This window comes from Astyanax mexicanus, chromosome 5 (genome assembly GCF_023375975.1).
Source record: "Astyanax mexicanus isolate ESR-SI-001 chromosome 5, AstMex3_surface, whole genome shotgun sequence".
In the NCBI taxonomy this organism is placed as follows: Eukaryota; Metazoa; Chordata; class Actinopteri; order Characiformes; family Acestrorhamphidae; genus Astyanax; species Astyanax mexicanus.
The window spans coordinates 28,356,149-28,420,800 of record NC_064412.1 but is presented as its reverse complement, the minus strand read 5'-3'; the positions used below and the strand labels follow the sequence as shown (position 1 = coordinate 28,420,800).

The window sequence follows — 64,652 nt, the reverse complement described above, 5'->3', positions numbered from 1 at the left end:
TCATCAATGATTGATTCACCGGGGCTGTGATGATGGGAAAATAGCTGACTCAGGATCAGTTTTTACTGTAAGCTGATGTATGTGAGTCATTGTTGTGGGATCCAGAGCTGCACTGTACTCAGGTCAGTTCAAACGGTTAAAACACTTATCAAAAAGAGGCGGAAACTTTTAAAGGAAACACAAAGAGGCCTGATTTAGAGAAAAGGAGTTTAATATACTATACATAGTACCAATCAAAAGTTTGGACACACCTTTTCATTCATTTTTTTAATTTTTAATAAATTACTGAAGTCATCCACATTATGAAGGAACACATAAGGAATCATGTAGTAACTTAAAAGTGTTAAACTTTTAACAAAATACTCTGTGAAGCTGCATTAAGGTGCTCTTATTGGAGGTGCTGTTAACTTGTGTATTCTGAGACTGGTAACTCTGATGAACTTATCCTGTGCAACAGAGGTAGCTCCTGGGCTTTCGTTCCTGTGGTGGTCCTGATGAGAGCCAGTTTCATCATAATGTTTTTGATGGTCTTTGCGACAACACTTGAGGATACTTTTTTAAGCTTTTGAGACATCTTTAAAATGTTATTCTTTTTAAGTACAACTACCTACTTCCAGACTGTCACACTGAGAAATGCCTTGAAATAAATGAAGTCACACTGTACATTTGTAAAGATTACCATTTTTTTCGCACTAAAAGGCACACTTAAAATCCTTTAATTTTCCCAAAAATCAACAGTGCACATTTTAATCCAGTGAGTCTTATGTATGAATTCTACCAGTCAGGTTGTAAGGAGCAGAGAAAACACTCGAATTGCAGTGTTATACAGGAGTTTCAGTTTATTTCTCCAACACCAGAGCTGGAGTAGCATTAGCATTAGCCGCTACCTGCTATTTCCCCATTCAGAGGCGAGTATATTAGACTGTAGCCTGCTCCTAACCCTGGCTAGCACTGCTGGGGTAACATTAGCTTTAGCTGCTAACTACGCTCGCTATTTCCTTGTTTAGGGGGGAGTATTAAGCTGTAACTCCAGCTAGCACTGCTGGAGCGGTTAGCCACTAATGCTAATGCTTCAGCCTTAGTGCTGCAGAAATTCGGTGATCTAAGCTTACTGTAAATAAACAAAAATGCTTTACTCACCCAAATAAACAGTTTTCAGGAGAGAAATCTGTGCAGATTTAAATCCAACACTCGTTTAACTTTTAAAAGACAAAATATTTTGTTTACTTAGCTTAGCTTTACTTAACTTAGTAAGCTACGCCCCTCCAGTGTTGGGAGTAACGGCGTTAAAACTAACGGCGTTACTAACGCCATTACTTTTTTCAGTAACGAGTAATCTAACTAATTACTCTGACTGTAACTATAACGCCGTTACCATTTCCGACACCCCGTTACTGCACGTTACTTGCTCTATGAACTTTTTTTTTTAACTTCGCTTTGCCCTGGTTAACCCCTCCTCTTTCCGGTGAACTTGAGCTTCTGGCCGCTGTGCCTGTGGTTTGGCGTGGTGAAGTGAGGCACAATTGTGACGATTTGCGTGCTCTAATCAATTCAGTGATTGTCGTGGACAGCCCAAGTTCCGAATTAAGGACGTTAAACTCTTTTTAGCTGCTCCGGTTTTTGTGGTGCTGCTGCTTTCTCTTTCAGAGCTTAGATTCTCTGCCCGAATCCCACCTGACCCGAGGACCGACCCGAAATCAGGCTCCTATTTTTATTTGATATAAAGCTCTGGTGTGATAATCACAATGTTGCTAAGTAACCAATTATTATTGTTCACTAAAGCGAACGAAATAGCGAAAATTGAAAGTGAAAAACATTTGTGTTAACTGAATCTAATAAAAACGGTAATTAAAAGGAAAAACATAACTATCTCGAACTGTATTTTGTGTTTATAAAACTAACTAAAACGAACTGAAATTACTGATAGAATACCCTCATTTTCGTGTTTAATTTATTTATAAGCGCTGTTGTACAGCAGAGTTGTACAGCGGGAGTTGTTGTGCCGAGCGCGCGGCAAATCGTGGTCCGTTACTTCTTGTGTAAAGCGCTCGCGCTATAGCCGCAAAATACAACAAAAAAACACTGAGAAACTGCAGAACTATGAATGGGATTACAATATGAGCGCCAGGCAGATGAAAGAGAAACAGGAGATACAGTGTGTGAGAACATTTACCTGTGAGTAGCTTATACCAGAACACGCAAATCTCTCTCTCTCTCTCTCTCTCTCTTTCTCTCTCACGTTTCTTAGATTGATCTCTCTGATGAGATGTGTAAAAACTAATAAAAACTAGCAAGCCCACCCTAAAAACTTACTGAACAGAAAAAAATAAAAACAAAATTAAATTAAACTATAATAAAAATGAAAAATGTAATCACGTAGCTATGGGCGCACGTGAACGCCTCCGCGTTTGACTTGCAGCATTGTGTGTAGCTGTTCTTAAAAATCATTTAAATTAAATAATAGTTCTATGCTTTTATGTTACAGTGTTAATTAACATAATTCTGATTATATTTCGCTCATTCAATCAGCCCGAAAACAGACAGTTTACGGGGCGGATTGGGTCGGGCTTATAATGACAGTTCATGGTTCCGGTTGAGTCGGGCTCGGGCAGAATGTGCATGGGCTCGGGCTGGGTCGGGTCGGATTTTTTGGGCACGATCTAAGCTCTATTCTCTTTTGGTGAAGCTGTTATATTAATACCATTTTAACGGTCATTAGATTGTTGTTTTTGTCCATTATTTAGTTTTGTTTATATATACATATTTCCTTTGAGTGTGGCTTGGTTTTTTTAATTTCATCCCCAGACGCGTTTTTCCGTTTTTTTCCGTTTTTTTCCGTTTTTTTCCGTTTTTTTCAGTATTACATGTTTTAGTAATTTTCTTTGGTTGTGTGGAGAATTTCGCTTTGTTTTTTTGAAATTCGTTAGATTATATTTTTGTCAACAATTTGGGTTTATTTTCGTTTGTTATTTTTCTAATAATAATAGTAAATGCATAATTGATTTCCTTTTTTTGAACGCTATAGTTACTTTTACTGGTAACTAATTACTTTTATAGTGGAGTAACTCCGTTAGTAACTCAGTTACTTTTTTAGAGAAGTAACGAGTAACTATAACTAAGTAAAAGTAACGTGCCCAACACTGCCCCCCTCCAACGCCCAGCGGCGAGACCTGCTAAATTAAAAGTTCCTTATAGTGTCTCTTAAAATGCGCTTTATAATATATGATGCGCCTTATAGTGCAAAAAATATGGTAAACTGAAACTGAAACTACATTTTCATTCTCATAACATCCCAATTTGTAGTGCTAGTCTGCTTTGTACAGAGAGATACACTGTAAACCACATCCTTTCAAACAAACTAATGAAGATCTGCTTGAATTTAGACAGACGGGATGAAAAACGAATATTTCTATGAGTTTATAAAAAAAGATGAGATTGGTGACAGGCCAAGGTCATAACTGTTAATAGAGTTAAAAACTTTAGCCTAGCATCTCCCGATGTAAACTAAAGAAGCACACATCAGATACCAAACATGTTTTGACTGATGGACAGAATCTGGGGTTAGAGGATGAATCATGAGCTGTGTTTAGAATGTTTAGTTATTTACTATGCCTTCACTATTCACTATGCAGAACTTTTTATAGAGTGAACGAATAAACAACAAACTATCTTTATTTGTTCTGTCCTGAGGATGTCTGACACAACCAACACATTACATTATAATATACAGCTCTGGGTTAAATTAAGAGACCACTTAATTCAGTTTCTGAATCATTTGCATAAATTTTCAGACCTCAAACCATGCAAAGGAAACAAGTTCATATTCTTTAAGTTTTAATAGTTCAGAAATACATATGTGGTGGAATAAACCTGGTTTTTAATCACTGTTTTCATGCATCTTGGCATGTTCTCCTCCACCAGTCTTACACACTGCTTTTGGATAACTTTATGCCTCACCGCCATATCCTGGTGCATAAATTCAAGCAGTTCAGCTTGGTTTGATGGCTTTTGATCATCTGTCTTCCTCTTGATTATATTCCAGAGCTATTAAATTTGGTAAAATAAAATAAAAAACTTATAATTTTTAAGTGGACTCTTATGTTCTCCCAGAGCTGTATATTGGAATAAAATGTACTTTTGAGATTTCAAACAGCATTACAAAAAAGATGACACACCATATAGTGCACTATTTCTTCAATAGGGATGTTCTACTGTTTTTTTTTATGGCAGTGCCACCAACAGAACAGACTGTATAATTGCAATGGATAACGAAAGACTGAAAGCTGTGTAAAGGAAATACTAAATTCAATTTTTTTTATTCAAAGTGAAGAGAAAAATAAAGATATGCAAGATAAATGATGAAATATTGCTCCTGTAAGAGTTATGGACAGATTGGCTGAGTTGTGAATCATTATCGTGGAGAAAATTGGACAGTCTGCCCCTTTTGTTCCCAGTGGAGTTTGTATTCAAATTCTCCTCGAACCGAGTCAATGCTGCAGCCGTTGGTAAGTGGAGTGTCAGCTCTTTCTGATTCTCTGATAGTCGTCCTCGGGGACCCTCTGCCGGCTTTTAGAGCTGATCCTGGACCAGCCTCTGAAGTTCTGACTCCTTTACTTGACCATTATATCATTATATAACAGCGCTTGGAAACTGACGGAAGGCACTCGCTCATGGCTTCTCCAGCCAACACTGAGCACTCTGATTATCCTCTCTCTCTCTCTCTCTCTCTCTCTCTCTCTCTCTTTTCTCTCTCTATCTCCCTCTCTCTATCTCTCCTCTGCCTCTCTACGTGAGTGCTACCCCAGAGGCAGCCCAGGCAGCACTCAGAGTCTTTAATGAACAGCAGGAGTTTGCAGCAATGGAAAGAGAGAGAGAGAGAGAGAGAGAGAGAGAGAGAGAGAGAGAGAGAGGGAGAATGTAAAGCTCTGTACGCTCTACTTTCTCTAGTGTTGGCCCATAAAGCAGCTCTGTTCAGCATCTGCAGTTAGAATGACTGGTACAGCAGGTCAGCATGTGTAAAACACACACACACACACACACACACACACACACTCGTAAACGAGTCACTGTATTATTATTTTTTTCTGTTTGTATCTTATTGTGTGTTTAAAAGAGAAGCAAAAGCAGCAGAAACTGTTCATAGGATGATGAAGATGCTCATAATTACTAAAATTACAGTCTAACCTTTTTAAGACAATCAAGAAATCACTAAATAAATCAGTGAATAAATGTGTCACTACATCATTTTCCATTTTATCATTCAGTATCTACTATGAATCATCTGTTCAGAGTATCTACTGTGAATTATTTACTATATACTATGACTCATTAATAACCATAATGGATTTTACATTTCCTGTATGAATTATTTATGATCCACTGTAAATGATTGAGCATCTCTAACAATTAAACAGGATCTACCATGAGTAATGCTGTCCTATTTTCAAACGATTATACAGTATGTTTCTATTGTAAATTATCCAATATTTGCTGTCAGGGGCATCACTTGCCCTTTTAGGACCCCTAAAAAAGAGTCCCAGCACCACTAAAAGTGAAAGCAGGAAGTTTTGTTTTTGTTAACAGTAGTTTGTCTCTGATAAGTTAAAACTATATCATTAAACAGAATATAAGGAAAGAAAATATACACTGTCGACTGGTTTAACTGGAGAAAGAGGCTAGCCGTGCTGCCATTGGTTGGTTTCTGTGTTTATATTAAAGGTGAAGTGCTAGACTAGTACTGTCTGTGTGTGTATCAGACAATTAATGTTACAGAATAATAGAAGTGTAATATTAGTATTTATCCTGATTTATTCAGTAATAACGTGAACTATTTACTATTGTCAGGGTTGTGAAGCAGGGAGACACGGAGGTGGGTGCAAATAATAAAATAAATAATAAAAGTATTTATTAACAAACAGGAAAGCAAAACAAAACAACAAAAATATATGGATACAATTAGTTCTGGGCAATATGGGAAAAATCATGTATCACGATATGGATTTTTTTAATATCATGATAACGATATATATCATGATATACCACATTTGAGTATGTTTTCAGTTATTCTTTGAAAAATATGACAAAATAATATCAATGCTTACTTTTTTCCAACTTTATTTCAAAGTGACATTTAACCCAACTTTCACAAATGAGAATTACTACTATTAGTGCAGAAATATATATGTATCAAATGAAAACAGATGAGGTAGATGCAGTAGCTATTTTTTTTTTTTTTCAAAATTATAGAGGTATTTAAATTGTGATATCAAAATAAACTCAATTAACATTTTTTAAAGTGTCCGTCAAATAAAGTAAAGCAGCATCATGTCGCAAAACCACATTATGAAGCTTTTTTTTTTTTGCGAGGACTACTTTATTATCACTTATATAAATGCCAATACATTTAATCATACCTTACTCGTACATATTTGCATGAATAATTGATGAAATTACTGTAGAAACGATAGGGACGATAGAAAGTAAGTAGCACGATAGACACTTTTTGATCGTCCCCACGATATTTATCGTAATATCGCACAGCGCTAAATACAATAATGGCTGGAAACAAAGAAACGACCTGAATGACAGTGATAAACGCACTAGAACCGACAACTGAACGCAGACACAAAGGGGCTATAAATACACATGGAAGGAGACAGGAAACACCTGGGAACAAGTAACAAGGGGGCAGAGCTACAGAGCTACAGACATGAGGGGAACACAGGGCCATGTGCAGGGGAGCATGTGGGGAAAGAACACACAGGCACAGAGGAGAAATTATTCAGTATTTAGTATGAACTGTTTAGTATCTGCTTTAAATTATTCAGTATTTGATATAAATTACTTAAAACATACATTAAATGGTTTAGTATATGCTTTAAATTATTCGGTATCTGCTATGAATTATTATTTAGTATGTTTTATGAACTGTTAAGTACCTGCTTTAAATTCTTCAGCATCTGCTATAATATATTTAGTTCATCTGTAATTATTTCAATACTACGTTAAAATATTCATTACCATTTATATACTAATCCGACTATTAGAAGTACACCCACAAATACACACATTTAGGGGGTTTAAAGGTTATAAATGTTTGTCAGTGGAACACAATTTAACACACCCTTGTTAGATCTTTAGAATACTGAAATATGAACACATACAGAGAGGTGCATGTGTGAAAGAGAATGAAATAGATGGAAAAAGAGATGGAAAAGGAGAGAGGGAACGGGAGAGACAGAGAGAGAGAAAGTTAAAGTAGGACACTGCAGCGACCTTGAGCTTGACGGATGTCTTGCCGTTTCCATCTCAGGTGTTTTAAATGATCCTTGCTCTGAGCAGCACTAAAGATTATGTAACTCCTTATGGAACATTACCTTTCCTAACCTGAACATCCAACACACTGAAGATCCTCACTCTAACAAGCACAGATTCAACACCACAGATACACACTGAGAAATTTGGAAACACTTCATTCACAATACATCTTTCCTTCACTCTTATACCTGTAAATTCTGCTCATTCTTCTCAGATTGGTTGTGCCATTGCAACCAACTAGTGAGGTCAATCATGTCCTTCAATTGTATGGATCTTTGGTTGGTTCTTCTTTTATGAATAACAATTTAATTGGATCCACAATAATTACAGTAATTACGCACCAGTACACACATTCACTAAACACATACACACATATACACATAATCACAAACAATATAAAAAAACTGAAGGTATAGATTTATCCCCATTTTTTTTTTTTAAATCCTTCACAAATCAAATGAAGCTTAGCGGTAGCTCGATCCAGAATCAAAATGCTCAAAAAAGTATTGAAGCCATAATAATCCTCTTTAGTATTACCTTCAAATTAAAACTAAAATTGTCACATAACAACAAAAAAAGCTGGACATAATCATAATCTGATATCTACAGGAGGTCACAAAAATTCCAGAACAACATTTACAGAACTGCAGGTTAATAATAAGAAAAAGGCTGGTCAAAAATGTTCTACATGGACGAGTTCCAGGGCAAAAACCACTGCTGACCCAAAAAAAAAAAAAACTTTGGGAAACTATTCTGGGGGCTGATGAGACAAAAAGTGAACTTTTTGGAAGGCACATCTTTTTTGAAAAAGAACATCATACTGAACCTAAAACATGGGGGTGGTAGTGTGATATTGTATCTGTGGCTTCTTTGTTGCTTCAGGACCTGAACAACTTATTGTAACTGATGGAACCATAAATGTTGCTCTCTTCCTAAAGAGGAAAATGAGTTTGTGACCTTAAGCTCAGGCGTACTTGGGTTCTGCAGCAGGACAATGACCCAAAGCAAACAAGTCCAGCTCTAAATGGCTCAAAAATCTGTTTTTGTGGCATAATCTTGAACAGGCTATTTATGCTCAAAAACCCTCCAGTGTGTCTGATTTAAAACCATTCTGTAAAGGAGAGTGGAGTCTAAATTTCTTCTCAGAGATGTGAAAGACTGTAAAATTTTAAATTGTTCACCATCATCAGTTGTTGTAATGTGGATATACTGTACATTGCTAATGTATTTTCTTTTTAAATCACCTATCTGGTCATTTATATGTAATGTTTTATATGTTTAAAAACGGTACTAATACTAGTTAATCTATGACCTCATTTAAGAAAAACATATGACATCGTACAAATTCAGCTTTTAATGTGTAGTGTGTTCATACCTTCAGAATGATCAATTTATGTAATAGGGAAATAAATTACAAAATGAAAACTGCTCCAATCACCTATCCCTGTTATTAACATGTTTCAAAATGGTATTAAAACTAGTTCATCTATGACCTCACTCCAAAAAAACATGACATCATAGAAATGTAGTTTTCATAATTTCATAATATTATTATAAAACAACACTGCAATATTAGTTAACAGGCCTTGAGTCGTTCCACAGTATCAGTTTTAAATGGATATGCAAATTAGATTCATTTTTCAGGTCATGCGGTCAGTTTTCAGTCCTCCATGGTCTTAATTACACACTGCTCTTACCCAGATCCAGATGTCTCTTTGGGTCAGTTCATTACCCTTTAAAGCAGCTTTTAGAGGCTTATTTAAGGCTTGTTAGCACATTTTAGCTTGTAGTGGGTGCAGCAAGGTTTGGATGTTTGTACATAATCATATTTTACTACAATAAATGAGTAATTACTGAATAATTATCCTGAAGCCTTGCTGCTGCTGCTGTTGTTGGATCAGGCCTGCTTGCTGATTACAGAGTTTCAGTCCTTTAAAGCTGAGCTGTAGTGATTTGGCCAGCAGCCCTGGATTCCTCCTTATCAGGCTGCATTGGCAGCTTAGCGCTTAAGTAGCATTACGCTAACACGGACTAAGGCACTGTAGTAAGCACACAGGTCATTATGACATCACAGCGGCCATTGATGGGCGTCCTGTGACTGTGGTGACGTTCGGTGTGTGAGCAATCGCCCACCCCAGCAGCTCTCTGCAGCTCGGAAATGTCACAATGAATAGTTCATGGGCTCTACCAGCGAGAGAGAGAGAGAGAGAGAGAGAGAGAGAGTGCGAGAAAGAGAGAGAGAGAGAGAGAGAGAGAGAGAGAGAGAGAGAAATATTGTATAGTATTGCTGTAATTTTTTAATGTATTGTTTGTCCAAAAATTTATCTATTGTTTTTCGTAATCACACTGTAATGCAGTTACAGTAAATTAATATTTTAATTGTTGACATAATTCCAAAATTGTCTTGAAACTATTAAGAGGGGGATGGAGTGTTCTTCTGGGTTAAGGGGAGGAGGGGTTGTTGTGGCAGTTCTGCTGGTTGTGCGTCACCTCATGTTGGGGTAGAGGGTGGATAAGGGTCTCCACTGGTGGACTGCAAATTCACGAGAGAACCACTGCTTACTGGGATTCGTTATGCTCTAAATAGATTTTGTAGTAAAAAATAAATAAATAAAGTTTGACCGATGGGAATGTGGCCTGGCCTTGTTACTCTGCCCCCAATAAGGCTAAACTGTATTAGCATAATTGCTAAACTGTTCCCTAATTTAATTCCTAACCACATTGTTGGTAATATAATTGAAAAATTCATTTTCAGCAGTTGTGAACTCTTGCTATTTGAAGGGCAGGGGTGAAATGATAAAAGGACATCTACTACACAACCTAGGGCCTGAATATTCTAGAAGAGGTGTGGCTAAAACGGAAACGAAGAGGACATCTTGTCATAATATACAGGGGTTGGACAATGAAACTGAAACACCTGGTTTTAGACCACAATAATTTATTGTTTCGACGGACAGTTCTGGTGGAAACAGGAGAGTTGAGGTGCACATTGAATTCTGCCGTGATTTGGGCAGCCGTGGTTTTATGTTTTTTGGATACAATCCGGGTTAGCACCCGAACATCCCTTTCAGACAGCTTCCTCTTACAGCGTCCACAGTTAATCCTGTTGGATGTGGTTCGTCCTTCTTGGTGGTATGCTGACATTACCCTGGATACCGTGGCTCTTGATGCATCACAAAGACTTGCTGTCTTGGTCACACATGCGCCAGCAAGACGTGCATCAACAATTAGACCTCTTTTGAACTCTGGTGTGTATCTCGTATTATCTCGTTCCTTTTAACGCAAAATATTTCAATAAACAGCGGTAGTGGCACTGCAGCAATTATCTGTCCAAGATTGTGTAAACTTGAATGTATTGTGAGTAACTTTGCTCTTCTCCTTTCCTTACGGATCAGAAGTTGACCCCACATTGTTTTTGGCAGCATGTTTTCTTTGGCATCAACACAGCAGCATCATCGGATTTGTGTTTGAGTGTGTGTGTGTGTGTGTGTGTGTGTATTTGTGTTGTTGTGGGTGGAACCCTGACCTATGATTCCACAGTGAGAAAGAAGCTCCTTCAGCAGCAGCAGCAGCAGCAGCAGCACATGGAGAGTCAGCCTCACTGCAGAGTGATGATTGCAGTCCCAGGCTAGGCTGAGGTAGGGGAGGGTGGGGGTGTTGGTGGTGTATGGTGGTCTGTATGGGGATATACAAGGTAGAAGGTCTTGCCTCATCTGATAACTCCAGCCCAGAATGAGGGGCACTGGGAGGGCAAAAGGCTCGTACACTGCTGGAGCTAGAGATGCTGCTTCCTGAGGCTTTCTGCAATCTGTCTCATCACGGGATGGAAAATGACAAGGCATATTTTTTTTTGCACACGTTTCTCTGCTTGTTCTCCACTTTCACCTGAGAGATCTTCCCTTTCACTCTGATTCAGCCCTCTTACCTTGGAGGTCTGGCTAGTGCTGTAGAATAAAGCTGAAGGCTGTTTTTATTACAGTGTGAGCTGGACAGCTAGTATAGTAGTAGTGTATTCACTGTTGTCAGGTACTTACAGTACATCTATCTGTTTACCTTCTTTATCATTTTCTCTGTGGGAGTGTCAAAATGAATAGTAGATATGGGCTTCTAAAAAGAGAGGGACAGAGAGAGAGAGAGTACCTTGTAAAAGAATCATCTGTGACCAGAATTTAAATTGAAAAAAAAAAAATGTATTTTTGAGAATTAAGGATTTTTACCATATTTTTGAGCTTGTTATCAGTAAAATTCCCAAATTAATTGCAAGCATAATTTCTAAATCAATTATTAACATACATTTTAAATACCATGAAAGAATAATTCATAAATTCATTATTAGTATCATTAGTATACTGTGCAACAGAGGTAACTCCTAGTTTACATTTTTTTGGTCTGGTCCCGATGAGGGCCAGTTTCATCATGGTCTTTGCTGTTGAAATTTTTCAGACTGACTGACCTTCATTTTTTTAAGTATTTATTTTTATTTATTTAGTTGAGTAGTTCTTGACATATAGAGCTATTCACTGTATACCTGTAACTGTACCTCTATACACTTTACAACTTTACAACTGATGCTCTCAAACACATTAAGAGGCAAAAGAAAAATCAAGTAATCGAACACTCCTGAGAAGTTCAGCACAGCTGTTAACTGAAAGCCTAAATTCCAGGTGACTCTACCTCATGAAGCTGACTGAGAAAATCCAGCCAAGATGTGCAAAACTGTCATCTAAGCGAAGTGCCTAATTCATAGTATGGATGACTTGCGAAAAGAGTTTTTACATAATGAAAAATATCACTTTAAGGTGTGTCCAAACTTTTGACTGGTACTGGAATTCTAAAATTCATTGTCACTTTAAGCAGAATACCTACATCAGCAATTGCTAATGTAATTCACAAATACCCAAATATCAGCGTAATTGATAATCTAGTTAATAAGCATTAGTGCTAAACTGATTGTTGTTTTCAAATGTTATTGTTAATATAATTCTGAAATTCAGCATTAACACAATTCCAATTTCTATTCTAAGCACAATTCTAAATTTACATTTTTTATATAGCACAAACAGGTCAGTTATTGCAGTGCTGATTTATGTTTTGTAAGTGTTTACAGCGCATCTATTTCCATCCATCCCACTTTTTTATTCTTTTCTTCTTCCTGCTGCTAGCAAAATATCTTCCACCCACTCACTCCTCCCACACCACTCGTCCACTCGATTCAAACGTGCGCATTTTTATTCCACGTGAATAAAAAAAACATCCCGATCTCTGCCGAAAGCGAGCAAACGGAATAAAAAAAATACATGAGATTTATCATAAGATATCACAATTTTATTACAAAAATTAGATCTTTTATCATCTCTCAATGGTGCCATGCTTTCAGCATATAACAATACAGTAGAAAAAACCCAACCCGAACCAGAGGAAAAGCAGATGACGATGCTTCTTGTTGTTGCTGCAGCATTTTGGTCATTCATGCTGTTACGATACAGATAACATTCCTATTACAGAGTACACACACCTGCCAGGACCTGAACACAGCGCTGTTTAACACGATTACTCGAACAGAAAGAGGAGTGGCCCATGGAAAGCAGAGAGATAAAGTGGCAGGATGAGTAAAGCGCATGGAAAAGGTTGTGCATGTGTGTAATGTGTAATGTGTGTGTGTGTGTGTTTGTGTGTGCAACTGTGTGAGATTGTGCTCATGCGTGCTGAGTCGTCGCTCCAGCCCAAGGCACTCAGGCGTCCTTTAATTAAGTGTGTTGGCAGTTCGAACGGTGTCCAGAAAACATCTGTTGAACTCGTTGAACCTCTCGCAATGAACGTCCTTCAGACGTAGGCCGTCCGTCAACGTCCCTTAAGATGTTGAGCATCACAAACTGTGCCTCAGGCGTTTGTGGAAAAGCACTTTCCTTTAGACGTTGACCATCAAAGTCCTTCAGATACTGAACGTCAGGCGATGTCCTTCAAACATTTATGACCCAAAACCGTTCTTCAGATGTTCACCATCTATCACCGTCCTGAAGACACGGAGGGTCAGATCAGATCAGTTCTAGTTCTTCCATCACTGTAAAAAAGTCAGAGTGCAGGAATCCAGTGCGATCCCAGTTCAACTCACTCAACAGCCCAAACTCTCTCCAACTCGAAAGCACTTCAAACTTCAAAATCCACTTTTTTAGACACATTCAAGAACCGAGAGGAGAAAAAAATTAAAACAAAGTGAATGAAAAAAACCCATCTAGTGCAAATCGTGAGGAAGAATAAAATGAAGAAAAGAAAAAAACAAAAAAACTCAGTTTTTCTTTTTATATAAAAAAAGCAACCAACAGCAACATATTAGCAACTGTCTCACTGCGCTTTCCAACAACAAATGATGCGACAATGCGTTTTTCGTCTTTTCGTACATAAATATTTAAGTACTGATAGAAATCCTTGATCTTATTAACTCTTATTCAATTTATTAAAGGACTGTTCTCTTTTGATCTCGTTTTTATCAACATCAAAATGAAGACAAGAAAGACGAAAGCAAGAAAGGTAACGAGGGTTTGGGTCTCGGATCAGCTTTGTTTGTTTTTTTTCTGTTTTTTTTTTTTTTTCAGGCTGCAGTTCAGTTGGGCTGACGGCAAGGCTCGAAAGTCCACTTAGTGGCTCCGCCGAACACGTCGATGTTGCCCTCGGCCCAGGACAGCACGTTACCGGACGGTGCTCTGCTGTTACAGGTGGCCAGGCTGTAGATCTCTGAGGACGACAGCTTCTTGTCCCAGATGTTGAAGTTGGCCAGCTCTCCTACAAACGCCTGCGTGGCATCGAAACCTCCTCCCAGTGTGTCCTAAAGAGAGAAAAGACATAACGTTCATGTAAAAGCAGCGAAAAAAGCTCATAAAACCTTAAATTGAGCTAGAAGTTGTTTGAATTCAAATGATTTAAGTCTGTTTGGCATAAAATTGGATATTTCTAAACAATACTCAACTATTTTGAGTTAGTTGAACATTTATGGGCACAAAAAAATTTATTAAAACTGAGATCTTTGAGTTAAACCAACTTATAATAACTGAGTTTAGTCTGTTGTCATTGGCAGCTTCTTTTCCATTGGCTTCTGTCACAATCTATTTGCATACTGGGTGTGTCCAACAGTTTCTGACTAACACTCACCATCAGTGTGTAATGATTACCCCTGGGATATCTTAGAAGTTCCCCTTTAGTTGTAATAACTTGATGTTTTAGTTTATGTTAACTGAAGTTTTTATTCCCCTTTACTTAAAAAACTTGAGCAAACCGACTGCCTTAAAAAAGTTAAGTAAACTCAGCTTAGCTGGTTTTACAGTATAACAAAAATAAAAAAGTTAAATAAACTTCTTTAGTTGTAATAACTTAATGTTTTATGCCATGCTAAGTTAAGTTTTCATTACTGATTACTTTACTTTTTTAAGGCAACTGGTTTCCTAAATTTTTGAAAGTAAATTCAACTTATCAGGGCTTACAGTGTACCGTATTTTTTGCACTATAAGGCGCACCGTATTATAAGGCGCACTATTAATATACAGCTATTTTTGAATGCCATTTTAAGCGACAATAAAAAGGAACAAGGGTGTCGCCATGTTTGGAGGGGCAGAGAAGAGACGTGCCTAAGCAAACAACACTGTAATTCTTAAAAAAATAAAAGAAAAATTAAAACAAGAGCTGCATGTTAATCTACACAGATTTCTCTCCTGAAAACTGTTTATTTGGGTGAGTAAAGCGCTTCCACTATTTACAGTAAGCTTCGATTTCTAGTATTTTAGTGCAGTTAGCAGCAGCGCTAGCCACGGTTAGCAGCACTTAGCGCTAGTGAATGCCGTCCAACAGCGCTACAATGAGGAACATTGAGTGTTCCAGTAGGCCCAGGCACTATCATCTAGCAGTTTGTCCCACGTTGCTTGTTTTAACACAGTAAACATATTCTCACATCTGAACGCCTTAAGAGGTGCGCCTTATAGTGCGAAAAATACAATAAATAGTCTTTACGTTTGTATACACATGTTTAACATTAAGGAGTCAAAAAAATACTATATAATACTTTTACTCCAACAGAGTGTTTTTTTACACCAAAATCTGAACCAAGGTTGATGTGTTTGTTACTGTACATTCTATTCATTTGAGTGGTGGGGTTAGTTTTACTACTCTAGTAGACTAAAGAACTGTACTTCGTTCTGTAGTCATCACTAATGCATGTGCATCTCTCTTTGTTTGACACTGACTGATTTAGAGCAATTCAGAGCAATTCTGTACGCCTGTTTTTCTTGTCTATTGTGTTAAAGCTGCCTCTTTAATTTATATTTTATTTGTGTTTTATTGACGTTTACTGCGCTCAGTTTGCTTTTAATTGAATTTCCGCAGCGCTTTGATCAACAATGCTTTATTGTTCATATTTTTTTTTAAATGAGCTTTTGAAATAAATGCAGCCTGACTGAGATTGAGCCAAACTGGGAATAGTACCAAACGAATGTGCCAGGTGTTAAAACATCTGGCCTGTCTGAAATATCTGCCTCGTTGGTCCTCTAGTAGCAAGGGTTGTGGTAAACAATCAGCTTTGATTCGGTTTGTAGGAGAGGCAAATTATCAACCTTCAGTTTCTATTACACTTTAATATAGTGTAAAGTACACAGTTCTTAATATTGGTAGCAGGAGGAAGAATAGAAGTATAAAAAAAGGAAGAATACTTTTGAGAGTCTACAGATGTTCTTCTGAAGCTTCTGCTAAATGTGAATTCTTTTAGACTTATTTTCTTCTGGCACTCTAAAAAAATAACCTTAACTATAATAATAATAAATAACAAGTTATCAAATAATTTTTATTCTGTAAGGCCTAATGTTGCATAATGTTAAGGTGCTTTCATATGGTTCTTTACACTCATTTACAAGCACAATTGTTTAAATAATCTTTTTCCCCCCAGTATAGTCATTTTTAGTTCCCTTTTATCATATAATGCTACTACACAGCAAATTTCTGAAGTTGGAAAACCTGGAGTTAAACAAAAATGTGTGAAAGTGTTAAACTGTGTGAGTTTATTCTCCAACTTAAACTACAAGTTGAGTTGAGGGGAACTCTTTGGTGGTGTAGAGTTTATTCCAAGGTGTTGAAGAGCGTGACTGAACTCTGAACTAATGGGCGTGTCCCCAGTCCTAGCTTACCACCAGTGCGAAGTCTTGCCCACCAGGACTCCTTCCATTGGGGATTTCATGATATTTTGTATAATGGTTGTTTGCCTAGCTAACATTTTGTTAGCTATAAGAGCAAGTTACCATCTTCTGCACTTTTAAGTGTGGAAAAGTGCTGGTAATGCACTGAAAACTGCAGTGTTTAAAGTATTACAAAGTTTTTTGATAATATTAGTTTAATAACACTTTTTTTGCATTAGTTGTTAACACTGTGAAGGAGTTTATGGTAAAATTAACTCTAGCTGAGAGCTGTATTTTACTCTAGATGGGATAAATATTTTAACTCCCAGAAAAGAGTTACTTTAACTCTGTTATAGAGTGTATTCGATGGTCATATATACACTTAAAATGAGTTGATGTTAACTCTCAGGGAGTTTATTCCAAAGAACAGAATTTGCTGTGTAGCATTGAGAGAGTGAAGGATAACAATGTCTTCTTTCGAAGCTTCTTTAAAGCTACAACATGTTTAAGCAACACTGCTGGATCTCAGAATGCTTGGAACTGCTAATGACCGACCCACCCAGAGTTATGCTGTCTCAGACTCCAGATTACGGATGGCTGTGGCATCACTGAGGAACGAAACCTACAATCTCCTGATGATAGACCCAGTCAAATGTACTTTTTCAGAGTATAGTTCTGCTCTAGGTTTAGCATAGACTGGTTTATTCTCTCTGCAGAAGTGAGTGTGATGTGTCTGATTGCTTCTAACTATCCCTCACCTGCTCCTGGCCCAGCACAAGCACCCCATGTGGTTTAATAGGGTGATACGGAGCCAGATTCTCTCCGCTCCCGCGCAGAACACCATCCTGGAACGCCTCCCACATCCCGTCCCGTGTGGTCCACGTGATGCACATGTGATGCCATTTTCCATCATTGATGAGGAAAGGGAGTTTGGCCACCTGCACAGAAGCAAATGAGTCAGTTAACCATAGTCTTACACTAGTCTTTATAGACAAGTCTGTTTACTTGATGGCAAAAATATTGAAGAAAAAAAAAAAGTGAATAGTTTGAATAGTTGGTTTTAAAATTGGGCAGGGACAGTCACACACACTGGTGCTCCCATGGTTGAAAGGGCATTGCTAATGTGCCCTTTAAAATGGTAAAAAGGAGACAAAGTGCCCTATTAGCTGCCCTACTTGTGGGGGAAAAAGTGATTGAGTGCTAAGAAAAGGCATCTTGATGTGCCCTCTAGATCAAGAAATGTTCACAATGTATCCCTTCCATAGATATGCCTAAGGAATCTATGGGTGCCCTCTTGCCCTTTCTGCAGAGTGCCATCTTTGACACCTCGACTGGACAGTGTCCCAAATGGTGTCTGGTTGGAATGGGATGTGATGCTCAAAAGGATTTTCCTAAAGGTGGGAAAACATGCTAAAGCGCCTGGTTAGGTGTTTCTCCAATGAAGAAGTGTCCCAACAGTGGATTAAATGTAATGTGGTGCCGTATATGTGACTTCACAATAGGATAAAGTGTATTTTAAAGTACAAGACAAAATAGTTACATTTGGACATTTTTGTCAATATTGACAAAAAGTCCTGCAGTAAGAACACACTTTAAATAACCTGAGTTCACCACTGTTGTAGTTCAATAATGCAGAAAATACATGATATTTCAGTTTGTTCTGGGGCATTCCCCAATAACACCATGATCGTCAACTGTGTTGATTGGCTATTATTTTGAAGGGCGGGACTAATGATAAAATCTATATCGATATATTGATAAAGTCGCATTTTTGCTGCTCTTTTTGTTGAAGAGCTTGACTTTGATGATAAAGTCTAAGGGATATGTTTGTGTAATTGGAAAGTTTTGGGGTAGGTTTTTAACTGTGCTAATTGGCTCTTTCTGATGAAGGGTGGGACTTTATTTATAAAGTATATGCGATGTTTTTGTGTAGTTGGTTGGATGTTTTGGGGAAGGCTTTCTACCTTGTTTTTCACTGTGCTGATTGGCTGTTTGTTGCAGGGCGGGACTTGATTTAAAAAGTCTATAAGATGTCTTGGTGTAGTTGGTTGGATGTTTTGGGGCAGGTTTTCAACAGTGTTTTTGACTGTGCTGATTGGCTCTTTTTGTTGATGGGCTGGACTTTATTTATAATGCCTACAGGATGTTTTGGTATAGCTGGTTAAGGTTTAGAGCAGATTTTCAACCGTGTTTTTGACTGTTTTGTTTGTTGATAGGTAGGCCTTTATTTTCAAAGTCTAAGAGATATTTTGGTTAGATGTTTTGGGGTAGTGTATTTAACTGATTGGCTCTTTTTTGCAGGGCGGGACTTCACTGCTAAAGTCTCGTAGATGTTTTGGTGAAGCTGATTAGATGTTTTGAGGTAGATTTTCAACCACATTTTTTAATGGGCTGATTGGCTTTTTGTTGCAGGATGTGACTTTATTTCCAAAGTCTAAGAGATGTTTTGGTGCTGATTGGCTCTTTGGCTGAAGAGTAGTTTACGGTTAGCTAAAAGTTTCAGATAGGTTTAAAGAGTGGCTATCATGATAGTCCATAGTGTTGAGAAGCTGTGAGTCTTCTTTATAAAAAAAAAGCATAATGCATAAATGGCATACATTTAATTTGCAAATTCTATATTTTTTGATAAATTAACAGTAAAATAATGTAAAAGTATAGTAAACCTACATGTAAAGAAAGTACATATTTGGTATATCTTTGTCTTTATATATATATATATATATATATATATATATATATATATATATATATATATATATTTTTTTTTTTTTTTTTTTAACACTTTTGAGTTACTGTAAAACTCATTTTTTAGTTATCTTTTACTGATGTAATTATTTCATTATTTCTCTACTGCAGTATATCCCAGAAATAATTGCTAGTACTTTTATTGTAATATATACACATGTATTGCCAAATAATAATGCAAATAATACAACTCCAATAAGTAAAGAGCCAAAGTGCAATGACGTAGATGTATTATATCATGTGTTTTTATCTAGAATTTAATGGGATTAAAATGTTAAATGGTGAAACACTTCTGGCGCTTTAATTCAGTCTAGACTAGAAGCCCTGATTGTGAGAATGATTTAAAACCCTGCTTGTTCTTCTCATTTCTCATCTGTAATACATCACAGCAATGTGATTACTGCTCCAACGGTTCTCTGGAAGTGAACAGATCATATTCCGCATCCGTTTCTGGTGTTTTTCTCCTGAGATGTATGAGGGTTTGGGATCCAAAACCAGTCTTTTCAGTAATTTGATTTCTACACGACTTCTGGGTTTCCAGCTTCTGTTCATCCTTTACCATTACACAGCAACTGTTACTGCGCCTTTAAGACTGATGTATCTAACTCTATAGTGATGGAAGCTATTCTTATTGGTTGGCTTGTACTGTAATTATTTTATTTTAAATGCAGACTGGGCTGCAACACTGTTTATAACTTCAGTGTGAATGGGCAGGGCTTAGCTGCAGAAAGCTAAATATAGGCTGAATATAGTATGTGTGTACTGGATAATATACTATGGAAATTTTTTTTTTTTTAGTTTTTTAGTCTATTTTAAACACAAATATGTTAAATAAGAAATAAAAAAAAAGTCTGTTTCTGTTTTACCTTGTCGTTGATGAGGATCTCCATTGGGTTGTTGCCCCACTCTATGAGCACCAGCTCATTGGCCTGTCCCGGGACGGCGTAGGAGAAGGGCGTGCCCACCCCAGGGGAGGCGTTGGACTTGATCCACAGGCAGAGGGTGAAGGCGTACATCTCCGGCAGGCTGCGCTTCACTTTAGCGTACATGTAGTTTGTGCGCAATGGAAAGGTCAGCTGGAACTTATCCTGCAGCTTATTTCCTTTCGTTCCTGCAGAACAAAATGTACAAATATTAAATTAAATACTGTTTTCTCTCTCTTTTTCTTTATTTCTTTCTTCCATCCGTTCTTTCTTTCTCTCCCTCCACATGCTGTCTTTTTCATTCTCTCAATTCCTCTACCCTTATTGTTTTCAGTGCTACTGTATTTCTCTCACTCTTCCACACTCTTCCCTGCTCTCTCTCTCTCTCTCTCTCTCTTTTATCTCTTATCAGGCCGTTTACATTTACAGCCTTTTCCCCGGTCTGTGTGTGTTGGTGTGTATATGTGTGTGTGTGTTTGTGTAGGTGTTGGTGTGTGTGTGTGTGTGGTGGCTGTAGTTATGAGCTGATATAGGATATGCAAACTAATGCAGCTTTTCCTCCCTAGATTCACCACGTCCGCTGCGACAGTCTTTTTCCCTCTCTCTCTCTCTCTCTCTCTCTCGCACACACACACCAGGACACACACACACACACACACACACACACACACACACACACGGACACATGCATACGTTTGCTTGCACACTTCACAGTACCACCCAACAGAAAATCCCACACACCCTTTAACACCCTTTACACTCGTGATATTTCCAAGGCACCTTAAAGATGATCGATATGCATCAATACTAATCAATCAATCAATTAGTCAATCAATGAATCTTTTTCAAAAGAGCTGTTTCGGCCTTTTCCCTAATAAAAAAAACCCTGCACACAACTACACAATTCATTTGCTATTATTTTTTTCAGCTTTCAGGATTATTTTTAAATTTGAACATTTACAGTGTTCCTTTTTTTTTACTAACAAACAACAAAGATTTAACACTGGCCAATTTTACTGCATGCTTCATTCATTTTAGCAGAAGATTCTCACTAATTTTAAACACTTTTTTTTAAGCACTTTACTTGAGCATGCCACTCAAACCACTTAAACTGAACCACTCGTTTCATGAGAACAGAGCAGTTTATTTCCCATTAAAAGCTCCAATTCTGGTGGCTCTACCTTTTTCCAGATCGGTGATGCGGTGGTGTAGAGTGGTGAGAGTAGACTCCACTCGGTTCCTCTGATCTGTGTCGTTTTTCTGGCCCGGTTTGCCCCCCTCCAGTGTGTTGACACGGGACAGCACCTGTTTCTCCATGTCGTCGATCTTGTTCTGCAGCAGATCCTTCAGGCTGTTGGCTTGCGTTGTGCCGTTACTCCGGCTGTACTGCTGCAGAGTGGCAGAGAGCAGATTTTCAGAAAAAAAGGTCTAGTTTAGAGCTGTGAAATTAACTGAGACTTTGGTTTGGGTTGGAATTTTTCTCAAATTTAGTACAAGTGACCTTTGATCAAATAGGGACCTGGTCAAAAGATTGGTAACCTTTGATAAAAAGGTTTCTTTAAGGGTTGAAAATTACTTGTATTGAGATTTAAATGGCTAAACAGGGGTTATTTTGTGTTAAATTCGCAATTAGAGTCCTCATTGAGTATATTTGAGGACATAAATGTGAAACATGCTTTTTAAGAACTTTGAATCAAACATACAACTCAATACAACTCAATAAATCAATAAACCAAACATTAAATTAAATTAATAGATCAACTACATCATTTCATTTCATATGCAGAAACTAAGCACATGTCTGATTTCTTTTTTTCGTCACAATCACCGTCAAAATCCGTACCTCCAAGTTCTCCAGCCTCTGCTTGAGAGTGGCTAAAGTCTGCCCCAGCTGAGCTAAAGTGTCGCTGGCTCCTCGGGACACGTCCCCCATGGTGTTCTTGCCCTGCTCTTTCCTCCTGCCCCCTGTCCCGGGCTCGGGAGCGCTCTGGCTCTCACACCGGTTCAGTTTGCTCGTCAGCTCCCGGATGGTCTCCTTCTGGTTCATGATGGTCTCCTTCTGCTGCAGCACCGTTTCCCTCAGCTGCATCACGGTGGTCTTCAGGTCCTCGGCCGGTCCACTGTTCTGCATGGTGGCGGCGCACAGGTCCATGTCCTTCGGCACCGAGGTGCAGATGAACTGCGTCTGCCCAAAGTCTTGCGCACCGCCCTCGGGGACGAAGAGAGCGAGTAGGAAAAGTGTCCAAGAGATTCGCTCCATCTTCTTTGCGAGCATGACGAGGAACACAGTGTAAGAAGACTCTGTTTTTAGCTTCCTTTTCAGTAATCAGTGATCAGTTTCTGGGTTCAGCACCATCAAGCTGTCCAGTGAATTGAAAGCTGTGTCCTCTCAGAATCAGAATCTTTTCCAACAACGTCCCACGAGCTGTCCAGCAAACTGTACGAGTTATGACAACAGAGGCTGTTGCACTGAAACTAGACTAGACTGTGTGACAAATCTGCAAGAAACTGTGCTATTCACACTACTCAAACTGCTAGATCCTCTAATCTGATTCAGTTTCAGCACCCTGGAGCTGTCCACTATCCACGGTCCACTACTCCAACTAAGTTTTCAGCACCGCGGAGCTGTCCGCCAACGACGAGCTTCGGTTCTGCCGGCCAAACTGTCTCTGAACGTCTTTTTTCTTCCAGCGCGTGAGCTCTTTAAAACTCCTCTAAAGCTGATTGATCTCCACGCATGAACCCGGTTCAGCTGCACTGAAGAACTGCGCGTGCCTTCTCTGCGCGTAACGCGCTTTTATAGGGCGCAGCTCCACCGCAGCACTACGGGGAGGAAAGCCCTCCCCCCCCCCACTCTCTCTCTCTCTCTCTCTCACACACACACAATCTCTCTCCCTCACTCTCTCTCTCGCTCACTCTCTCTCACACACACAATCTCTCTCACACACAATCTCTATATCTCTCTCTCTCTCTCTCTCTCTCTCTCTCTATCTCTCTCTCACACACACACAATCTCTCTCTCTTTCTCACACACACAATCTCTCTCTTACACACAGTATATTTCCCTCTCTCTCTCTCTCTCTCTCTCTCTCTCTCTCTCTCTCTCTTTCTCACACACACAATCTCTCTCTCTCTTTCTCACACACACAATCTCTCTCTTACACACAGTATATCCCCCCCTCTCTCTCTCTCTCACACACACACACACACACACACACAGTATCTTCCTTTTTTCTCACATCTCACACACTCTCTCTTTCTCTGTCTCACACCATCTTTCTCTCACACACACAGTATTTCTCTCTCTCTCACATACACACTATCTTTTTCTCTCATACATTATCTCTCTCTTTTTTATCACTTTCAGTATCTCTCACGCACAATCTCTCTCTTTCTCCATCAAACACATTCTCTTTCACACAATTGCTTTCTCTCTTTCTTTCTCTTTCTCTCTCACAAAATCTCTCTCTTTCTTTATTTTGATCTCCTCAGTATTTCTCTCTTACACACAATCTCGCTCTCGCTAACAAACACACACATACACACACACTCTTTTTCTCTTTATCTATCACACACATTTGCTCTTTCTCTCTCTTACAAAATCTGTTTCTCTTTCTTTACTCTCTCTCTACACACACAATCTCTCGCTCTCTCTTACACACAATCTATCTCTCTTTTTCTCTCTTTTTCCTTTCTCCTTCTCAGTGTATCTTTTTCCCACGATCTCCATCTCTTTCTCGGTAACTCACTCTCTCTCACACCGTATCTCTCTCTTTTTTAGTATCTGTTTTACCCACAATATTTCACTCTGTCTCTCTCTCCCTCACACACATACGCAATCTCTCTTTCTCTCTCTCTTTCTCTCTCTCTAATCGTGTCACTCCTCTCACTTAAGGTGGCACGACACTACACGAGCTGATCACCTCTTTGAGCGTCCCCACGTGCGCGTTATCGTGTACACGTGCTCGCGCTGAAACTGGATGCGGTGTGATACAGGCGCGGTCGCGCGGTCGCAGTTCTGAGCTCTGGCCGCTGTCCGCGCGCTTCGAGGATAACGCAAGAAACACACGTTTTTAACCGACAGCGCGTGATTGCTCGTAGCTTCCTCGAGCTCCTCTTTCAGTTCCACCTTAACACTACTCTCCACTCCTCCAGCTCCCCCGCGTGCGGATCTCCGCAGAGCACGAGGAGCAGCAGGAGAAAAAAACATCCGCGTGCTTTTTTGACCGTTTTTCTCTCAGCGCCTCAGAGTTTCTCAGCGGTTTAGCGTCAAGCAAACGATGCGTGCGATTAATTTGATGGGTTTAAATGTGGTCCAGATATGAGAACTCACATTACCAGTGTGGGCTTACCGCAGTTCAGAAGTTTGGAGTCACTTGTTTGAGTGAATAAACTGAATGTTGTGCTTTTACCCGGTATAAAATGTTAGCAGGTTTAATTAAAAAACGTAAATTAGAAACCCGATGTGAAATGGACTTGGATTGTAGTGAAACACGATAATGAGTACAAACTTTTGCTGAATAGCCCACCTCCTTAGCCCAGCTCCACACTCCATTGGTAGAATGCTGAAGGCCCTAAGATTTAAAATGAGGCACTGAGAACTGAGAAAGTGCGCAGAATTATTACAAGTTTATTAAAAATTGACTGTTTATACATTTCAGAACCATTAATTCCTTTAAAGTTCAAAAGCTGTTAAATTAAGTTAAGTTAAATTGAACTGGAGTTACTATTTACTTCAATTCATGACTTCATGTCTGATTTGACTTTTTACTCCTGACTTTACTACATAATATATGTTGTATGGTATGTGGTATATGGGTAAAGGCAGGGTTTTTATATGGAACTATGATAGATCAACAAACCATCGGAATGCTTAAGGATTCTTTGAGGGTTATTTCCTAAAGGCAATTATTGTATATTGCTGCTGTCCAATGAAAAACAAGTATCTCCAAAACAGCAACTTTAAAGGAGAGAGGTAAAATGTCACGTCTGGCCCTCTCTCTTGTCTGTTCTCATGTCTCTGTGTGTTCCCCACGTGACCTGTGCTCCTCTGTGTCTCTTGTCAGTAGTTTTCCACCACGTGTGTCTTATTTGTAGCTCCGCCCTTCCCCAGGTGTTCATTGTTTCCTCTTCATATAAATAGTCTTCCTGTGGCACTTTGTCTTCGTTGGCCTTTGCACTAACCCCTGTTGTTTGTCTTTCTCAGAGTTTCTTTGTTTCAAAGCCTTCGTGTTCCTAGCCTTAGCGCTCTGTTATATATATATATATATATATTTCTTCCTAGTTAGTTCCTAGTTTATTTCCTTGTATATATCCCTGCCCTGTTTAGTTTATTTATCTTTATCTCTTGTTTGTTTAGTTTATGTTCTCTTGTTTCACTGATTTGTTTTGGTTATTGGTTATTTGTTTATCTTTGTTACGTGTTTACTTGTTCCTTGTTTCTTTGTTTATTTATATATTTTATTAAGTTCTTTCTTACCTGCATTTACGTCCGCCTCCAGGTCTTCCCTGCACCTCATCATGACATAAAACCTTTATCACTTTCAATGAAAGACTATGTAAAAACAGTTAATTTCATGTAATTTTAGTGAATTTACAAAATTGTGACACAGTGTGAATGACAGTTTGTGTGTTCAAATTTTGTAGTAAACTAATGATTGACAAAAATGGAGATACTTGATTATATTGGACAGCAACAATATAAACTCTGATATGCTAATGAACAATTACTATCGATAAGGATTATTTTCAGGTTCTATGTCAAAGGCACTGATTCTATTCAGAACCATAACAATTTAAACAGTTCTTTAGTGGTTTCTTACTAAACACAGGGTTTCTATGTTACTATGAAGAACACTATATGACACTAAATTTTAACACGTTTTATTTTATCACTGTTGACCCCTTAGTTGTAATTAGTTATATTTAACAACAATGTCATAGGCCCCCAAACAGAACCCTGTGGGATTTCACAAATCCAAAAAGCAATTGGGTTTTAAATAAATAAAATTCACATTTTCTGCGTTAGGATTCGAAAGATAATAAAGAACATAGGGTCAATGATTGTAATGGGTTTTACACCAAAACTAAAGCTCAAAACGAATGTTCATTCAACAGACTGGATTTCCCGGTGTGAGTTCTTTTATCATCTGTACATGTCAGATTATCTCACAGCGAGAGGAAAAAGAAGTAGACAAGTTCTAACTCTCCACTCAAAGTGACCTTTTCCTTCCCTGCACTCAGCAGAACTGCTGTTAGAGGCCACACATAGAGCTTAAGCAGAACTGCAAAGACAGAGCGAATTATCTGCATCAAATCTTCATGTCGGACTGAGCTCGGAAGGAATGATTATTAATTTAACAGGTTGTTGCGTAACACCTCCCCCAGAGCTCCAGCGCATTCATATTCACCAGAACATAAACGGCCAAACCGCTCGAGAGCGCCAGCATGATGTTATAGCCCAAGCAAATACAATCTTCTCTCCTATAGAGCAGATCTGAGCCTCCACCAAACAAAACAGCTCCTCTCAGCACCACCACTAAAACCTGTCCTGATTAATACCATCACACTCTCAGCCAATCACATTCCTTCATCATCTGCAGAGCAAAAAGACAAACAATTCATAACTTCTTAACTCACACAATATTAGTATTCAGTTTATCAACCATTTTCATCATCATCACAGTGCTGTGAAAAAGTTCTTGTCCCCCACAGAGTTCTTTTGTTTTTGCTTTTTAATCATACTTACAGTTTTCAAATCATCAAACACATTTTAACAAACATAACCTGAGTATTCATAAAAAGCACTTTTACATAAGAATTGTATTCATTAAGGAAAAAAATCCATTCAAACCAATCTAACCCTGTGTAAAAAAGTGTTTGCCCCCTAAATCTAATAACTTGGTTGTTGCACCCTTTGCGGCAACAACTGCAATCCCGTGTTTAAAATAACTGGCAATGAGTCCTTCTCATTTTGGCCAACGCTTCTTCACAGAACAGTTTTAATACAGCCACATTGGAGGTATTTATTTTTTTTAGCGTGAAAGGCTTGTTGAAGATCATGCAACAGCATCCCAATCAATCCATCTAAATCAAAAACCTTAATTTTGTTTTTTACAGACTCAGAGATGGATTTGCTGTTGTGCTTCAGATCATTGTTCTGGTGCAGAACCGAAGTATGCCTGAGCTTGAGGTCACAAACTGATGGCCGGACATTCTCCTTCAGGATTGTCTGGTAGACAGCAGAGTTGCAGAATTACAGGGAGTTGTCCAGGCCCTTCAGCAGCCCTAGACCATCACACTACCATAACCATGTTTTAAGTTCAGTATAATGTTCTTTTTCTGAAATGATGTCTTAGTTTTACATCAGAAGTTAAAGTTTTGTCCCATTAGCCCAGAGAATATTTACCCAAAGTCCTGGAGATCATCACGATGTTTGTTGGCAAATGTAAGACAGGCCTTTGTGTTCTTTTTGGACAGCAGTGTTTTTTGCTTTGGAAATTTCCCATGAATTCAATTTTTACCCAGTCTCTTTCTTATTATTGAATCATTAACACTGACATTAACTGAGGAAAGTCAGACCTGCAGTTCTTTGGATGTTGTTCTGGGTTCTTTTGCGACCTCCTGGATGAGTTGTCCATGCCCTTTTTGGAGTCAGCTGGCCTCTCCTGGGAAGGTTCACCAGTGTTCTATGTTTTCTCTATTTGTAAATAGTAGCTCTCACTGCTGATGTCCCAAAGCCTAAGAAATGACTTTGTAATCTTTTTCCAGACTGATAGATGATCAATGAGATGTTTTCTCATCTGTATTTTAGGCATGTGTTGCTTTCTGAGATTGTTTATCCAGCTTCATGTTTTCAGACGGGTTGTATTTAGGTGACTTCTTGATTCTACAGGTGTGAAAAAACAAACATAAAGTTAAATCTGTAAGGGGGCAAATACTTTTTCATGGCACTGAATATCATTGTCATCAATATTTCATTAGTATCATCACTATCATCATTGTTGTCATCATCATCATCATCATCATGATTTCTATCATTATTGCCATTAATATAATCACAACCATCATTAACGTCATTATCATCATAACTATTGTCACCATCATCATTATTAATATCACCACTATTATGTTCATAAATATCCTTATTCTATTGTACTATCTTCATAGTAATCATTATCATCAGTATTATCAGAATACTCATTATCATTGTTATCATCATGCTCATCACCTCCATTGGCATCATTACTATTCTAAAGGAATAAAATCCAGTGTAAATGTGCAGCATCAGCAGATCCACACCGCTCTGTTTAAACAGGTATTGTGTAATTAGTCAGGGTGAGCATGGTGCAGTGGTCACTCACTGCCTAGCATTAAGCACAATTGACTCTTAAGAGCTGGTTAATTTGTTTAATTATTGATTGGAAGTGTTCTAATCAGCAAGATGCCAGCATCAGGGCATGCACATGTCTTTATAACAAACACTTAATGACCAAATTTAATTGGTGCCCCTTAGATATCTTGTCTTACCTCAGCAAATGTGTGAAAGTGTCTCGTGTTAGATCTTTCCTGCGTCTCTGTGAAGGTCAACAGTTTTTTTTTACCATCTGATGACCCCTTCCTGATATTAATATGCGTATGTATTATATGTAAGCGATGCATTAGTGGGCATTAAGGCCAGATAATTGTCCACTGCTGCATTCTCGTCAGACTGCAGACTGAACCCACATCACCCGCAGTTTGTCTTCATTTACACTCATTCCCATCTCCACAAACGTGCCGCGCTGCCATACGCTCTATAGCGGCTGTGCTTTGCTGTTCCGTGTTAGTCGGGTTATTGATTTATTTTCTTTTGCAGCGTGACACAGACAAAGGTCCCCACTTTAATATCTGCCTTTTGGCGACGCGGCTTTTAATAAAAAAGCTTTTCTCACAGTCTGGTCCAGAACCCATCTGACCTGCTTTATAACTAGAGACTCAGCCATAATGCAGCTTCCTGTGATCTGTCAGACCACCTCTGCTCCTCCTATGTTTACAAAAGCCCAGAATATATATCAGCAGAGCAGAGAGAAAGAGAGTATCTCTTTAAGTCTCTTTTCTTGAACATCTTCATCATTATTGACATTATCAGTGTTTTAAAGAGCATCATCAACATCATCACCATCATTAACATTAATATCAGCATCAACATCATCAGCATCATCATCACTATCATCATTAACATCAGCATTGTCACCAACATCATCACTATCATCATAAACATTAATATCAGCATCAACATCATCACCCACATAATCATTATCATAAGCATCAGCATCACAAACATCACCATTACCATCAATCTTTTAATCACTATCATTAACATCATCACTGTCATCATTGACATCATCACTATTATCATTAAAATAAGCATCTTCACCAACATCATCAGTTTTATCACCATAAATGCCATAATCACCAATATCGTCATAATCATTATCATCATCATCATCATCATCATCATTATGTTCACCACCATTATCCTCATCCTAAACCTCATTATCAATCATGATCATCAACATCAACAATATCATCATTGGTATCATCACCTTTACCATTAATCTTTTTTAATCACGATCATCACTACCAACATTAACATAACTTTCATCATCATCGATATCATCAATATTTTCACTAACACCATCACCATTACATCAATATTTTAATCACCATATTTATTGTAATAATTAGTATTATCATTAAAATAAGGATCAGCATCATTAATATCATTAACATCATCAACAACATGATCATCATCATTATCATTCTCATTACCTTTATAATAATTATTGCCAAACATTAACAGCTTTAATGTCAATCACCAGCATCACCAGCCACATTATCACCATCATCATATGTATCATTACCAACATCTGCATCATCAACATGCTCACCAACCTCATCACTATGATCATTATCTGCTTCAACACCATCATCAATGCCATAATCACCATCAGCATCACAATCCTCGTAATCACCATCATAACCACTATTGTCATCAACAGCAGCAGCATCAGAATCGTCATAATGTCATAATTTGAGTCATCAGTATCATCAACTGAGCAATGAAATAGCAGTGAAATTACATGTGAGAACCACCTTTTACATACTGCTGTACTGTATATATAAACAGTATAGACTGTCAGGTCCAGGAAGGGTTAAGATAGAGCAGTTTCTCATTGACCGATTGGGCCGTCAGTGTAACGGTGTGAATGCTATTAGCAGCACAGCTTTCAGGTTCATTTGGCTTGTTATTTGTGCTGCTGTATTTTTACAGTCTTGGCAGTGTGAGCGCGGTTCTGGCGCTGGCTGTTGATGGTGTATGTATTGAGAAGGTCTGTTGGCGGAGGCCGGGGGAATGTATTTATTGTGCTTTTATTCTGGTTACATATGGTCATTTAACTCCAATTTGATCGCGACCTCTTCGGGGTGCAGAAATAAACAGGTTTTATAAAGTTCAGCGGCCTGCCACCTGATTATTCTCCAGCAGATGTAGAGGTGGTGAAAGTAATAGAGTGAGACTGGAGTCCTGAATTGGAACTGAGCTGAATCCAATTATGTTTCTCCATAGTCTGATAAACAGTGAATTCTATGCTGTATAATTTACGCAGTGCATCGAGGGAACCTTCGCATCCTTTTTTTTTTTTAAACTGGATTATCCATACACTTCTTATTCTTTTGGAAATGGTGTTTCATATTTCTCTCAGAGCAGAAGTGAGATTTGTTTTGTTATCTGGTTTGACTTCGTCTCTGATTCATCTCTCACTAGTTGCAGGGAAATATGGATATTCCATGAGCTCAAACTGAGACGGAATGGAGAGTCATCTCATAGAATCAGTGAAGCTCTTCCATTGGGAAATGTTCACCAGTCTGGGAAATGAATATGCATTTATACGTTTGGACAGAATACAGAAAATCTGCTCACATCTCTCAACAGGGACTTAGTTTGACCTTGTTTTGAGGCCAAACAGTACGTGTGGCTGGATGAGCAGGAACGGAGGCTCAGCTTGAATAAGAAAAGTTTCGTCAATGTAAATGATTCAAAAAGATTTCAAAATTTCATAACAAAAAATCATAACTTCTTGTTTCTCAACCCACAAGGAACTTCAGAATCAATCTAAAGTAAATCAAGAGATTTGGATGTGAGTTTAATTGTGACATCATTCCATGACATCATCTTAATGACACCAATGTTTTAGATTCTCCTGTTATGATGTCAGATAATGGGCCCTATTTTAGCAATCCATTGGCAAGACATCAAGCGTTCATCATGCAGCTGGATTTAGAAAATCTTGGTGTGTCTTTGGTATCGTGGAGGTAGAAAAATGCACCTTGTGCAGCTTGAAACACGCAACAGTCATGTACTAATTATCTTAATTAATAATGGGTGTGTTTTAGGTGTAACGTGAAATACACCAATCAGTGTGTCACTTGCCATTCCCTTTAACAGACAGCCAGGTGCGCTCTGACTTCAGCGCGTTGCTATCTTAACAGTGCGGCCCTTTGCGTGTCTCAGCAGAGGAACGTAGAAAGAACTGGAGCTTCAGGTTTTTTGTTATGATGTCACAATGGCACCAGTTTAACTAAGACTTATATATTTTTTTAATATTTTTTTTTCAAGTTGATTTGCAAAAAGTCTATATAGTAAAGAAGTCAAAATCTGAACACACCTCTTATCATTTAATGTGTGTTCTCTGTTTTTATGATTTTTCACATTGTATATGTAATATTAAATACATTAAAGCTTCTTTAAAGAGGAACAGGAACAAAACGTTTTTTTTGTTAAACAAATAAGAATATATTTTATATTTTAAATTCTTCTAAGTACCACATTCATCTTTTAAGACACATCTGCACACTCTTGGTATTTTAATTTCAGTGTCTTCTTGAGGTAGAGTCACATGGAATAGATTTGAAGGAGTTCCTAGAGGTGCTGAACAATAGTTGCTGCTTATCCTTCACATTGTGAAGCTCTAGCTCATCACAAATCACCGTCTCAGTTGGGTTTAGATCAGGATATTGTGGCGGACAATGTTAATCTGCAATGTAGAAAATAAATTAAATAAATAAAAACATTGAATGAGAAGGTGTGTCCAACCTTTTGACTGGTACTGTACATATTTCTTTCCACATTTTATGTTTTCACAGAGTGTGATTAGAATTTTCCACTACCCAATCTGACCATATTATCCGAAACTGACCAATGGTGAATGCCCACCAATACATATGACAGAAAAAGTGCAATTTGAGAATGTGTGAATAAAAAGGGTCAAGTGTAGTAAAATGTGAAGAAAGAAAAAGTAAAAAAAAAGGAAAATATTGAATAATCATTTTATATTTCTCTTTTAGTCAGAATCTGCTTTCTGCTTTGATTGAATTTTCTCTGATTGGTCACCGCTAGGCTGGTTGATTGTTCTGATTTGAGTCAGTACAGTACAGCAGTACAGAAACAAAGAGAGAGAGAGAGAGAGAGAGAGAGAGAGAGAGAAATATATAGTGTGAGTGTTGTGCAGATTTATCTGTAATAATCCTTCTCTGCTCGGCACTGCTGAATAATGCAGCGCTCTATTACAGGCCACTCTCTCCTAATGACAGAGATAGATCACAATCACCTCTCCTTCCAGCATCTGCAGACACCATTAGAGCACAGCTCAAGGCGAGAGCTCTCACAGCCAACACTAACACCCCAGAGTCTTCCTCAAAAGAAGCTTTAAAAGGGTTCGCCAAGAGGTGGTGGGCTTCTGGATGCGGCCCTTTATATTCATTCAGTGGGTTCTTTGCACATTCAAACAAAACGGGTCCCTACTCAAGCATAAACACTGAATTAATGGAAAAACAACACCCTCTCTCACAGATGCTGCTGTGTTGATCTGTGATTGCAGTTGTTTTTATGTACAGTGAAAATGTACAGTAATTGCATTTTGTGCAGAATTAGATTTTTAACACTAGAATGGTCCTAAATGTGGGATCTGAATGTTCAGCTTTGAAAGTGACTGAACGTTAAGGTTTAATTCTAATGATTAATCTAATATATCTTTCAATTAGTCCTCCCACAACATACAGCGCATCCATAAAACACACACAAAACTGTCTGTTCCACCTTAAATATCACTTATATCACTATAAGAAATGTTTACTGATGTTAATAAATATATAACATATGGTAATTGTGTAACTGCGGAGCCCCTATGGTGACATAATGTAAAAACAAAAAACAAAACAAAAAAAACAAAAAACTGTATGGCCACGACATAAGGTGTTTGGAACGAGATCCTAAAGTGTGGCCACGACTTAATAAGGTGTGGAAATAAGATCTTATTGCGTGGCCATGTCTTATTAAGGTGTGGGAATACGACCCTAATGTGTGAGAAAGATGGGAACTAGATAATTAAGTCGTAGGCAGAGAAAAATCAAGCTTGCTTTTCTGTAAATTAATGTCCATAAAGAAAAGTAAATATTACATCAAAGCTCCAATCCAAGGATAATCTTTTGTAAGAAAATCATCTCGGAATGATTTATAATGATATTTTGGAGTCGCCTGCAGTAAAACATGGCCTTAATAAACACCAAAAGAGTTTGTTTATGGTGAGAACATGATCTGACTGAGATTCAACCAAACTATCAAATATACTCCCCATAAACAACGGCTGTTCAGGTGCAGTTTAACCTGATTTATTACGTATAAAATCACTACAGAGATCAACAAATGCCATCTTTGCTGTTGCTCCATAACTACACTGAGTTGAAATATGTGCTAATCTGGAACATATTACCCTCCCTCTTCCTGTATATACTTTCTTGTACGCAGATTGTGGACTTCGAGTTTTTTCCTTGTGTGACACCAAAATCAAACCACCTTAATTAACTTGGTAACTGATTTGTACCATAGAGATAAACTACAGTTGTGAAAACATCCTTTTTATAGACATCTAACCTCCTCAAGCTGACACTATTTCAAGGTTCGACTTTCAAAACGTCCTATTTTAGTTTCCAATTATATGACTCATTATCATCTCCAAACATAAACTGACCTCAGGTCTGTTTTTCTCAGTGAACCTGTAGCTCGTTACTCAGCGGCTGCTTTTCCCTCGCAGGCAAAACAGCCGTTTGAGTGTGGACGAATCAGGCCAACATGAATGAGTGTGTGGAGATTGCTGTCTGGCCTTCGTAATTCCCCGAAGACTCCACTGTCACATCTCGTATTCAGCAGCTGATAAATACGTTCAGGTAGAAAAGAGACTCGTATAGACTTGCTGCACGCGGCTCATGAGCTAGTTTTCTGTTTCCTGTGCTCTTATTTATTTATCCTCTATTTTTTATTTCTTTTCTGATGCAGTAACAAAGTTGATGCCCTCCGTGCTGAATTACTTTTCCACCTGCTGGAGCTGGATATCAGTCATGGTGTGTCGTGGCGGTGAGCGTGTGCCGCTGGGTGCGTCATATTTCTGCCTTGCACGTCATATTTGGGTGATGTGTGTGAATTAGTGCAGCAGGCAGGAGAGAGGAGGCTTTGTGCTGTTCCCTCCAGCAGCAGCTTGTGTGTAGTTACACAGTTGCTTGCAAAAATATTCACACCTCTTTAACTTTTTCACATTTTTTCACTACAACCACAAAAGTAAATGTTTATTATTGAGATTTTAAGTGATAGAACAACTCAATCTAGCACATAATTGTGAAGCATTCTGAATAAAAGAAAAGTGTGATGTGCAAAAGTATTTATACGCTGAAACCCATAAATAAAATCCAGCCTTCAAATGTCACTTAATTTCAGTCCATTATACTAAGTCTGTCACGCTGGCCAGATACACAATTTATTAATAAGGGGTTTAGCTTTAAAGGATTGGTCAAAGGCAGGCAGGGTCAATATCAGAATGACAGCAAAAGATACCAGATACCAGAGTGTGAGCAGAAAATAAGGGTCATACCAGAGATATCTAAAAGCAAATAGAAGGGCGAGACAAAAGGAGAGGTCAATAAACACAAAAAAGGTCAGCAATGAAAATAACAAAAATAATAATACAGGGAGGGCTAGGTAGGAGAAAAAAAAACACAAAATGGGTCAGTAACAAAAAAGCAAAAACATAAAGAAATGCAACAAAAAGAGCTAGGAAACTAGATTCAGTACCAGGGAACAACTGAAGAAGGGGGGTATTTATACTACTGAGAGCAGGTGTGAGCGATCTAGAATCTTGGTGAGCTGGAACACCAAAGCATCGCATCATCAGGATGATCTAGGAGGTCTGGCGTAGGTGCATGCTAGGATATGGAGTCTTTGGTCCAGACTGACTGACAACATCAGGACTGACAGAGTCTGTAATTTAGTCTCAGTATAAATACATCTGTTCTGTGAAGCCCTCAGTGGTTTGTTAGAGGACACTAGTGAATGAACAGCATCATAAAGAAGAAAGAAACTCATAAGACAGGTCAGAGATAAAGTTGTGGAGAAGTTTAAAGCAGGGTTAGGTTATGAAAACATATACCAAGCTTTGAGCATCCCAATAATCACTGTTCACTTTATAACCCAAAAATAGAAAAAGTATTTTACAAATGCAAACCTACCAAGACATGGATGTCGACCCAAACTGACGGATCGAGCAAGGAAAGCACTGGTCAGAGAAGCAGCCAAGAGTCCCATGGTCACTCTGGAGGAGCTGCAGAAATCCACAGCTCAAAAGTGGGTCTTATATGGTTTTATACTGTATAATATTCTAATTTTCTAAGACACAAATTTTTGGGCTTTCATCAACAATAAAATAAACGCTTAAAGTAGATCACTCTGTGTGTAATACATCTATACAATACACGAGTTTCACATTTTGAACTGAATTTCTGAAATGAAGCAACTTTGCAATGATATTCTTTGATCATTTTTAAATGCACTAGTACTTTTTCTCATTTTTTTATCTAGCTATGCTAAGCACAGCTGGGACTCTAAATTTGATTTCTGTGTTTCTCAAGTCCCTCATCAATCCCCTCTGCTTTCAGATAGATTATAAAATAATTATCTTCTGTGTACCAGAGATTAATGTCATGTATTGCTATAATTTGCTGGTTCTCATGAGACATTTTGGACCGATATTGAATGCTGGATTAGGAGTGTTTGAAACGTGCAAAAAAATGTTTTTATTGCTGGCCACTTGATCAGAAACCCCTTACTTGAAGCTTCACCTTAAAGTCAGTAGATCATCTGTTGATGCACAGATTGTAATTGTGAGAGTCATACCTCAGCCCTTTATCAGAGGTCAGTTATTATTTTTACTTGTAACATAATTTTGTATTTAATATGCTTTAATCCATTCATTAAAGGGTTTAAATGGGTTTTCTGATGTGGTTATTGTTGTGTAAAAGGCATAAGCCTGAGCTGAACACCTGTGATTCCTGATCCCCCAGATGGCGCTGAATCAAGAATCATAATTCAACAACAGCTGATAGAACCACACAGGCAAGGGGTTACTTTGGTAATCCTGTGTCAAACCCTACAATACGGAGTTACATTCACAAATGCTACTTAAAACTTTACTGTGAAAAAGAGAAGAACTTCTCTGGGCTCTGATGCATCAGAAATAGACCATTATACAGTAGAAATGTGTACTGTGGTTAAACAATCAACATTCCAGATCTTTTTTTTTTTTTAAGAAATTGATGTCATGTGCTCAGGACCAAAGATGAAAAGCTCTATTCAGACTGTCTTTAGCAACAAGTCCAAAGTTCAGGGATTGTCATGGTATCAGGGTGAATCAGCACAATGCTGTTTTCAGGACATCTTTTACGCTGCATTAAGGCCCAATCCCATTTCACCCCTTGGCCCTACCACTTACCCCTACCCTTTTTTTAGTGTAATCCTTCCCTTGAAACAGAGTTATTACTTTATTTTATTTGTCCGTTCCGCCCTAAATGCTGCAGCCCATGCTGTCTGTTGCACCATTTAAGGTGGAACGGGAAAGTTAGCTAGCTAGCTAGCTACTGAGACAAACTACTAGCGATTTTTTTATGCTTGTTATGAAGCCCTATCCTTTCCCTTACCCCTCCAACCTAACAAGATTCGGGACACTTCTACCCTTTAGCATACATGGGCAAAACAGAGGGGTAGGGATAGGTGGTAGGGCCAAAGTGTGAAATTGGATTGGGAGTTAGAAAGGGCCTTAAATCATTTTAATAAATGGAAAATGGTTTTATACAAACTTTATTTCCCATAAACTAATAAACAAAAGCAAACTTTTCCAATTAAATGATGTATTAATATTTTCAAAACCCTCCAGAGACCCCAACAACCTCAGCAACCATTCTCCACTGCTGGAGCAGCTTTAGCATTACCCGCTAACCACGCTAAGCTCTAGTTAGGTCTTTCTCCGTTCAGAGGTGAGTATATCAGACTGTAGCTTGCTGCTAACCCCGGCTAGCACTGCTGGAGCAGCATTAGCATAACCCACTAACCATGCTAAGCGCTAGTTAGCTCTTTCGCCGTTCAGACGTTAGTATATCGAACTGTAGCCTTCCTATTTACAGTGTTAAATCAAGCTATGTGGGACAAACCGCTAGCTAATATCGCCCTGGTTGACCAGAACACCAGCACGATTCAACCAAACAGAGCCTAGTTTGTTTTCCCAATTTAGCCCCCCGGCAGAAAAGGCACCACCTCTTAGGAGCATGCGCTATGTATGTAAATGTGACTGAGGTAACTGTGAGTTTTGTTGCGTATTTATAAATAAATTAAAGCGGATTATCTCTTATTTTATTAAAAGATGCGTTCCTGAGAGAGGGTGCTTTTCATGGTGGGGGTGCTGTATTCGGCACAACATCGGCAAGCCCACTGAGCAGTAACTAATGAAGTAAGTGTGCTAAGGCACGAATTGTTTAAACGCAGTGTGAGTGCAGGCCAGCTGGGGATTGGGGAAGGGGGCAAAACCCTGATCCAGCATGATTCAATCGAACCGCTTACTACTTTAACAGAGAACACAAGGCAATAATACACCAAATAGTGCACAGTGCAGCTGTGCTATTGAGTTCACACTGTGATACACAATGTTGACAAATGAAGCAGGGGTTTGCATGGTTTGTATCCATGGTAAAACTGGTTTGAACCGCTTCCGCTTTGTGCCCTTATCATAATGCCAGTGTCAGCAGCTCACGTGGAACAGTTGTTGGAACTGCAAAGGCTCATCAGTGCTCTTCATTGTCTGAGTTTTCCCACACATGATTAAAATGATAATTTGGTAGCCAGCTGGTTGAAAACAAAGCCGTCACCCTATCAAACAAACCCAATCCCTAATCTTCAACAAGTGATCCAAAAACTGAGCTGAAATCTGCTCCGTGACAGGCGAGGTGACGATTGGTGAGATTAGGAGTGAGGAATTTGAATATCAAAAGCACTCTTTCATGTTTGAAACACATCATGTCTTTTGGGCTCCTTTGAAATCAAAGCAGACACTGTCACTCCTGCTGGCTGGAAGATGTTCGGGCTTTTTGATGTTGCGTACACAATTCTTTGTTGTTGCTGATGGAGGGGGGCAATTATTATGCGAAACTGTCTGCATATTTTGTCCTATAGGAATGAATGAACAGGGTGCAAAAGTCTGTGCACCCTTTTTTGATGTTACATTTAGAAAAAACACTAGTAGCACCCAATCAACCACATGAGGTACCACAACAACCACTTGGCAACACCTGAGCATCGACCTAAGACACCACGACATCCACCGAGTAAGCCATAGCAAATGCTTAGCAACCACCTATGCACCAACAATGAAGTAACACCAAAGCATCCACCTGAAGTACAACTAATATTACCTGTTGCTGTCACGTCTGATGCTGAAAGCACTCTTATCTCTTTCACACTCAGCTCTGCCTGCGAACTGCAGCCTCGGGACTACATTGCCCAGGATGCACCACACACTGACATCACACCCAGTCGCGATCAAATGACTCAGCACATGACACTTCCAGGAAGCAGGTCACCTGAGTAGTCACACGGTTTAAACCCTATAAAATTTATATATAAATATATTATTTTTCGATTAGGCGCTTAGTCGTGATTATTTATATATATTATTTATTATAACTATTAGCCAGCTACTTTAAGTAACATTAGTAATGTTAATAAAGGTGTTAACAATTACGAGCTTTAGGTGCTGTACCTCCTGATTTTTACAGTACAGTGTGATTTGTTACATTAAAAATTTGCCTCTGTCTCTCTCTCTTCCTCTGTCTCTCTCTCTCTCGTTCGATTGCTCACTTACTCCCTCAATCACACATTAACGACACATTGACCATTTTTTATAGTCAACATTGTCGATTATGTCAACTAATCATTGCAGCCCTAGTTTGGACAAACCTTAAATTAAGTGTTTTTTCATTATTTTAAAATGTTCTGCATTGTAGATTAATACTAAAGTATTCAAACTATGAAGTAAAACATATACAATTAATTAGTAAAGAAAAACAGCTTTCCACATCTTGGCTAGGTTTTCTCAGTCAGCTTTATGAGGTAGAGTCACCTGGAATGCCTTTCAGTTAACAGCTGTGCTGAACTTGTCAATAGTTAATTACTTGATTTTTTTGTTTTCTTAATGTGTTGTGTAGAGGTAGAGTTGGCATACAGTGAAAAGCTTTTTGTAGTGTGTGTAGCCCAAAACTAGGCTTAACCCCTGTAGGAAAAACTGAATACAATGATATTTTTCTTACAGCAATGTTCCAACATCTAATGCATTTTTTTCCAGAAAAAAATAAAGGTATTAATCAGATTGTCTCTTAATTAATACCCTTCATTTTAGAAGACATGGATGTCTATCAGTGTCTACTGTGTTTAGAACAGTGTTGTTTGTCATATGTGTGGACGGTCACCACGACAGATTCCACAAACATGTGATATAAAGTGATCCTAATGATGATTCTGAAGATGGGACTGGATTATGAAACACACTGTCAATTTGAGCTTCATTGAGGTCTAAAGCTGTTTACAGTGACTGACATGTAGGCCAGACAAATCAGGAGGAAAATGGAACTTGACTGCTGCTCTAAATGAAAGTCTACCTTCGGCTGAATGAAATATCCAAAACAGATTTATTTCAGCTCCTTCCAGAACTAGTTTTAGTGGGTTTAGACTAGGGGGACATGTTGAGATGAATGAAATCTGACAGCAGTAGAGTGAAGACGCAGGATTCTGAATGTATGGGATGTTTATACAGCCGTTTTACCCAAAATATAGTCATATAGAGTTGATTTTTTTATGTTTGTATTAGAATACCAAGTGCTTTACAAGGCAAATCACTTGTACAACATTATCTTGATCTAAATTAAGGTTATAATTAGAGTACCAGTCAAAAGTTTAGGCATACCATAAATTCATTTTTTTTTCTGTGTTATATATTATCGTATTTTTTGGTGCACCGGATTATAAGGAGCACTATCAATTAATGTCTATTTTCTGTTCTATTTTTTTTTATACATAAGGTGCACAGGATTATAAGGCACATTATGAGGTACTAGTAAGGAACAGAGGTGTCGCCATGTTTTCCTTCTAATTCAGCAGGTCTCGCCGCTGGGTGGTGGTGGTGGTAATGTATATACATTTAAGTAAAGCTAAGCTAAGTAAACAAAACTCTTAATCTTAATCTTAAAAAAAACATTTTCTTTTAAAGTCAAACGAGCACTGCATGTTAATCTACACAGATTTCAATCCTAAAAAACTGTTTATTTGGGTGAGTAAAGCACTTCTGTTTATTGAAAGTAAGCTTAGATTTCCAGATTTGCACTAAGGCTGGGTGCAGCAACACTTGCATTAGCAGTTATTGGTTAATGGAATTAGCCCAACATCATTACACTGAGGAACCCTGAGTGTAACCCTGAGTGTAAACCAGGGCACTATCAGCTAGCCGTTTGTCCCACATAGCTTGTTTTAACACAGTAAACACACAGACTACAATCCGATATTCTCACCTCTGAACAGCAAAAGAGCTAGCGCTTAGCGCTGTTACAAGCCAATACTAATACTGCCAAGGAGTGGCTTTACTGCTCCTTACAAACTGATTTTTGGGAAAAATAGGTTGGGGGAAAAAGGATTTTAGGTGTACCTTATAATGCAAAAAAAAAAAAATACTAATTTGATCCAAAGTATCAAGAAAAACAAATGGAATTATTTGGTAAACAAAGTTTTAAACAAACCAGAATATCTTGGCATTTTTTCATCAGAATAGAAATACTTCAAAATTATCTGAAATAAACCTTTTTTACATTGACTTTCATTGAAAGTTTAGAAGGTTTGCTGTTTTGGAGACACGTTTTTCATTAGACAGTGACGCGATATGCACTGAGAACCATAGGTGACTGAGAGCTTGGAAGGATACATCAGTTGCAAAATCAGTACTAGGCTGTATATGAAGAGTCCTTTACATTAGAATAGATTTCTATAGCTAAACAGCCGAGCAGTTAAGGCTTTGGGGCACATCTTAAATGCTCCTCCAAAATCCTCTTTAACCATGTTTTAAACTGCAGTTGATGCGCTGCACCTGATTCCAATCAGTACTAATAACTACTAACTTTCTCCTCATTATAAAAATTGCATTGCTATTAATTACATTTCAATAATTACTAAAAGACATTTCTTCAGTTTTATGTATGATCTGTCTGTTCACTGGTGGATCTAGTGTGCTGGGGAAGACATTGACCTTTGGGTTGGTCACTTCTCACAACGTTTAACAAGACTTTAATTGTTTTTTCACAAAGGTGATGTATTGTTATGTATGTCCGGTCAATGGATGTGTCCACTGAGACTAAAAAATCTTCAGTCCTTCAGTCACTTAAGTGTGTGTGTGTGTGTGTGTGTTACCTAAAATAAACTTTGATTGTGAAGTGACTGGCCACTCGTGTGCACTCAGGCACATATATCCTTTCTAAAGGTTGAGGTGTTTTTCTCCCAAGAGCACAGATTCTGAGGCCAAGGTCATTTCCCTTACTCTATTACACACACACACACACACACACACGTCAGATTAATGTAGCAATACAACCAGTACAGTTCTTCTTTACTAATATCTGGTCTCATTATTATACATCACATTTCATGTTGTAGTGCTGCTATGGAAATGATGTACAGTAGCAGTCATAAGTTTGGACACACCTTCTCATTCAGTGTTTTTTCTTTCTTTCTTTCTTTCTTTTACATTGTATAATAATTCTCAAGAAATGAAATCCATTGAGAAACACATATGGATATCTGTAGTAAACAAAAAAAGTGTTTGGCTTCAAACACAACTATTGTTCAGCACCTCCAGGAACACCTTTAAAATGCTAAAAAAAAAAATCCAGGTGACTCTAAATCACAAAGACCCTGAGAAAAAAAAATACCAAGAGTGTGCAGATCTGTCCTCAAAGCTAAACGTGGTAAAGAATTTAAAGCATAAAATATATTCTGGTTTGTTCGCAACACTTCTTGTTTAAAGAATAATTCTGTTCCTAGCTTTTTTGTCTTCAATATTTACAATGGAAAACATAAAAAAAAGAAAACACATTGAATAAGAAGAGGTGTCCAAACTTTTAATTGGTACCAAAAAATAGACATAATTCCAGGCTATTTAACAATTTAAGTGAGCAGAACTACATTTTAAATCTATTTTATTTTATTTTTTGCTACAATTATACATCCAGAGTTTTTACAGGTTCATATTGACAGAATTGCCTTTGGTTTCTGTTCCTTCCTGGTGACAAGCATGTCCTTACTTTACTTTTCCAATAGATTAAAATAATGGAGTAACTGGCTTTCTACAAGGTTCTAGAGCACTGTTAGGATTTAATTCAGCAGCACAAGCATTAGAAAGGTCACCACCCCACCATAAGGAATTATTTCAGCTGCAAAGGTTTTGGGTCATTGTCATGTAACATGGTCCACCACCGCCTCAGCTAGTGTTTTTATATATTGGTGGTCTCACACATTTTATTCATTGCTACTGCATTTTGGTTAATTCCATTTAATTCCTTTTTAAAAGACATTTTCTTTTAATTTATTCGTATGGATATATTACCTCAATCTCTCAATTGGTAAAATGAAGCCCAAATGCACATATGTTTGAGTATGATAAAGACAAAGGTTCTCATAGGGTGTCCAACAGTTTTCACTTTATAGTATATATTTATTTATAATTTCGCCACTAAAGAAATGCAGGAGTCACACCACACCATGTGCAACAACACTGAATCAGACGAGGTGTGGAGACTTTCATAAGCACTGCGAAAGATGACGTGGCACTTAAGCGGTGTGTGCTGAATGAATAAAGCTTTATTGGCGAGTGTGAGAGGATCGAATTTGCCTTTCGTCTGTTTGTCTCCGTCTGTCGGAGCCCGGCTACGGGCCGCTAACTCCAGCTGACCGTAACTGACCACCAGCATCAGCTCAGAAGTGCTGAGAAAACCTCGTTACGGCCGGCACGGAGACGCAGACACAGCGCCAAGTTGTATTGATTGAGTTGTCTGTGTGAGATTGGTGCGCAGTTACACAGTGGAGGAGAAGATCTGTCCAGCAGGTGATTAGAATCAGTGCATCACTCTGTGGGTTCCACTGGGAGAGCAGGAACACGGTAAAATCAATTAAAACACATGATCACTTTACTCCCCCAATGGGCTGGTAATCTGATAGCATGAGTGACCGTAGGCCTGCGTCATATTAACCACTTCCTGAGGCAGTGGTGACCTGCGACTGCTTTTGGAACTGGGCCTTCAGTTAACATATTTTGGATGTTTTAGACCAGCGATTCTTAACTGGTGGGTCGGGACCCAAAAGTGGATCACGGGCAGCTTGTAATAATAATAATAATTTAAAAAATACATAGGATATGTAAATAATTAATACAAATAAATAGTAATGAATGCCCTTCTGATTTTGTACTCATCTTTTATATTGGCTCCTCATCCAGCCTGTTTACTCCCCGACTTCTCTGGATTTTACAGCGGATTAGTAATGTTGGTTACAGTGCAGGAGTTTGTTTATCTTATGAAGATTCAGATTAAGTTTATTATGCATAAAATGAAATAAATAAGAGATGTTTGGGGTTTCTGTTTTAGTAAATTTAGACACGTTATTATAACATTTGTCCTTATAACAGGTTTCAGTGGAAAGAAAACCCACATTAAGCCTTTTTACGTTAAGTGTTTTAGACTGTTCTTCAGTTAGCTGAGTTAGCTCTGTGGTGAAGAGTATCACTCAGCTTGCCTCAACAGGGGCAGATAGTTAGTTGATAAGTTAGTTGTTAGTTCATTAGTTGGATCAGGTGTGTTTTAATCAGTATAAACCAGTGACCGTTATTTACGTGACCGTAAATCCTGAAACAGGGAACAGCGCTTGGATTGGTTCTGTTCTCTCTGCGATTTGTGGATTATTAATATGTTCACAGTTTAATTTAATGTAGCCACCACAAACTCGTATTTACCAGTGGAAAACTCAGATTTTTAGATAAGTCCAGAGTTCCCAGTTGGGGGGTGTCAGTTACAAGAGATCAATAAATTGGTGCAGACTACTCGTATTGTAAACTTTTTACACTTCTGTTTTTGCTACAACAGTTGAACACTTGCAGGTTGTTATTAGCTAACTAATAAAATCACTAGCAATAAAAAAGTCTAGTATGATTCACAGTTCACTCACCTAATGAGTGTCATTTGCTTCATTTTCTTGGAGTAGGGCAAAATAAAGTTCCTGTTTTTTATTATTATAGACCAAAAGTTTAAACAAAAGGATTTGCCTAATGGCGTCCATTAAAACAGATCTGGATATACAGAGATTTTTCTAAAAGAAAGGTAACGATAGGATAAACTGTGATGATATGTTTCTGATAGCTGGTTAAAAATACACGTCTCTGAATGAGCACACAGATTAAACCCACTGTGATCAATAAACTGCAGCTGTGTTAGTGAGTTAGCTTAATTTTGGAATTAGCTAGATTGGGAGTCAAGGTTAAAGAAAAAAAAAACTATATATGTAATGTTCAACTTTCCCTGTACCTGATCAGCTAATCACTATTTCATTTTCAAGCTGTGTTTATCAATTTAGGATTACAGGACTTACTGTCAGCTATAATTAACGAAAATTAATTTAGTTAACTAGTTTGCTAGAAGCTGGATGTAGAGGATAGCCAGAATTTAGTACAGTACTTTATGTTTGTAGTTTAAAGCAGTTTCTTAACCCTGATCACTGCCCTAAAATTGTGTTTTTCACCTGATCCAGCTGATCAGCTAATAAACAGTCATTTACTGAGTTTTACCTGTTAAAATCCTTTAGCCCCTTATGGAGCCTAAATTAATCTTGTGTATCCAGCAGTGTATTAAACACATCATACCACCACCAGGAAGCTCTGATATGCAGAACAGTTTTAATATGCAGTAGAATATATAAGAACTGGGTTGAGAAACACTGCTGTAACGTGACTTCTGTTCAATTGTATTTCACAGTAAGACCACATATCCTGACGTTTATAAAAGTCTCTATGAAACGTAAAGTTACATTCTTTTACATAAAAGGACACCATCTTAAGAAGAGCTCTCAGTAGAAAAAAATAAAGCGCAGGAGAAAATGTAAATATACAACAGAATTGACATGCCAATACATAATAATAATAATAATAATAATAATAATAATAACTAAATCTGTTATATTATTATAAATATTAGGTGATAACTGATCATTTTTGTCATATGTATATAATTCAGACATTGCATGCATATTTTTTTTCTAACAACAGTAACTGCAACATGGAGTAACATGTTTAGGTTGTAAAATCACCTTATAATAATAATAATTTACTTTTAATTAAAAGTAATTTACACAAATATTGTTCTAGGAAACTATAGAGTGGGCTTAGGTTCATATTGGCAAATGTGTCCCCCCAATATCAAGCCCGCTCCTACGCCCTTGCTCCAACCTCATAAGTAGGGAATTCTTGAAGGCAGCATAAATTGTTATTTTGATATACTGTCATTATTTTAAGTTGTTATTTTGAGATACCAACTAATTTCTTTCAGATACTAAGTTGTTATTTTGAGATACTAAGTTGTTATTTCAAGAAACCAACTATTTTTTTAGATACTAAGTTGTTATTTTTAGATACTAACTTATTATTTTTAATACACTGTTATTTTCCGATACTAAATTATTATTTTAAGACACTTGCTATTTTGCTATTTTTAGATATTATGTCATTATTTTGAGATACTAAGTCATTATTATTCATTATGTAAAGTGGGATACTTCACACACTTTATGTTTAATTACTACGGCTTCAGACATGTACAATTAATATATTAATTTATAATATTAGTTTGTTCATTTCTACACTATACATACATGGTTGGGGTTCCTTTACTGAGAAGTACTGCATCAAGGAAGTGCAGCATGGAACCAATCAGCTTGTAGCACAGCTGAGAGAGCTGAAGCGCTGGTTGCTTTGACAATGTGACCTTCAGCTCATCTATATTGCTGTGTCAGGTGTTTCTGATCTTACTCTTGTCTGTGGGGTTTAGGCTCAGAGAGTTGGCTGGACAATAAAGCACAGTAATATCATGGTCAGCAAACCATTTGGTGGTAGTTTTGGCACTGAGTGAATATGCAAAGTCATGCTAGAAAGGACATCGGTATCTCTGGAAAGCATGAAGTGCTGCGAAATCTGGTTTCAGACAGCAAGTAATATCTTCTAAACTGTGAATCAGATTCAGAAATAAATACCTGGAAACAAAAGCTATAATGTTGATATGTTTGTCTCATAATCAAACCCAAATGTTTTTAGTTTTAAACACAACAAGAGATTGGCCTCAGTGTTCCAGTACTTTTGTAGAGGATTGTATTCTATTATTTATCTGAAACCTTTTTCTTTTTCTTCAGTTGAGGAGCTTGAAAACGCCATTGGCGTCATCAAGGGAACTTTGAGAGGCATACAGATGTTTTGATAATAATCAGTAATGAAGTTTGATATTCTTTCAAGATCATTAGTTTTTCCATGAATCATAAGTTTATTAATCATATTAAAGCCCTTACCTGGAGGGGTTTAGTTTATCAGAGGGTCCTGAGGTAATTTTCTTTTTTATGGGGGGTCCTCTGTGATTTTATTCCCATCCATAAAGACTATGTACGTGTTTTTCTCAGACGTTCTCTGAGAAAATGACAGGATGAATTACCTACTGTTTTTGAACTCCGGGGTCCTCTGGAAATTTTAGTCCTACCTGGATGCACATCTCGATTGAAGAAGTATACCCTATTTTTCTTTCATTTTCAGTAGAGTTGCAAATAGAGTCTTCTTGACCACCTCTTGTGTCTTATCTTCATACATTTTTGACACTACTGTATATTTTTTGGATTTTTGGGTTTATTATTTTTTTTATTAAGCTGCTTACTTGAGTGGCACAGTGGCTAAGGGGTTAGCATGTTCTCCTCCCAGCTGGGTTCCTGGGTTCAAGTCCCTATCTAGGTAAAGTTTCGGTGTTCTCTATGTTCTCCCTGTGGCTGCATGGGTTTCCTCTGTGTTACTCCAGTTTCCTCCCACAGTCCAAAAACATGGAGAAAATAAATTGGATACTCTAAATTGCCCAGAAAAATTAAATACTATAAATTTTGTGAGCTATGGGAATGTGTGTATGACTCTATGCCCAGATATGGGCATACAGTGCTGAGTCAAGTCTTCAGTGCCTCCAGTTGGACGATTGTTTCCAGTTGAGAGTACGCTCTGCGCGATTGGCTTTTGTTTTTCGCTGGTGTGTGTTGGTTGGTTGAGTGCTGAGTGTAAATAATTGTATGTAGAATGTAATTGTAAGCATTCTTGGGTGCCTAGAAAGTATCATGTACTTACTTACAATTACAGTCACAATTGTACCCGGTGGTTCACCTCCAAAGCACAGGAGCTCACTCTCTCCCTAGTTTTAACTGTGCTCGCATGTTTTCACTCGGGTTCATTGTTTGCACTATTTAAAAAACTCAGCACCTAAATAGTGGTGCGACGTCTTGTTAGTATCTATACTGCATTTGGAAACATTTCTTGTTATCTCTGTTTGTTCTGGTATTTTTGACCCTTATCTGTTATATTTGACTAAGATTTTTTGTATTTGCTCTTATATGTTTTTGTTGTCTGTTTTTTTTCCTGTATTGGATTAACCCTTTTAGACCGTGCATCAATTACTATGAACATCATGTAGTTTCTTTTCAAATGTTTGTTGCTTAGAACACTAATTAAGAAGTGTTTTCCATCAGAATAGACCATAAACCAACCAATGAAACAGTAGCTTAGCCCCGCCCACTGCACTGGAAAAATAATCCACAACTCAGACAATAGTACATGTCAGCACTACAGAACAAAGGAGGCAAATAAATACAAGCTCTTTTTTTTTTTACTAATTCTTTGTGATTTTGTACACTATTTATCATGTTTGGGAATAAAAATGTTAGTTAATTGTATTTATTTTAATACAGATTTAATATTAGGGTAGTCATTTTAGAAGTGTTGTTTGCATTACAGACAAAACACAGCCTTCATATATTTTTCCATAACTGAAACATAATTCAGTCTAAATTGTGCACAGCGTACTCTTAACCGGAACAACCGTCCACCTGGAGGACTGCATCGGGCACTGAGGACTTGACACAGTCAGTCTATACCTGGGCATACAGTCACAGACCAGGGCAATTTTTGGGGAAATTTTAGGAAATCGTATTCCCTGGAGGAAACCCACGCAGACACTGAGAGAACATGGAAACTCCACCCAGATAGGAACTTATGCTGCCTTTAAGTTGTGTCGGAAATGTCATATTTATAAAAGCATATGAACACCACCACAAACTCGTATTTACCATTTTTAGATAAGCTCAGAGTTTCCCAGTTGGTAAAAATGTAAAAGTCTAGTATGATTTATGGTTCTAATGGGACAAAAACATCACTCAACTAACCTCTTGACCAATAGTGCAAACAAAAGTATTTTTCCAAATGGCTTCTAATTCCACCCAACCAATAAAACACTTAAACGCGTCTCAAGTCGCAATTATGACCTCCAACCTCATAAGTAAGAATTTCAGAGGAGGATTTGAACCCAGGATCACAGCGCTGGAAGGCGAACATGCTAACATTCTAAGTCACAGTGCCGCAGTGTAAGTAAGTACCGTATTTTTCGGACTATAAGGCGCACCGTATTATAAGGCGCACAATGAGTGAACGGTCTATTTTTAGTGTTAGTCCATACACAAGGCGCACTGGATTATAAGGCGCACTAAATGAAACTTTATTTATATCAGTAACAATAACTCTGAGCAATAAATCCTTCACAATATCCGCGACGCTCCTGACAACGGTAGCCGCAACGCTCCGACAGACCATAATATTATGTTGAAGCACAGCAAGTACGTATTACTCCGCGACGCTCCTGACAACGGTAGCCGCAACGCTCCGACAGACCATAATATTATGTTGAAGCACAGCAAGTACCGCATTACTCCGCGAGGCTTCTGACTGTAATAGCGTGTTGTGCCGAATTCGGTGAATAAAACGGTTTTAAAACAGAGATAAAGATTGGATAAGTTTCATTTCTGGATGAAGTGATTTCCAGCGCTGTTTGGATATAACTGTGGATTACAGGAGACTGGATTGATGGATTCTCTTTAGTCTGGACGCGTTTTGAAGGTAGGACCTGTGGCTGAGTGCGGGTGTGTGTTCGGGGGGTGGCGGCAGTGACCGGAGGTTACCCCAGGACAAAAGGAGAGCCTTTTATTACTGGAAACATGCGCTCTGACGCAGCTCTAATTCATGAAACATACATCCTACAGTAAAAGCACAGTTCTGGAATCCGGAGAGCCAGACGGTTCGAATGGTGTATGACATGACCGCATTCGATGAAATATGGACGAACGATAAACGCAAATATGAGAGTTTCGGGCATATTTCGCCCTAAATGTTTATTTTCTGAAAGGATATTCCGCTAAATAGGCTAAATAGCTCAAAAGCAGAGATTCTAAGCTTTAAAATGGTATATTGGATGTCTATATTGAACCTGTAACTGTTCATAACTATTCAGAAACACAGCCAGTTATGAAATATTAAATATTTCTGGCCCGCCGGTGGGCCAGCGCGTGTTAAGAGGTTAACTTTACTTAGAAGTGGGGGCTAAAAAGAAACAGTTTGTGCTATTACCCCAGAACGGGTGGAAAGGAAAGTTTACCGGCACCTTGTTCTGGCCACGGAGCTACAGTGGAAACTAGCTACCCTGAGCCACAGCCGAGAGGCAGTACGGCAGTCAAAGGTAACCGCGCGCTAGCCCAAGAGGGGGATCTTTTTCTGGCGTGGGTGAGGAATTCTGCACAACAGAGCGCCGTGTACCACATAAAAATCGAGGTCAGTAAACACAAGCAAAATCCATACACAAGGCGCACTGCATTATAAGGCGCAATGACGATTTTTGGGAAAAAATAAGTATTTTAAGTGCGCCTTATAGCCCGAAAAATACGGTAAGTAAAAATACTTAACAACTGATATTAAATAAACATTAAAAGACTTGAAATGTGTCATATTACTCGTAATGAATACAAAAGTTTATTGTTTGAAATCAAATTGTTAACAAAAAAAAAAACTTTTTCAAGGTGCACTAGAAAGAAAAGCATGAGCTACTTTGGTATAATCTTTAAAAGTTCTGCCATGTGGTGAATCTGGGTGTTTATTTGATGCTTCCATGCAACATAACACACCTCTGAGAGTAAGCACAAACCAGAATAATCAAACTCTGAGCCAAGAGGTCCGGGCAGATGAGTGGCAGCGCTGATGAATTACGCAGCATGTGCGTCACCGTGGTGGAAGTGGCCTGTGTCCAGCATGTGCCTGGGGAGAAACGGGCATGCCAACACACACTAAATAATGATCAGGCCTGTGATTTCCTTCTCCCTGTGTCCCAGGAGAAGTGCGCGTGTGTGTGTACATACCGTCCTGACCTCTAGCCAACACATCAGCTCCCTGTGTAAACACCCCCCGTACACTCAGCCACTCCATTATTTACTCTTTTATAAATAACCATTATTTATACATCTATGAATAATAAACCTAAACTCTTCCCCTGGAACACATCTCTTTTGTGTTGAATATTTCATCCGTCATTTCCCCCACCCCTTTGGTTCAAGAGTCGAAAGGATCAGCCCTTAGATGACCACGTGTGTAGCTGCCCGATGACCCAGTTCAGAGATTATTTCATTTTAAAAAGTTTAAATGAAGTTTAAAACTAACTGCCCTTATCCAGTTACCGTAAATCTTGCCCTGCACTATAAAATGTGTAACTTCCTTGAGGAACTTTTGGGGGTTTTGAGTTTAAAACTGTGGAGGAACCTCTTAAGGTGATTTAAATGACCTTCATGAACCTTTTTCTTCCAGAAACCTTTTTAAAGAGTTTCCTCAAATAACCTTCTTTCACAGTTCACTGTTCAAACTGAAGAACCCCCCAAAAATTCCTCAAGTGACTTACAGTACCAGTCAAAAGTTTGGACATACATTGATTTCAGTATTTTTTTCATTACTTAAAATGTTCTGCATTTGCAGATTAATACTAAGGTCACAAAGGCTCAAAGGGTTTCATGGTGATGTTCAAGGCTGATCCCAACCACAGTGAGCCGCTGCCACCACAGAGAAGCAGGCGAGGTCATTTGTGCTCCAGGTTGACCAGGTTGATCTTGCACTGCAAAAAAATCCATTGGCAAAAACTAGACAAAATATATGTAAATTGAAATGTTTGTATTCATGTTAAGCAAAAAAAACTGCCAATTGGGGTAAGCTAATATTTCTTAGTAAGATTTATTAAAACAAGCAATCGCAAAGTCTCAAAATGAATGAAGTAAGACCTAAATCAAGCGAATATCACTGTTTTATGGCTTCCATTTGGACACAAGAAACAGAATAACTTGATTGGTGAATTTTTGTGTTTATTTTAGGTTTAAACTACTTAAAATAAGGTGAAAATTCTAACTCAGTTTGATTAAGACCATTATTCCTAAAATAAGCAAAATAATCTTACACTTACACAATGCTTAGTAAGACAAAAAAACCTTATCAGAGAAAAAATTGGATTTATTGCCTTAAAGGTTAATAATTTTACTTCCTAAGATTTAGTTTTATGCAGTGTGGGGGTGGGGCAGATTACAGTGGAAGTTGGGGTTAAAATTGTAATTAATTTGCGTAAAAAATATACACGCTACTGAATCCAAATTAATTGCGTGTTAACTCTTTAACTTTGACAGCCCTAAAAAATTAAGGTCAGTCAATCTGAAAAAAAAAAAATTCAACTTTAAAAGTATCCTCATGTGCAGTCGCATAGACCATCAAAAACATTATGATGAAACTGGCTCTCATCAGGACTGCCCCAAGAAAGGAAGAGTAAGAGTTTCCTCTATTGCACAGGATCATTAGTTCTTCAGTTACCAGCCTCAGAAACCACAAGTTAACAGCACCCCAGATAAAAGCACCTAAATGCAGCTTCACAGAGTATTTTGGTTTGTTTAACAGTTTTAAGTGACTACATGATTCCCTATGTGTTTCTTCATAGTCTGGATGACTTCAGTATTCATTTACAATGTAGGTAAAAAAAAAAAATTGAATGAGTTGAATTAAAGGGGTGTCCAAACATTTGACTGTACTGTATACTATTAAAAGAGTGCTTTTAGCTTTAGAAAAGGGTGCATCCCAGTTCAGTACCAATTTTAATACTAATTTTAATATGTGCTGTCAAATTTGAGTTTACTTAAAAATATGGTCAGTTCATTAGTATGGTGTAAGTTGATTCTGATTTCCCACAATGCAATGTAAAACAGAAAGGAAGGTGCAACTAATGTCTACTGAATTACAGGGTTATACAGGAGTTTCAGTTTAACCGCACTAAGCGCTAGCTAGCTGTTTTGCTCACTACTGGAGCAGCATTAGCATTAACTGCTAACCATGCTAAGTGCTAGCTCTTTCAGAGGTATTTAGAGGCGAGTATATCTGACTGTAGTCTGTATAGTTACCGTATTAAAACAAGCTACATGGGACGAACCGCTACATAATATCTCTCAAGGTTCCTCAGAGTAGCGAGGTTAGCCGCTAATGCTAATGCTCCAGTCTTAGTGCTGGTGAAATTTGGGAATCTAAGCTTATTGTAAATAACTGTAAATTTTAAAAACATTTTTTAGGAGAGAAATTTGTGTAGATTAGGTTGGACCTGCTGAACAAGAAGAAAAAAATGGTGACACCCCTGTTCCTTACTAGTGTCACATAATGCACCTTATAATCAGGTGTGCTTTATAGTGAGAAAAATACACTACTGAAACTGTTTTGATATCACATGTTTCGTACTTGACACTATGCCAAATATTTAAATGGATATGTATTAACTATCAAAAATAATTAAACTACATAGTAACACTTCAACACCATCACATTTAAAAATATTATGTGCTTGAATGTTACAGGGTTGAAGGTTTTGTGCTGAAATCTTGAAAAGTTGAATGCTTCTTTAGTCTAGCTTCTGTGTTTTATTTCTTTACTGCCTTTCCAGGCACTGAGTGTTCTCGAGTATGTATTTGACCACTGGCTCTCTTGAGTTTAAGTGTATTAATGACAATAGCTCTCGGGTCCCCTCAAACAAAGCTCTCTCTCCCTCTAAACAATCTCTCTCTCTCTCTTTCTCTTTTTCCTTTGGATAAATGAACAGGCGGACAATCATTAAGTTGGGGAATTTCAGAGCGGCGCTGCTGATGTGATTTATTGTGGTATCAACCTTGAATTTAAATGAGTGAATGTCAGGCTTGGTGCAGTAATGAGAAGAGTTTTACCCTGAAATAGTGAAGAAGCAGATAAAACTGCAGTGCTGAAGAGTGCGGATCCTCCGTCAGCTTTAGGAGCTTTTATTGATGGCCCTGAGATTTGGGCAGAGGGGGCCGTCACCCTATAAATAATTAATAGTGTGGCCTACAAGAGATGTTTGGCTGATCCAGCAGACATTGTGGTAATTTTTTTCCTTTGATTGAACTGAAAATCGTATGACAACAGTCGCTGCCCTGGAGGTTTCTGGCTTACACTACAAGTACATTATCCACATCAGTACTATACAGCAGTTAGACTGAAGACCTGTTAGTAATCCTAAATACATGCTAATTGTCACGTCCTGGCCTTGTCTCATGTCTCTGTGTGTTTTCCCCACTTGACCTGTGCTCCTCTGTGTCTCCTGTCTCAGTAGTTTTCCACCACATGTCTCATTTGTAGCTCCGCCCCTTCCCCAGGTGTTTCCACTTCTAGTGTGTTTCCTGTTCATATAAATAGATCCCCTGTGCCACTTTGTCTTCGTTGGTCTTTGCACCTTCACCTGTCGTTCGTCTCTGTCTGTGTTTCAAAGCTTCTCTCAGTGTTTCCTTGTCTCCTATAGCCTTAGTCCCTTGTTTCTCGTTTATTTCTTGTTTTCTCGTTTAGTTTATGTCCTTGTTTATTTCTAGTTTATTCCCATATATATATATATATATATATATATATATTCCCTGTTTATTTATTATCATTATCTCTAGTTGGTTTAGTTCATGTTCTTTGGTTTGTTTTGGTTATTGGTTATTTGTGTATCTTTGTTTCGTGTTACTCGTTCCTTGTTTCTTTGTTTATTTGTTATTTGTTTGATAAATTATTTATTTCTTACCTGCGTTTACGTCCGCCTCCGCGTCATCCTTGCACCCCTTCCTGACGCTAATATAAAGCTATGTAAGTAATACAGTTCAGTAGGAAAGTGAAATTCTCAATTCATCACTAACTATTGTATAATTCATACTAGATTAGTATCATAAAAATTATCATAAAAAGTGAAAAAATGTGAAGACATTTTTATATATGCATGGTTAAACCATCGTACACATTGAAGAGTTAATAGTGCATGCTAAATAACTGATAGTAGATACTGAAGACTTTATAGTTGAATACGGAATAATCCATAGTGGATATTGAAGAATCCATAGTAGATACTAAACAATTCATAGGATATAGTGAACAAAACATAGGGGATACTGAATAATTCCTAGTAGATATTAAATAATACATAGTGGATACTAAATTATATATAGCAGATATTGAAGAATTCATAAGAAGACTGAATAACCCAAATAAGTAGATTCTGAAAAATAATAGTGAGCACGGAATTCATGATAGATATTAAATAATTAATTGTGGATACTGAATAATTCAAAGTAGATACTGAAGAATAATAGTGGACACTGAATTCATAGTAGATATTGAATAATTCATAGAAAATACTGAATAATTTATAGTGTACACTGAATTCATAGTGGATAGATACTAAATGTTCCATAGTGGATATTGACAATTACAGAGTGGCTACTAAATAATTACTAGTGGACACTCAATAAGTCATAGTAGATACTGTAGAATTCATAATGGATACTGAAAAATCTAAATAGATTCCCTAAATTGAAGAGTTTTTTAATAGATACTGAGCAAGACATAGTAGATTTGGTGGGGTTCCTGTACGTATTTTAACAATATCTGAATAAAGAAGAATGTAATGATAGTAAACCATGTTGCAACCACAAAGCAACTCTTTCTGCAGAAAGTAATCTCAAAGTTCCTCAGTTCCATATTTAGCCATTAAAACGTTGCTCCTAATGTGTTGTTTCCAGGATTTTATATCACACTGTGGTGTTGTTTTATCTCCTAGACTATTTCACAGTAGATCACACCTCTCACTTTGGAGCTTTACTGTTTTATTTTACACCCAGAGGATCTAAACAGAGAATAATAGAGCTGAACACACATCAGCTGCTGTGCTGCTAAATGCTGGCAGTTCTATTGGGAGCATTCCACAAGTTTTTGTATGTGATTCTTCTTTATTCAGGTTAATTTTCTCTACTTTTACTTCTACTTGAGTCTTTATTTCAATGAAGTAACTATTCCTCTGCTGGAGTAAGGCCTCTGAAACCTCCAGCTCATTTCTCATTGGTTGTCTGGAATGGCTCCAGCCAATGGAAGCAGGCCAGTCAATCGTGTCCCTATCAGTCTTTCCTGGATTGGGCTGAAAAGACCAATCTGCCTCTCAAAAGCAAAGGTCCCAACCTCCATCATCTTCAGGATGAGATTGGTTACACTCCAGAATGACCACTAGGATGAAAGGACTTGGCTGCGATTGCTGGACTTGTGCCGCGCTTGTTGTGCAGCCCAAGAAGCAGGCAGCACAATTGCAGGGGGAATGCAGAGAGAACGAGATTGGTGTGTTGTTGCAGCTTCTGGAAACATTTTCATGTTTTTAGATGAGAACATTTGGCGGATCGTGCCGTATGAGATGCGGATTCACTTTGAGACGGGTGGATTTGCTCCGTTTTTTTGTCAGATTACATTTTCCGCAGAATGAATGAAACAACAAAAGATCAATTTAGCTGTGTAGAATGGGCACTTCAGTGGTTAACCGTAAAAACTTAAAAAATGTACTGTGGTATACTATTCCAGGACCATTAGATCTGCAAAGTTAATATCAAATACTGCTCAAAATAAAATCCTCAGGCTATTTCCTGTGTTTTAAATGATTAAACTGAGGTTTCAATCACATCCATGGCCACAGGTGTATAAAACCAAGCACCTAGGCATGGAGACTGCTTGTACAAACAGTGAAAGAATGGGTCACTCTCAGAAGCTCAGATTCAGATTATCTCAAAAACAGTGTGAAGAGAGGTTGATGGAATGGGTTTTCATGGCCGAAATCACAGTCAAAAACAGTACAGGTTGACAACAGAAGGCAAAGGTTCAAAAAAGAGAACATACCAAGAGTAGTCAAGCAGGTGGGGGTGCTACACAAGCAGCCAAATCGTAACAAGGCTAAAGAGCTAGGCAAAAACATAAACAAAAAGTTAATTGAAAACCCTTTTTAGTGTTGTTGGAAACTGCAAACAATACTTGGCAAACAAAAACATGTAAAAACAGAGGGTGTATATAGCTAGAGCTAGGAACAGATGAAGATGATCAGTAATCAGGTGATCTGGAACAGGGTAGTACAAAGTCTTTCATTAGAGCATCAAAGAGCCTTGAGCCTTTAAGATTTATCAAATTGATGTTTAATTTCATGATGTCTCTTAATATAAAACTCCTTAATTACGGCAACTTTTAGACTCTTTGGTCCGTTTTTTTGCGCTAGAAATGCGCACCCTCTCCGCTTTTAGACTCTTTTGCCCCGTTTTTCTGCGCTAGAAATGCTCCATTGAGCATCAAGGCATTTACCCAGGACAGAGCACATACATATTTACACCCACCCACATAAACACCCGATGAATTTAGAGTATCCAATTTATCTGATCTCCATGCTTTTGGACTGTGGAAGGAGACCAGAGTCCCTTCAGGAATCCTAAGTGGACACAGGGAGTACATGGAAACTCCACCACCCAGATAGGGACTTGAACCCAAGACCCCCATCATTAAGGGTAAAGAACAATGATGAAGAAGAACTATATAAAATCCTCTGTCAGGCTGAGAATTACAATGCTGTACTACAGTAAACTGCATAACCCAATACTCTGAATTTAAGAATCCTCAACAGTCTGACTCCACTACCTTCCCAACCCTGATTGTATCTGAATGTTTTAACAATAAGTCTCTGTTGGATCTGAACCTCACTGAGGAACTGATGACAGCTGAATTGGACACTGCTGTGGGTCTAATTCACTTACACTCGTCTGTCACCAGTAAAAGCCTTCTAATCTTCAGACAGGTACCCAGACTAATGAAGTTATTTAGTGGAGGGTGAGTAATCAAACGGCCTGAGGGGTCTCAGCCTTTTCTGTTCTTCACACAACATTTAAGAGAATTACATGTTTACAAATTTAGATAGATGGATAGATGGTCAGATTAATAGACAGAAACATATTTAAATGAACTGATAGATCCATGAGTTTTTTGGACAGATGGATTGATGGATGGAGGGAGGGGTGGATGAGACAAATGGATGGTAATATTTGAATGGATAGATGTGTAGGTGGATGAATGGATGATTAGATATATTTACATATGATAGTTTGATTAGAGATTAATGAATGGCAAGATAAAAGGTTAGATAGAGAGACAGATGGATGCACAGAGTGATGTTTAAATGAAGACTTAGATATGTGTGCGGTCGGCTGGATGGATGGATGGATGGATGGATGGGACAGATGCATGATAAAAATTTAGATCAGTGAATGGTTGGATAGATGGATGGATGAATGAATGGGTTGATAAATGCTTGAATAGTTGGTCAGATATAAAAAAAAGGTAAGCGATCATGTGGGCAGACGAATGGATGAATGATATTTGAATAGACAGATGGGTGGGTGGATGGACAGAAGGATGGTTACAGAGATAGAGATAGAGATAGAGATGTATATGAATATAGAGATAGTTAGATATGGTTACTATAGTGTGTGTTTATATCACATTAGAGAAGTTGGATAAATACACCCAGTGCCGATTCCAGCTTTAGTATGTGTATATATATGTGTGTGTGTGTGTGTATTATTAAGGAGGTGAAGGAAGTTTCATTCAATCACCCGTATGTCTCCTGCTGTGTGAGGAAGTGGAGTCAGAGCCAGACAGTGAAGGAGAAAGAGGACGAGTGCAGATGCTCCTGTTCAGTTCCAAACATTCAGCACAAATTCAATCAAACCTGCTTAAATCCACAAACAGTGTCCAACAGTACACTCCAGTCACCTTTACATTATTTTATTAATTCTGGATCCGCATACTGGCACTTTATCAGAAACCCTCTCTTGTATCTTCATCTTGCTTATGTTCAGATTTTGGTGTTTCTAATAAAGTGGCCAGTGAGTGAAAGCACATGATCTGTGTTTCTAAAAAAATGTCCAACGAGGTGTTTCTAATAAAAAGGCCAATAAATGAAAGAAAAAGATAGGGTGTCTAGGAAAATGATTGGATTTTTGTAGGCATTTCTTATTAAGTGTTTAATTATGTGTTTTTAAAGAAGTAGACAATGAGCGAAAGCACATGTTTGTTTGTTTTTTTCTAGTCCATGAGTGGAAACACAAGGTGTTGGCATTTCTAATAAAGTGTCCAATGAGTTATTGGTGTTTCCAATAAAGTGGACAGTGAGTGAAAGCTAAGCTACTGGTGATTTGAGTAAAATGGCCAGTGAATAGACGCACAAGATATTTGTCTAATAAAGTGTCCAGTGAGTAAAAGAAGGAGGTAGGGTGAGTGTTTCTAATAAAGTGGCCAGTGAGAAGAAGCACATGATTGGTGTTTCTAATAGTCCAATAAGTGCAAATTAGATAATAGTATTTCTAATAGAGTGTCCATAGAGGTACTTGTAGTTCTAATAAAGTGTCAAATAAGCTACTGAGTAGGAACATAAGGTAAAGGTGTTTCTAATAAAGTGGCCAGTAGGTAGAAGCACAAGGTAAAGGTATTTCTAATAAAGTGGCCAGTGAGTATTAACATAAGGTAAATGTGTTTCTAATAAAGTGGCCAGTGATTGGAAAACAAGGTAAAGGTGTTTCTAAAAAAGTGGCCAGTGAGTAGGAACACAAGGTAAAGATGTTTCTAATGAAGTGGGCAGTGAGTAGAAGCACATGATTGGTGTTTTAATAGTCCAGTAAGTGCAAATTAGGTAATAGTATTTTAATAGAGTGTCCATAGAGGTACTTGTAGTTCTAATAAAGTGTCAAATGAAGTACTTTTGTTTCTAATAAAGTGTCAACTGAGGTACTGGTGTTTCTAATAAAGTGTCAAATGAGGTACAGGTGTTTCTAATAAAGTGTCAAATGAGGTACTCGTAGTTCCAATAAAGTGTTCAAAGAGTCAATAAGGTGTTTCTAATAAAGTGGCCAGTGAGTGGAACACGAGGGAAAGGTTTTTCTAATAAAGTGGCCAGTGAGTAGAAAACAAGGTAAAGGTGTTTCTAATAAAGTGGCCAGTCAGTAGGAACACAGGGTAAACGTGTTTCTGATAAAGTGGCCAATGAGTAAGAACCTAAGGTAAAAGTGTTTCAGATAAAGTGGCCCGTGAGTAGCAAACAAGGTAAAGGTGTTTCTGAGTGGCCAGTAGCCGCTGAGTGTGAGTATATATATATGTATATATATATACGCACGCATGAGTACTGCCTTTAATAAATGTTAAATTAAAAGTGTGTGTGATTGTTTGTGTGTTTGGGGGGGGGGGGGGGGGGCAGTCTAAGGGGTCACGGCGTGCAGCAGCACTTTGTGCCTCCCCCGCCAGCTGGCGAATGGCGTCATCGCGCACGGCCCCGCCCCCTCGAGCAGTCCGGGTGCATTGTGGGTATCGGGAGAAGATGGCTGCGCCCTTGCGGGAGTGCTGAGGAACCGTTCCTGTCGGGAGAAACCGGGAGAGAGAGTGAAACACACACGCCGACGCGCGCGCGCTCACTCTCACCTTCACTCACACACACTGATCAAAAGCGGCGTCGACAGCGGGACACGATCAGCTCGCGCACCCGAGCAGAAAGATGAAGAGGAGGATGGTGGTGGTTGTGATGATGATGATGGGCCTGCATGCGAGCTCGTGCCCCTGACGAAGAGTTGTTGTCACGAGTATCGCACGTTTTTCCACTTCGTTAAAAACACACGTAGCTACGCTATAAAGACACACACACACAAACACTCACATAAACACACACCGCTGAGATCTGCTGCTGCTGCTGTGGGGTGAAGCTGCTTAACGGAGCGGTCAGCGCGCGCAGCTCGGCCTCGCCGAGGTCCGTGACTTTTACTATTACAGTTATTTCTCTATATATTTCTATAAATGTTCTTACTGCTGTCATTGTTGTTTGCTTGGTCTGAGCGCGTGCGTTGCAGTGCATGAGGTGTAGGGCCTGACATGCAGTGCAGTCACAGTGTGAAGTGTGTAAGCGAGCTATATTTATATATTTATACATATAACGTTAGTTAAGGCATTGCTGTAGCTTGTACATGTGCATGCAACTGTGGAAAATGAACACACACACACACACACACACTAGCTGGAAGGCTGGTCGTGACAGGTCTCATAGGTTTATTAGAAACACCCTACTTTGTATGCCCACTTACTGGCCACATTACCAGAAACCCCTACCTTGCACTTCCATGAATTGGCCACTCTAGTACAAACCCCATACCTTGTATTTCCACTAACTGTCTGCTTCATTACTTGCACTGGCAACTTTATTGGAAACCCCAACCTTACATGCCCACTTCCATGGTTGAGAGGATTAAGCGGTTTGCACTAAAGCCTCCTAAACATTTTAGTTAATTGCATGGAGGTCGCTGTGGTCACTCTTTGCTTGGTGGTTGATGTGGGATTGCTGGATTTTTTTCTAGGTGGGTAATATGGAGTTGCAAAGACAATGCAAAGAATAATTTAAACCTATTCATTTTTTTTACTTTGCTACAATTGCTCCTGGTCAATTTATTGGAAACCCCTACCTTGTACTTCCACTCACTGTCTACTTCATTACTGGCAACTTAATGAGGAAACCTCAAACTTATATACCCACGTACTGAAGAAAAGTATTAGCTAAATATCTGTTTTATGAAGACCAGGTAGACAATTTTAGCTTGGTGGTAGCTGTGGGGTTGCTTGGTTGTTGCTGGGTTTTTGCTAGGTGGTTGATATGGAGTTGCAAAGAAAACAAGTACATTCAGTTTTGTACTTTGCTACTGTTGTTTTTATTAGAAAACCATACCTTGTGCTATTATGCACTTTTTAATCTAAAAGAAACCCAATACCTTGTACTTTCACTCACTGACTACTGTATTACTTACACTAGCAACTTTATTGGAAACCACAACCTGAAGCACTGAAGAAAATAAATTTTATTTGGGAGACTTAAGTGGTTTGCACCTCCATACAGTTGCATTGAGGTCACTGTGGTCACTGTTTGCTTGGTGGCTGATGTGGGATTGCTCAATATTTGCCATGTAGTGACTAGGTAGTCAATTTTAGCTTGGTGGAAGCTGTGGGGTTGCTGGGTTTTTACTAGGTGGCTGATAAGGAGTTGCAAAGACAAAGCAAAGAATGAAAATGTAAACAGATTCATTTTTTTACTTTGCTTCTATTGCTTCTGGTCATTTTATTGGGAACCTTTAACCTTTAAACCTCCACCTCGCACTTCCAATCACTGTCTACTTCATTGGAACCCTCTACTTTGCACTGTCACGCACTGGCCATTTTATTGGAAACCCCCGCCTGGTATGCCACTCACTAAAAAAAATGCTTTGCTAGATGTTTGCTTTAGCTTGGTGGTAGCTGTAGTGTTGTGTTGTTATAAGGTGGTTGATATGGAGTTGCACAATGAAAAGATATAAAATTTAAACATGGTCTGTTTTTTTACTTTGCTTTATTAGAAACACCTATGATTTTGCTTCTGGCTATTTTTTATTAAAAAATTACTTAAGTTTACTTTCATTCAGATTTTATGAATATGGGGTGTGTTTTATTAGTAAATATAAAAATCACAATACATTGCCTTGTTTTGCCAGTTATACTCAACATTTTCAAAATATTGCAATATATTGATTCGTAACCCCTGTATCTTAGTACCGGTACTCATAGTATCGCCAATACACAGCCTTAATAGTCAAGTTTTTTTACTCCCTTTTCATTAAACCAAGTGTATATACAGGTTATTACATAACCTGGCTTGTCATATGAATGTCTTCCTTCCCCTTATAATCTGTGAATTCCTTCAGTATAAGACTCTCCGGTCAGTCCTTCACCTACACATTCATCTTGGTGTTTTGAGTCAATTATGTTGGCACATGTATCAGATGAATGTTGCAGGACATGGCATCTTCCTCGGTGAATAGTGTAATAGTAAAGATTTTTCCGTAAGACAGATAATTTTACACTAGGTAGTTGCTGTGGTGTTACAATGTGGTTGATATGGCATAACCGGTACTCAATGTAAATAATAACTGCCAGATTTACATTATGTCAAAAAGTCTATAACTTGTTCTTGCAGGCCTCAGGCTCTTCTAGAATGCTGTAACACGTATAAAAGATCATTCCGTTTTGTGTATGCTGGAGATATTAATCTTCTTTATTTCCTTGATGTCTATCATACCAAGAGAAAGAATATAACAATGTTTGGGTTATACATCTGTACAGCCAGTTAAATTAGTTGTGATCGGTATAGCTAAAGTATGTAGAAATATTACCTTAAAACTGCAGCTTTAGGATCATGTTGATGGTGCACTGACTCTACTTACTGACTGTACACTTAAGAGCATTAAAAGTATGTTCAAATTAGGTAATAACTACATTTTCAATTTAATATACTTTATAAAAAATACGTTAATGCCTTAAAATGCATTTTTATGCTACATGCTTTAAATTATACATTGTGTTGATAGAAAAAAAAAAAAATATATATATAGTGCTATTAACTACTGCTTAAAGTGTACTTTAGTATAAATATTTTTTTCCAGTAGCATTAATGTGTACACAATATGGGCATCAATATGCCAAGTAGCACATTTGCAATATTCTTTGTGTATTAACAAAGACAGTTTTCATGCAAATAAGCATGTTCTCCTCCACCAGTCTTGCACTCTGCTTTTGGATAACTTTGTTACTCCTGGTGCAAAAATTCAAGCAGTTTAGTTTGGTTTGGTAGCTTGTGATCATTCATCTTCCTCTTGATTATTTTCCCGAGGTTTTTAATTTGGTAAAAATCAAAGAAACTTATTTTTTTCTTGGGCTGTATTTTGCACAGTGTTCTTTAACTTTTGTTCATCCTTTAGAATTAAACAGAACTGTTCTGGTTGCTGTTGCAGGAGTGTGATGAAAATGGACGCAGAGCTTCTCCACTCGCCCGTGGTTGGCCTGTCTGAGGAAGAGGAGGCCGACATGAGCGACTGGAACCTTCCGCTGGCCTTTATGAAGAAAAGGCACCTGGAGAAGATTGAAGGGTCTAAAGCACTGGCGCAGAGCTGGAGGATGAAGGACAGGGTGAGAGAGAGGTTTCAAGTCGTTAAGCTTGGCTGCTTGTTTAAATAATGTGTTTTTTTTGTAATTGATTTTTTGATTATTGTTTTGAATCCTTGCTTTGCCCAGATGGAGTCAGTCAGTCAGTCAATCTTTGTTTCTGGCATGTACTTCTTAAATTTACAACTGGAGATGCTCAGCTAACGATGCTAAATGCTAACTTTTAAAAAAGCAGTAAATGCAGTCAATACAAGGAGGGTGAGGACTTTCTGATACATTTGAAGTCAGTCACTGCATTTTTTCCTTCAGGAAAAGATGTTGCTGTTATGGTGTTGCCTAAGAAGATCTCCTTTTTTGCTAGCTGGCTGTGTTGGTATTCAAGGTGGTTGCTGTAAAGCTGCTATGTGGTTACAAGGGTGAAACAGTTTTTTTGCTCGGTAATTCTGAGGATAAAGCACTGCGGAAAACACAGCCCAAAAAACAGAATTTAGAATAACCATATTTTTCTCATTATAAGGTGTATTTAAAATCCTAAAATCCCAACAATCTCCAGTGCGCCT

At 38.2% G+C, this 64,652-nt stretch overlaps 2 protein-coding genes across 11 annotated transcripts in view; one reads left to right on the top strand and one right to left on the bottom strand.

The window, feature by feature from the left end:
• Nucleotides 1–12,620: 12,620 nt before the first annotated feature.
• LOC103028885 (neuronal pentraxin-1) lies at nt 12,621–22,919 on the bottom strand. Its single transcript, XM_007252160.3, has 5 exons — nt 21,981–22,919; nt 21,319–21,526; nt 20,081–20,325; nt 17,228–17,407; nt 12,621–14,140 (listed from the first exon to the last, which is right to left on the bottom strand). Exons 1-5 carry the CDS (start codon nt 22,410–22,412, stop codon nt 13,919–13,921), a joined length of 1,287 nt encoding a protein of 428 aa, XP_007252222.3. The 5' UTR covers nt 22,413–22,919; the 3' UTR covers nt 12,621–13,918.
• Nucleotides 22,920–60,430: 37,511 nt separating this feature from the next.
• Nucleotides 60,431–64,652, top strand: part of rptor (regulatory associated protein of MTOR, complex 1) — a 207,349-nt gene continuing 203,127 nt past the window's right edge. For 9 of the 10 annotated variants that reach the window (XM_049479593.1, XM_049479592.1, XM_049479589.1 and 6 more), the window contains exons 1-2: nt 60,432–60,883; nt 63,942–64,116. In XM_049479593.1, the coding sequence (XP_049335550.1) occupies nt 63,949–64,116 (168 nt within the window). In that variant the 5' untranslated portion in view covers nt 60,432–60,883; nt 63,942–63,948. Of the gene's footprint in view, nt 60,884–63,941; nt 64,117–64,652 lie in introns of all 10 variants that reach the window. The other variant, XM_049479594.1, reaches the window with a different exon arrangement.

Coding starts and splice junctions, on each gene's coding strand:
- LOC103028885 (XM_007252160.3), bottom strand. CDS start 22,412: ATGCTCGCAAAGAAGATGGAGCGAATCTCTTGGACACTTTTCCTACTC. Junction 20,326..21,318: donor CATCACCGATCTGGAAAAAG/GTAGAGCCACCA, acceptor TTTGTTCTGCAG/GAACGAAAGGAAATAAGCTG. Junction 14,141..17,227: donor TTGTGCTGGGCCAGGAGCAG/GTGAGGGATAGT, acceptor TTCTCTCTTTAG/GACACACTGGGAGGAGGTTT.